This window comes from Lissotriton helveticus, chromosome 2_1, assembly GCF_964261635.1.
Source record: "Lissotriton helveticus chromosome 2_1, aLisHel1.1, whole genome shotgun sequence".
NCBI classification, from domain to species: Eukaryota; Metazoa; Chordata; class Amphibia; order Caudata; family Salamandridae; genus Lissotriton; species Lissotriton helveticus.
In genome coordinates, this window is record NC_136059.1 from 2,035,408,295 (window position 1) to 2,035,480,383 (window position 72,089).

The window sequence follows — 72,089 nt, forward strand, 5'->3', positions numbered from 1 at the left end:
TATGAGTAGTAATAACCATTGAGGTACTGCGGATAGCGAGTAGGAAATCGCTTCCCCTTCATTTTTCACATCAGGTTAGTAGTTTACCTTCACTCCTTTCCCGTTATTTGTAAATGTGGCGACCAAGTATAGATAAGGATGGATCTTTAATAGCGATTAGACCATAACATCCTCCTTTCGCCACAAGCTTCCCCATTCAACAATGGCGTCCAAATTATCCCTTTTGCGATAGTACGTCTTCTATCTTTAATTTTTCTCTACTTAATCCCTCCTCTCCCGGGGTCACGTGTCCGTACACGAGAGACGACCGCCGGGAAACTACAGAGGAGGGATTGCCTGCAGTGGGTAAGCTTCATGTCTCCCCACCGCTGCTCTAACTCTCCGCATACCCGCTTCTTGTAACCCAAGCGTCGGGCATGCAATGCTCTACACGCTTGTCTCTAGAAACGCTTTCTTATTGGATATTTTGTATTTACTTATAGCAAACCACTGCGAAGGACACGTACCCGTTTCCTTCCTTTTCTGGCGCCATAAAGAATCCCCTCCCGGCTTTACGTTGTACTACAAAGCAAATAACAGGTAATTTTTCACAATTCTGCTAACTACATTTATTATAGAAAAGACGTTTGGGTAAACGCGTTTTTGTATCCTTATGACCTAGCTAACTTGCTTCAGCTTTTTATTAGCACTTTGTAATGTTGACTCACAATTTCACTCATCCCCCTTTTTGTTGTAGACATAGTGTTATTTCTACATAAGAAAATTACCAGTGGGATAAGACAACTATTATCCTTATACTGCAACCGAACATTATGCCACACAGCATCTACTGTTGCATAATCTCCTAGTAAACCCATTGGTAAGAGATTGTTTGGCTTTTTGGTTTTTCCTTCAATGCCCAAACTCTAATAGTTCTGTAAACATTTCCTTCGTTGCAAGCCTCCTTATGAGTCCCCTTTTTTCTTTCTTCCGCAATTTTTCCTTCACTGTATTTCAGCTCGATACAGAGCTTTCAGAGGTCCAGACTTACTCCATCCACATATTGGTATCGGAGTGGAAGGTAATATCAATTATCCTTTGAATAATAGGATTTGCATGTTTTTGTGCTCTCTGGATCTTCAGCACGTATAGACCATGTCGGACACATACCTCCTCACGTACAATATATATATTTTCTTAAAGAAAATTAAATGTTTTGGACATTTCACGTTTTACTCACCATCACTATGAACACCCTCTTAATTATAGGACCACTGTGTACGAGTGACACATGACCACACTTGGGTCTTTTAACTTCATCTCACTCGCTACGTGCACATTAGCACCATAGTCCAATCACTTGCTCTACCATGCAAGTTTTCCTTACCACATTTCAACACCACAAACTGCATGTTGGGTGCACAAATGTCACCATATGCAGTATACAGCAGAACATGTATAAGTTAACAATTGCATACATTATTTTGTATTACCAGCCCTGATGAGTCGTGTGACTCAACCGCACACGACGAAACACGTGTCGGCGTTTGTATTATTTCAAGTCTGGAGAAAATAAACATCTTGCTGTGACAAGAGGACTTACATCAAAGAACCTGCTTCTGCGCTTCCTTTTGACTTTGGTCATTGTACCTTGTTGGAACATTCATAAATGTAGTTGCGAGAGCCTGGCTATGTACAAATGTTTTGTCTTTTGACTTGTTTGGACGGTTAAGGGTGTTTGCCGTCTGCTCTTCACGCACTACATGAACTACTGTTTTGCTTCTCACACACTTTGTAACGTATAAACCCAGGCAGCGCGCCCTTTTAGTCCTATTTTCCAAAAAACCCCCGTGTCACTGGAATTCTGATTTGGCTTAGGACCGGGTGCCTCCACGTTACCAATTTCACCACTGTAATTACCACACAGCGGGCTTTTGTCCAGTTTAGAATGGACAGAGACAAAGCAGCAGCGGATCTTTTTGAGAACCTTGCCAAAGGCATGCCCACACACCAGGCATCGGCCGCAGCAGGTCCTGCACGAATAGAGGGTCTTAGAGATAAATTCCTAAAACTTGAGAAGCTCAAAAAACAAGAAAATTCCAGATGGTGGGATGGGGCCACTCTTAAACACTATTTGAAACTCAAAATAGTCCCTAGAGGTTTACGGTCCCACATCTTCCCCACCTATGATGATCTCGACCAGGATCTCATGGTGAAATGGGAGGATTCACTAAATCTGAACTCTATCACACTCATGGACATTCTTATTGAGAGTGCTGATCGTAAGACTGGAAAATTACAAACGGAAATTTCAATTATTGAACAAGAGATCAAAGATCTCAATAAACCCGAGGTCACCGTAAAAAATTACACCTTACTTGATGAAATTCTGCTCAAACATCAGACAGAAATAAAGAATAGAAAGGCACGCCAAATCAAGAGGGACGAGGCTGATTATAAAAATGGGAGAGTCTACACTTTCGACCGTAAATACGATTCACTGATCCCCAAACCTAGGAGTAGCTCGCAGCCTGGAAAACCAACCACTTCCAACTCCGCCCACTCTAGCACCACCTCCATGAGTTCTACTGGACTCAGTGATATCGAAAACGAAATCCTTGCCAACGCACAACCTAATAATTCCCCCTTTTTTTTAGAAGTAGAGCGGGTGCGGAAGGGCAACAGAACCAAGCCACTAAAGGCCGCTGCAGACCAAAACCCCACAGGGGCAAACGCGGGAACAAGCGAGGAATATCGCAGAAAGCTGAGGTCAGGGACACAGAGACACTAACAACCCCACTTGATATTGTCCAAGTTATCAATCTTTCAACATTTGCATTGACACCTGACATGATTTCCCTACTCAGCAAAGGTCTTAGCTTTAACCCCTATGCTACAGGGGACTTATGCCAAACGAAAATTGACCTGTTCAAGTTTACACGTAACCTGAAACTTAAAAAACATTTTGTGGGATCACAACAGTCACAAAGACAACCTACTCTTGTTCCAACTGTATTTGATGATGTACCTGTAACGATTAAAGATATACAAGCAACACATCTGCTTCTTTCTTTGACGGACAGGGAAGATAGTCCATTAGAAATGGAGCAGTTACTAGAAGAACTAGATATAGAAACAGATTACAGTATAACAAGTGGTCTGAAATGCAAATCCAAATGGATACCAACACTATCAGGTTGCAATTCTATTGACAACTTTCACAAACGAGTTCTAGAGGATCTAGATCGAACCAACACCAAACACCTAGACAACAAATTCAAATACAAAGACAATCTAACTAGAGGAGAACGATCAGCTCTTTCTACTCTCAGTAAGAACTCCAACATCATCATTAGGGAGGCTGACAAAGGGGGTAATGTAGTGGTCATGGATTTGGTTGATTACAACAACGAGATACATGGCCAATTGAGCGACTGCTCTTGCTACGAGTCCCTCAACTACAACCCTACTGGTCCACTTACCAAGTTAGTGAATGAACAACTGTTACTTTGGAAACAATCAGGTCTATTAGATGATAACGAATTTCTATATCTCAAGATTCACAAACCAACACACCCTTGGCTCTATACTCTACCTAAAATCCACAAGGACAAACCGTTCCCACCTGGCAGACCTATAGTGTCAGGAATTGGTGGTCCCACCGAGAGGCTTGCGGAATACGTGGACCTCTTTTTGGGACCATTAGTGAGAAACCTTCCCTCATACATACAAGATTCAAAACATATCCTCAACATCATGGCTGACATAGATTGGCAGCAAGACACCATACTGGTCACGATGGACGTAGTGTCCCTTTATACCAGCATCAACCTAGACCTAGGGATTGAAGCCATCACTAAGGTTCTCTCTAACAGACCGGCTTCACTATGGGCACACACAAACATGTTAATTCAAATGATGAAGATCATCTTGGAAAACAACTTCTTCATGTTTGATCGTAAATGGTACAGACAGAAGAAAGGAGTAGCGATGGGCTCCAAGTTTTCACCCTCCTTTGCAAATCTCTTTATGGGAGCATTGGAGGCTGATCTCATCTGGGGCAATAAAGGTACACAATACACTGACTCCATAGTGTTTTGGGGTCGATACATAGATGACTGTTTTCTCCTTTGGTCCGGTACTGAAGAACACCTAAACTCCTTCTTCGAATACCTCAACACCAACAATTGGGAAATCAATTTCACTATGCAACACAGTCAGACTCACATTGAATTTTTAGACCTGGAATTTTATGTAAAAAACGAGCAGTTACATTCGAGACTTTACAGAAAACCCACCGCATGCAATTCCATTTTGCATGCTTCAAGTTTTCATCCTGAACATCAGATACGATCGATTCCCTATGGCGAATTTCTTAGGGCTAAGCGTAACTGTAGTGAAGCCTGTGAACTTGACAACTGCATTACAACCATGAAGAGAAGATTTCAGAATAGGGGTTATACTAGAACCTCCCTCAAAAAAGCAGAGTCCAGAACGAGAGCCATCACTAGACCTGATTGTCTAAAAACACGTACTGAGATGAAAACCACTGACAAACACGTCAGGTTCATTACTGAATTTAATGCCCTAAATCAGCTCACTAGAAAAAGTCTGAACAGACATTGGAAACTCTTACTAGAGGATCCCATACTGAAAGAGTTTATTCCAGAGAGACCGTCCATCACCTACAAAAAAGGTTTTACCTTGAGAAATAAACTAAGTCCTACCGTTCCCACCAATACCACAGCTCAGAACTGGCTTTCAACACGTGGAATTGGTTTCTACAGATGCGGATTCTGTTCTATGTGCATGTGGGGGAAACACGGTACAAAAAACTTTGCAGGATATGATGGTATGGTTTATCAGATTAAACATAACATCACTTGCCTTAGCAAGTTTGTGGTGTACATCATCGAATGCCATTGCGGCAAACAATATGTGGGGAGTACCATTAGAGCTCTTAAAGAGAGGGTAGCTGAGCATATGAGAGCTATACAAAAGAGGGACCCCAGATACCCAGTAGCACTTCATGTAGCAGAATGTCAACCCAATGAGGATGACATCAAAGTACGTGTTTTTGGGATCGATCAAATTCCCCTCAACATCAGGGGGGGCAATCGCGAACTGATGCTCAGGCGTAGGGAGGCTACGTGGATCATGCGCTTACGTAGCGTAGAACACGGGCTTAACTATGATTCTGAGCTCCAATATTTTCTTGGAAACTAATAATGTACTGGGGGGATCCTTGGTGCACACAGATTAACTAACTGCGCAAATACTAGGAGCCCTAAAATGAGGAAAACAAACAACAATACATTGGATTGCCTCTTTTTAGGGAAGAAATGTATTCTACTTCCATGTATGTGTTTGTAATATAAACCTTGTATATAGGACCATTCAACATGGTTTTATGTTTTTAGATGATTGTTCATGTATTTTGATTATTAAGAGTGACAACACAAACATTGTTTGCCAATTCGTAATCCTTACTGTCTATACACTTATCCTAGTTTTGGTTTCGCAATTTTGCATTGAAAGATTTTAATTATTCCAAATGTATATGGACATGAGGTCCCTCACTATTTTCGCTCACCTTTGTTTCACTTTTAATTTCTGCATGTTTCACCCTTTTGTACTATACATCCAAAAAATCTGGCCATACACAGGCAGTGCCCAGCTTATTTTAACCTCACCCGTTAATTTGAACTTTTCGCCTCAATGGCCAGGGGGTTTTTTGATCTCTTTGGTGCCCAACAGCGCTGTAACTCTTTCCCCATATGAGTAGTAATAACCATTGAGGTACTGCGGATAGCGAGTAGGAAATCGCTTCCCCTTCATTTTTCACATCAGGTTAGTAGTTTACCTTCACTCCTTTCCCGTTATTTGTAAATGTGGCGACCAAGTATAGATAAGGATGGATCTTTAATAGCGATTAGACCATAACATCCTCCTTTCGCCACAAGCTTCCCCATTCAACAATGGCGTCCAAATTATCCCTTTTGCGATAGTACGTCTTCTATCTTTAATTTTTCTCTACTTAATCCCTCCTCTCCCGGGGTCACGTGTCCGTACACGAGAGACGACCGCCGGGAAACTACAGAGGAGGGATTGCCTGCAGTGGGTAAGCTTCATGTCTCCCCACCGCTGCTCTAACTCTCCGCATACCCGCTTCTTGTAACCCAAGCGTCGGGCATGCAATGCTCTACACGCTTGTCTCTAGAAACGCTTTCTTATTGGATATTTTGTATTTACTTATAGCAAACCACTGCGAAGGACACGTACCCGTTTCCTTCCTTTTCTGGCGCCATAAAGAATCCCCTCCCGGCTTTACGTTTTACTACAAAGCAAATAACAGGTAATTTTTCACAATTCTGCTAACTACATTTATTATAGAAAAGACGTTTGGGTAAACGCGTTTTTGTATCCTTATGACCTAGCTAACTTGCTTCAGCTTTTTATTAGCACTTTGTAATGTTGACTCACAATTTCACTCATCCCCCTTTTTGTTGTAGACATAGTGTTATTTCTACATAAGAAAATTACCAGTGGGATAAGACAACTATTATCCTTATACTGCAACCGAACATTATGCCACACAGCATCTACTGTTGCATAATCTCCTAGTAAACCCATTGGTAAGAGATTGTTTGGCTTTTTGGTTTTTCCTTCAATGCCCAAACTCTAATAGTTCTGTAAACATTTCCTTCGTTGCAAGCCTCCTTATGAGTCCCCTTTTTTCTTTCTTCCGCAATTTTTCCTTCACTGTATTTCAGCTCGATACAGAGCTTTCAGAGGTCCAGACTTACTCCATCCACATATTGGTATCGGAGTGGAAGGTAATATCAATTATCCTTTGAATAATAGGATTTGCATGTTTTTGTGCTCTCTGGATCTTCAGCACGTATAGACCATGTCGGACACATACCTCCTCACGTACAATATATATATTTTCTTAAAGAAAATTAAATGTTTTGGACATTTCACGTTTTACTCACCATCACTATGAACACCCTCTTAATTATAGGACCACTGTGTACGAGTGACACATGACCACACTTGGGTCTTTTAACTTCATCTCACTCGCTACGTGCACATTAGCACCATAGTCCAATCACTTGCTCTACCATGCAAGTTTTCCTTACCACATTTCAACACCACAAACTGCATGTTGGGTGCACAAATGTCACCATATGCAGTATACAGCAGAACATGTATAAGTTAACAATTGCATACATTATTTTGTATTACCAGCCCTGATGAGTCGTGTGACTCAACCGCACACGACGAAACACGTGTCGGCGTTTGTATTATTTCAAGTCTGGAGAAAATAAACATCTTGCTGTGACAAGAGGACTTACATCAAAGAACCTGCTTCTGCGCTTCCTTTTGACTTTGGTCATTGTACCTTGTTGGAACATTCATAAATGTAGTTGCGAGAGCCTGGCTATGTGGAAATGCTATAGTCATTATAGAACAGATGAACAAGTAATCTGTGATGTGACCACACCTTCACAAATGCGAGCACATGCATGCTAGGATTTGTACATACATCTCCCAAAAGTTGACATCCGTGCTTACATTGTACCATTAAAGAATAAAGTTGGCAGTTTAAGTGATGAACAGTGAAGGAGTGAATGATAAACTAAAAAAGGACGATGAAAGAAGTTAGAGCAATTCAACGACATTTTATTTTTTAAGTATAGCCCCTGTTTTGAGGGGCATACCCTCTTCCTTGGGATTTATATGTAATTTATAGCATCCATTTGTCCTTTTTGAGAGGTTCCTGACATGTCACACATAAGAAACCCATCAAGAGGCCGTGACAGTCTGATCTTTATTGCCAATACCCATAAAGAGTTAATGACCTGGAATTTGTATCAGCGGCTTAGAGTCGCCCCTCTCCCTCACTCCACACCCCCGCACGCCGGGACTTTAAAAAATGTAAAACTAAAACGATTATAAAACAGGTTATAAACCCGTTTTATTATCGTTTTATTTAGCTTGTGCCGGGGCTTGGGGCAGTGCCAGTGTTATGATAGGCTGGAGGGAGTGGTGGGCTCTACCTATACTGCATATGTGGTTTTTGGTCGGCAAGTCTCATGGCAGCGAAAAACCACTGGGCAGTGAACCCTCTCCAACGACAGCTGCATTGCTGGGGCTCGATAGAGTAGGCACAGACTCCCAGTTTGTCCTGGAGCACACATCATCGGTGCTCAGGGCCAATCCTGAAGCTGTGCTCATGCTGTTTGTTTCAAGTTTATTGTATGATTAATTAAAATCGTTACAAATATCTAAAACAATTGAATATCATTACGTCCACAGTTAAAACCATGCTACATTAATACTATATCCTATTAATTACAATGTGAGGATTCTACCAACACATAAAATATTTAAAAAAGAAAAATAAATAAAAAAGGTACAATAGATTAAATTTAGTCCAGCATTTCTGAGTAGGTCTAATTTACAGTTAAAATTTAGTCCTGCTTTACTAAGGAGGTCTAGTTTTTAGTCCTTTTATTGCACAACTTATTCCAAATAAGACTATGTCCAGTTGCTCAGACCTCTCTGATCCCCTCCTGATCAGCTTTGAGTAGTAGTTTTTTTAACTTATGTCAGGTATTTCACTCCTCGACAGGCCAGGATAATAGAAGAGCCGTCCATCCAGCGTATAACGGCTTGCCTACATGTGCGAATTTGGAGTTCAATAAAGATAGGTCTTAGTTAGTATCTCCTCCAAGCAGTAACTGCTGGACAAACGCAAAAAAGGTGAGTTAGGGATTCATTTTGGTAGCCGCACAGGCGACATTGGGGTATTTGTTTGGGTTGTTTCCAAGACGGCCGTAGATCTTTCGAAGCGTGCAAACCCATCCTGTAGTTTATGTAAGACTTCTTTAGGTGCCAGCTAAAGTGGGATGTTAGGTAGGCTTGAGGTTTCAATACTTTGTAGGAAGAAATAATTGTCCACCCGTGCCTACGTTTAGATGTTGTAATTTTGTCCTCCAGAAAGGATTTCTTTTTTGCTGCGTCGTTTATCACCTTACTAAAAGTTGTTTTTTCTTGGCTTTTTTCCCAATCTGCTTGTATTTCAAGGACAGCCAGGCAGGTTCTCAGGTAACTTCCCCATAAGTTTGATGGGTCCTGACCCGTCTGGGGCTTAATTTCCTCCCAACATAGTCTGTCCATTGAATCTGGTTCTGCAGATCGGAATTTGTGGCAGAGCTTTAGGAACCCACTCATGCTCCGCAATTTTTGATTTAGAAGGCCGAATTCCAGCCGGACTTGAGATGGAGAGGCTGACTTTGGCAAATTAAAAACGGCTTTATAGATCCTTGTCTGGAGATCATTGAGTAGCTCCACCTCTTTACCACACCAGGTGACTAAGCCGTATGACAAAGTAGGCATACTTTGTGCTGACGTTACTTTTAGAAGGTGATTATTATTTGGGCAGTCCAATTTAGTTTTTAGTTGCTGGTAAGCAAAGATTAGAGACTGTGCTTTTGCTTTGGTAACAAGTTTATGCTCCTTATAGGTTGTACCCTGCCCTATTGTGATACCGAGGTATTTATATGAACCTTGCTCTTCAACCTTCGTCCCTTTTACTGTCCATTTGAACTTAATTTTGTGTGAATCCACCAAACGGACAACCTTTGTTTTTCCTTTATTAAGTTCCAGATTTTCTTGGTCCAGGTAGGATACTAAGTTGTTGATAGCTCTTTGAAGGCCGATGGGAGTTTTACTTAATAAAACAATATCATCCGCATACTGTAAGACGGAAATCTGCTTATTGGCCATTATCGGTGGGTGGCAGTCAGCTACTTCCATGTGTTTACCAAAGTCTGAGAGGAACAAATTAAATAGGATTGGTGCTAACACGCAGCCTTGTTTTAATCCTTGCTGCGTGTCGATGCTCGCTGTCGTACTGTGTCCTTCGCCCAATTTTACTCTCGCCCAGGTGTCGCTGTGTAGGGCAGCAATCGCATTTAATACCCGATTCGGTAAACCCCATGCCTTTAGCTTTTTCCAGAGTCTCCTGCAGATTTTATGTCAATAAAACATGCGTACAATCGCGTTCTCTTTTTGTGCCTTTTCAGTTAGGATTGCAAGGATTGCCAGGTTTGTTATAGTGCCCATCCCTTGTCCAAAACCTGTTTGAAAGTATGGAATTATATTGTTGTCGTCCGTCCAATCCTGCAGCTGGGCGAGGAGGCAGGAGGCGTAGAGCTTGGCCTCAACATCAATTAAGGATATGAGCCTGTAATTACCTGGATTTCGACGGTCACCTTGTTTAAATATAGGATGTATTATGGTCCCTTTCCATGAGTCGGGGACTTCGCTGTGTGTAAAGATGCGGTTGAAGAGTGGAGTTAGGTTCGTCGACCAATAATCTGGGTCATCCTTAAAGAATGCATTGGGGAGACCATTTGGACCTGCCGCTCCTTCGGTTTTGAGCCTTAGTATGATATCGCGTAATTGTTTTGTGGTCGTCAGGGTGTTTTGATCACTGCCATTTCCTGCCTGTAATCGGTTTTGCGGAGCCAGGTTTCCCCGCTTCGATTTTACTTTCCTTTCTTCCATTACCAAAGTTGATCATACATAACCCCCACATGCTCAATCCACGCTTCGGCTCCAATTCCGGGTTCTTGTCGGAGTCTTGCTCCCTTATTCAGGTTATTTATGATGCCCCAAAAGTCCCTGCTACTTGGCAATTTACTTGCATACAGTAAGTTTGTCCAAATCGATTCCTTGTAAGCCATTTTAGCGTGCCTCAATGTTTTCTTGTAATGGCTCCTTAGTTCTTTCAATTTACTTTTAATTGGTTTATTGCCTAGTCTTGTCACTTGGGTTTGAATTCGTACCTCTCTTGAGATCCTACTCTTTTGATCTCTCAGGTCGTTACTGAACCAGGGATCCCTCCTGGAATTGGATCTTCTTTGACTGCCAGATGGTGCTGGAAATTTTCTGGTAATTGCGTGGACCAAATGTTCCCAGTTTTTTACACGATCTTCGTCTAGTTGTGACCCCAATTTGCTCACGAGCTCCCTTACCGTCTCTTGTATAATTTTCAGGTTTCCCCCTCGCCATTTCAATTACCGCAAGTTAAACCTTTCGGAGAGTTATATAAGGGAGTTAATTTTTTTGGCCCATGTGATGGAATTAGACATTATTGTTATTTGAGGAAAATGATCGCTTTCTGTGCGCTGGGTGATACAAAAGGAGTCAATGCAAGTGAGTAACTTGTTACTGACGATGGTAAAGTCTATTTTTGATCGAACGTTACCACTCGAATACGTTATTGCCGCTGGTGTATCCCCCGTTGCTTTTCCATTCAAGATGGACAGTCCCAGATCTTTTATCTTTTTCCTTAGTGTTCGGCCTCCCTGGTTCCCTAACCTCCTTCCTTTTATTTGGTCTTTGCTTATGAGATTGCTGTTAAAGTCTCCAGAGATGAACATAGGGCAGTGTGCATAGGATCTTTGCAAAGTTTTGATCAGGGCCATTAAAATAGAGTATCTTTCTTGCTGGGTCTTTCTCTCAGGGTGTACATAAACGTTCATTAGTAGGAGTTCCCACTTTGGGTTATTTGAAGTAGATATTCCAGAGATTTTAATCACCTGTACCCAGTTGGCCCCCACGTCCAGTTCTTTGGTTAACCACTTATACTTTTGTGAGGTGTATAGTGACAGGCCTCCTCGCGGGTGCCCAAAGTTTGAAAATCTTTCAGCGAGGATATGGTGTTCCTTGAATCCAGGAATTGCAACTGGAGTCAGGTTCCAGGTTTCCTGAAGCATGATTATATCTAATTGTTGATAAAAAACTAGTGTTTCGTGGTCCTGCTCCATATCTTTGAACCCGTGAACGTTCCAGGAACAGATCGAAAGTTTGTCATGCTTTGTTCCCTCCGTGGTAACAACCAGCTTCTCTTCTCTTACGTTTAGTGTTGCCTCTTGGTTAGGTATGTTTATTATTTAGTACCATTGGCAGCCATGACCAGTCCAACCTGTCCAATTTTCTGCTTCTCTTCTCGTGCGCGTTTGCTGATGTTGTGGCCCCCTTCTCTGTCAATGTTATGACTGGTGTAGTAGATCGTGCTCCTCGTATGCGTGTGTCCTGGTGTTTCCCGAGTGAGTCCTCCTTTTTTTTGTGTTTTGAACTGTCTAGGAGGGGGTAAGGATATCTTGGACATTTATGCAGCATCAGTGTGATTCCCCAGGCTCCGAATCTTGTGTTTACTGCGAATATCTTGTCTACTATTTCCTTTGAAGACCATGTTGTCACTGAGTGTTCTATATCAGGGTTTGACCCTTGTTGTTGAAATTTGAGAGCTGTTAAATCTTGCGAGGTAATTCCGTTTAATTCTGGAACGGCTTTAAACAGCTTTAGCAGGTTACCTCGGATCAAAATGTCTTGCCTTCCCTTGGTTGCATATTCCGGCACAGATGTCAATTTTAGTTCAAATGCATCTAATTCCGTTTGAGAATACTTGGGAACTTGTGCGATTTCTTCTTTCGGAGATAACGAGTAATTAATTGTCAGTGAATTATGTGCTTTGTTGGGGACATGGTTCAAGTAATTTCCGTGAGCCCTCTTAGTAATCGTATCTGGGTTAGCTAATGTCCTTTTCCCTGTTGGGTCGAGTTCCAGTTCCGTGGTGGAGAGCATACATTTTCATTCCATTCCTCTTGTGATGACCTTTATCAGGTTATGCTCGGAGTGGGGGCTGTTTTTTATTTCCTGTGTCCACCTCTTGCTTGTTGGTTCGGCCCTGTTTCCTTGATTGTTCCTGGTGGTACTTTCATCTTCCCGAGGTGTAACTTTGTCTCCTCTATCTGTGTTTCGATGTTTTTTGCTACAGGGAGCATTGTTCTGGTCTATTCCCGTGATGTCCGGTCTTTCTACTTCTATAACCGGGCAATGCTTTAACTTTTTTTTATTTATATGCAAATTAGAGGTGGAATAAACGGTGATGCGAGAACTTTCCTCCTCACTATTAAGTTCTTAAGAGGGCTTCACTTGAGCTGAATTAATTGTAACGAGCCCGCCCGGTGATGATTCCAACGAAACATTTTTTCTCGTTCGAGATGTTTTGATTGAAAAAATTGGAAATGTTTTTCCTGAAATCGGTATTTCTTGCTTTTTATGCTTCAACCTGGCCTTCCTTGCACGTTTTCTCTGCCTTTTTGTGGGTTTCATGGAGGGAGAAATCTCAAAGGCATTCTGTGTTGTTTCCAGTGGTATTACTGTAATGTCTACTTGGTCATTGAGTTCCGCTTGCTCGTGATTTCCTTTGCCTTCACTGTCTAGGCTTATGTTTATGTTCTTACGTGTTATAGGTACCTTCGTGTCTGTCCCATCTACAATTTCCGTATTCTGTTTTTTGTTACTTGTTAATTTTGTAGATTTTACCACCCCTAAAATGTCCATCAAAATATTGGGGAGACTTGCCAGTTTCTCTATTATTTTCCCACATCCGCAGTCGGGGTGTTGTTTATCTTTATTTCTTTGTTGGTCCGAGATTCCCATTTGTTTTAATAGGGATGTAATCAAATCCATTTTGGAATTAATGCTGGAAATGTGTGTGGCAATGAGGTTTATAAGGTCTATTTGTACATCCATTTTGTCGGATTGAAAGTTCAATGCCTTTATTGCTCGATCTAATGAGCCTAGCAAAGACTGGCTCCACTGCATGCTGGGGGGTGGTTTACTACAATTCCCTGATTCCCCTGGTACATGATCTATGATGCTGACTGATGATATTGTTATTGGTGCTGACGAATTCAGTTGGATTGCTTTCGGCACTGGGGTAATGCTGTCGTCTAATGTTATCCTATGTGGATCGGTGCTGGGTTCGTGTGTTCGTGGGGTTGATGCCGCCATTCCCAGCCTGCTCTGTTGTGCTCCTGGATGGTCGTCTGGTGGCGTGCAATTCCTTTTAGTTTCTTTTTTTTGTGTGATAATTTCCATAATTTCAAGTAGATTTGCATCGTTGGATATAGAGAAAGAGTTTAGCCAAGGGTCTGCCCCTGCTACTCTCTGCTTTTGCAAATCGCTTAATTTTAAAAGACCTTCCTTGGAGTCGTCCCTAAATTCCATTTCATTTAAGTTTCCTCCAGGGTTTGAGCTTCTGGGCTGTTTTTTATGTTTTAGTTGTACCTCCATATGTTCCACATTAGTTCCCTTAGTTCCCTTGTGTTGATCACTTTTGTTCATTTCCCTTGTAGTTGCGATACATTTACTCCGATGGACCTGCGCTGTTACCGTAACAAGGTTACTCACTGGCTGATCCGACATTGAGTTCATAAAGGTTTGCTTTCCGTCTTCAAGGATTGCTGGAGCATTTTGTCTGTCTGGGAGGATGGGGCTAGGGAGTTTGGTGGCCTCTGCTGTTGAAGCATAGATTGCTGCCATTGGGTCTTTTAAGAAAAAGAATTTTTGAATCCCGTGTTTCCTGTCTGGACTCACTACTGTTATATGTGGAGTGGATACTGAAACTAGTCTCACTCTTACTTTTGAATCTACTCCCTTCAGGCTTGTGTTCGGGGCTGCTTCACCATTCCCAGCCTGCTCTGTTGTGCTCCTGGATGGTCGTCTGGTGGCGTGCAATTCCTTTTAGTTTCTTTTTTTTGTGTGATAATTTCCATAATTTCAAGTAGATTTGCATCGTTGGATATAGAGAAAGAGTTTAGCCAAGGGTCTGCCCCTGCTACTCTCTGCTTTTGCAAATCGCTTAATTTTAAAAGACCTTCCTTGGAGTCGTCCCTAAATTCCATTTCATTTACGTTTCCTCCAGGGTTTGAGCTTCTGGGCTGTTTTTTATGTTTTAGTTGTACCTCCATATGTTCCACATTAGTTCCCTTAGTTCCCTTGTGTTGATCACTTTTGTTCATTTCCCTTGTAGTTGCGATACATTTACTCCGATGGACCTGCGCTGTTACCGTAACAAGGTTACTCACTGGCTGATCCGACATTGAGTTCATAAAGGTTTGCTTTCCGTCTTCAAGGATTGCTGGAGCATTTTGTCTGTCTGGGAGGATGGGGCTAGGGAGTTTGGTGGCCTCTGCTGTTGAAGCATAGATTGCTGCCATTGGGTCTTTTAAGAAAAAGAATTTTTGAATCCCGTGTTTCCTGTCTGGACTCACTACTGTTATATGTGGAGTGGATACTGAAACTAGTCTCGCTCTTACTTTTGAATCTACTCCCTTCAGGCTTGTGTTCGGGGCTGCTTCAAAGGATTTCTTTGTTTTGACTTTTTTTGATCTTTTAGTTGTCGTCGTTTGTCTAATTTTCCCCGATCTCATAGTTCTGAGTTCCTCAGAGCTACTTCTGTTGTATGTATACCACTACCCTAGTGGGCCCTGCTTTTTCTCTTACCTGCTGTCCCAACTTGGTCACTAGGTCACAGTTTGTTAATGAATGTTCTGAGCCCGCCTCCTCGCCACCAGCACGCGAGGGCCCGAGCCTCTTACCTCTATAACTCCCAATCTACTGGTGCTCGGTGCTATTTTTTGGCTCCCTCTGCTCCTTCTGCTGTAAAGGGCCGATGATGGGCCCACACGTGGGCCGAGCAAATTGTCCCCTACTCCTGTGACAGAGCCAGGCAGCTCACCATCCTGAAAGGCACTCAACTCAACAGTGCCCTGTGGTTCCTGCCGGGTCCTGGGGGCAGCACTGCTCCTGTAGTTCACAGGTGAACCTGAAGCCTTCACCACTGTGGCTCACCTCCGGCTCCGGCTCCGCCCCGTTCTGCTCCGCTCCGATGCAGCTAGTGCAGCTCCCGCCTGCTTTCTCTGCCCTTTGTGGGTTCCGTGGGGGCCCTAGGGGATCGGTTCCCACCTGACAAGTCCTGTCGGGTGAGCAGGTTTGCCGCAATACTGCAATACTGCAATACTGCACGCCGCGTTCTCCTCCTCCGTGCTCCGCTCTGCTCCGTCCACCCAAGACTCGTGCACGAGGGCTCTCACGGCTCACTCCCCACTGCCGTCGCCCTCAGCAATACCCTATCACTTCCTTCCTAACCAAAGTATCCTGGCAAAGAAAAATGTCCAGCTCTTGCCAATCACCTTGAGGGGATATTCCCAAGTGATGGTGGTTCCGCTTTCCTCTTTCCTCTACACCTCTCCACCCGCCAGCACTTCCGTTGTTACAGGACAAATGGTGGCTCGGGGAACACAGGCTGCGATGACCCCGCCTGCCAGCACCAGCTCCAACCCCTTCGCTCACCTGTCACTTGTCCTCACCTGCACCTGCTACTACTGTGAGGGAGCAGGGGAGCCGTTCCAAACCGCTCAACTCGGCTCCAAGCACCACTTCAAACACCCCTTCCGTGCTGCAGAGCTCTCCACTCCTCTCCACTCAGGAGCGACAGGCGCAGGGCAGAAGCGGGGGAGGGGAGGGGCAGAAGCGCCACGCCACACTTTAGTGGCAACTTGCTGGCAACCGGTCCGCACTCGGGTGGCAAATCGCTGGCAGCTGGTATCTGGCCCGCGTTGCGGCTCCCGTGGCGCCCAGCTCACTGCTCACTCTGTCAGCTACCGCTGCAGTCCCACCTCAGCTCTCAGATCTCATCCGCGGGGGCTCCTCCTCTCGCCTCGACTCGGACCACCCGACCACTCTAAAACTCGGCCGTGGCCCCTCCGCAGCACCCACCGAGGGTCCGGAGCCCCGAAACTGCAAAAGGTAAGGGGGGGGGCGGGGGTGAGAAGGGGGGTGCCGCCACAACCTCCCCGTAATCTCCGCTCTGCTTTCCTCCGAGCTTGCACGAACGCTACCGGCGCTCTCACTGACGTCTGGCATTCACAGCTCTCTGCTGCGCTCTACTCATGCATGATGGCAGCTTCAAGATTGGCCGCAGGGCAGGCTGAGAGCCGGTGCCAGCCTGCACTGGCAGAGAGGAGCGGAAGAGCACGGCGCGATGCTGGAGGGCAGCAGGTAAGTTTTATTCTTTACATTTTTTTTGTCTTCATTGTCCCCCCGTTTCCCCACATTTTTGTATTTTTTTTTCTCAGTTGTCCCCGTTTCCTCCCTTTTCCCCCTTCCTCTTTTCCCCAGTACACGCTCCTCCTGATTTGTATGTCATGTAATATTGTAAGAATAAGAAATTATACAAAATGATATCATCAATTACATATAAACCCATTACATAGAAGACCGAGGATGAGGGTGAGATGTGTGGCACAGTAGCCAGAGAGGCTGACTCCTGAGTGCAGGGTTCACTGTTGGATCCCCGGTGCCGGCGTCAGCTCAGCTTAGCACAATGTGACTCTGGGCAATAGCTCACTTAAGTTCCTTAATGGCCCCCAGCACCTTGAAACCTTAAGGGGTGATATGTTTGAGCTTTACAAATATGGAGTATTTTTATTATGTTAGCTGGCTGAACGTTAGAATTTAAACTTAATAAAGATGTATTTGAAGAAATAAGAACACATACTACCGTGAATTACTATGTGATAATTTAGGCAAAAGAATAAAAAAGGGATTATAATTGAACTTCTCATTTTTTGATGGATTAGGATTATTGACATACCAGAGGGGCTCGTTTGCAGCTGAAGGTGCTGGGCTCCAGATCCTTAATTCCAAGATCTTTATGATTTTCTAGCCTTTCAGTATATGTCACAGCCTCATTTTCTTCATTTTGACCGTAGACATACAAACACACATCACATGTTTTCCTTTCTATAATGACAGATGCTATCCTGTAAAGATTCGTTTTATGACCGTGTTGTGAATATTTAGAGGATTTCATCAGCATGCAAAGAAAGAAGATGAAGGACTGTCTTTGAGAGAACCCTAATCATCCTAAAATGATATTGCAGATGTTTCAATGCCAGAAATGTGTCATTTGAACTTGTATTATCTAGCACATGGGTATTCACGAATATTTCCCTAGGGGCCGCAAAGTACTGTCTGTGGCATGCAGCGATGTCAGCAATGCAAAGGATGCGGTGATGAAAGGTGGGCATAGGGGAACGAAAAGCAGATGCATGGTGTGGACAACAAACTGTGCCTTCCCATTAGTTCTGTCTGCCATCTACGCTCCATTCTAATGCACCAAGAATTAAAGTCAAAGCATTAACTTCTAATGTAAAACATGAGAGGGAAAGAGATACTCATATGGTGGTTTAATTGTAAAATGTAAAACCAGAAAACCTAGTGTAAGTCCTGGCTTCCCCACTTGACGAAATTGTTTGATCCTAGGCAATGGGTTAATTTCACTTTGCCTCATATTTGTTCATTAACACATATGAGAGCCCCTTAAAATATCAGGAAACTTATTGTACAAAACCTACTTTTCTTTCTTATGGTTAATTTAGCTATTGTGTAAATAAAGTATGCCCATTTGTTCCTGCTCTGTCCAGTGAACAGCAGCTCAGTACTTCTTTTAAGTTCAGAAGATTTTATTGGTCAAAATGCAAGGAATCAAAAGAGCAATAAACAAAAAGTTGAGGAAAAATAATAAGGGAGGGGAAGGGAAAAATAAAATCAATGAAGAAAAATAATAATACAGCAGGTTCAATAACATGAGAAAAACACGGGCAGTAAATACGGCAGAAATGATACAATGGGTTCATATGCAATCAGGGAAGAATGTTCACATAACAAGTGATAAGGAAAATAAAAGGAAATGCAAAGGGTATTCAGGGTGGTTTAGAAACCTCTTGTTGGGATGGTTGTGGACAAAAGGAGCGTATGGCACAATAATCTAAATACAGTGTAACAGGAAGCCATAGTTCTGCACGTTTCGCGGCCATGTGAAGGGGGAAAACAAAAGCAGTATCAAGCCTGTGATTATGACAAACATTATACCACCAGGCCCTAAAGGAAATGTTAGTAGATGCCTTCCAATTAATAGTGATCTGTTGGACTGCAACAGCGAGCAATAAATCAACAATACGAACATCACAATCAAGATCGTCCCAACACGGCGAGAGGCTTCCTAAGAAAACATGAGTAGGAGAAAAAGTAACATGAGTATTAAAAATCACATTAATTTGAGCCCAAACCTGTATCCAAAAGTCATGTGTGGGTTTGCAGAGAAAGAGCATGTGGAACAGGGTAGCATTCGGAGAGGAACAGGACCAGCAAACATCTGGGGAGGTTGGAAATCGTTTGTTCAATCGTTCCCCGAAGGAGGCTGAGAGGATTCCATGGTTGTGTCCGAGCCAGAAGACGAGAGAGTACCCTCCAATTTCGAGAAGGCAGAGAACACTTTAGAATTTTTCACAAAGGCCACCTTAGTCGCAGAGGAAGGTGGGCGCGACAAAGACTTGAGCCTTCCCATATAGAAGGAAACTAAACTAGACTGTAACAGCCCTACAGGGTGTGCCGCCTTGCATTAGGATGAGAAGTGTCACAGGAAGATGCAAATGAGTTGCAAGGAGGTTCTTGACATAGAAGAGATGCCTCTATTGCCAGTCACTCATGAAAAGGACCAAACATATGGTGTAGAATGGTAACGAGCAGGATGAAAGCTGAGTCAGTAGCCTTAGACGCACATGAAAAACTGCAGAAAGCACACTGCCCCGAAACCAAGGTTGATGCTGTGCACCAGGCTATTGGAACATAGAGAGTCACAACCATTAGGAATACACAAGATAAGTGCGTAGTATCCTGGCAGATGACTAAATTGCGCTCATCACGTCAGCAGTAGGGTCTCATGTAGTGCTAGGCATGAAATATAAATAATTGAAAAAGAACCAGGTGACAATTCAATAAACTGAAGGTATGACAGCCTAGTGACAACCAGAGAGAGGCAAAAAGTACAGTCAATTATATGCTGCCACTGCCTTGTGAAAGCATGAAGAAAGAGCTAAATGTTAGTGCCAATTATCAATGTGCCGGAATACCTAGCATTCATTTGTGTTGAAGATGTAAAGAAGTGCATTTAACGTTGGCCTGCATGAGCTGTAAGGAGAGTAATCATGGAGCTCATAGAATTCAACAGCTGCATCCAGAAGAATAACTCCTCAGTAGTCAGGCGTCACGAACTTGTGAGGAGAAGCCGGGGAGTATAAGGAATGTCACACGCAGTATCCAGGCAAAGCAAAAGGGCACATACCGTAAATCTCTAAAGAGAGGCTCGAGGCAGGGTTGTTGAAGAAGGCAGTGACCCAGGAAGAGAGGGCGCCCTTCATCAAGGAAGCCCCGGGCGCTGACAGGGGATTCCAGTGACGGCCGCGCGTCAGAATGGCGGCCGCGTCATCTGAGGCAATGGAGCTCCCGAGGTCCGTGAAAAACTCCGGCTGTAGGACACGGCAGGTGGCAGAAAGTGGCTCAGAAATGTCCCGCGACGGTCCAGAGGCCAGACATAACCTCCGAACAGGAAAAGGCAAGGTATGAGCAGGTCGTCCCCCGAAGCTTCGTCAGAGCTTCACTCAGATGCCGCCATTACCGCTGGGCGCCAAGCCACGCCCCCCAGCAGCTCAGTACTTCTGTTCACTAGGGGGGACGCAATTTCGAATGATGAGGGCCGCATGCGGCCCCTGGGCCGTACTTTGAGTATCCCTGATCTAGCACAATATTGCCATCCAATGTGCAGAGCCACTGGAGGACCATATGATCATGGGCATCAAGTAGGCATATTTTGTGTCAAAATTCAGTGAGGGATGCTCTTACTTTTCCATTACTGTCCCATGAGACAGGCTACTCTGAAGCTCTGGAATCAACATGTTTCCAGGCCAGAAGAGTAGAGAGGGATACGTAGAGTGTTTACACCCCTCTTTACAGAAACCTTGAGTCTCAGAGTGACAAGCTACATTAAAAACCTGAAAGAAAGCTAGAAGTACCACATATCCTATGAAGCCTCAAGACTCTCATGAGATTTGCAAGTGGCGCCGACCATCTTGAATTGCTATTAAGATGAACATTATTGTGATATCCCTATAAATTATGAGCTTTCCTTTTCCTCCTGCAGACAAATACTCACACATGTACTAATTTCACATAGGAAAATTTACATTAGTCTTCTGTGATGGGTATTACAGGTTACTAGTGATGGCAAAATAAACCACAGGTCTGCAACCTCATGTAGGTACTGCGCACCATTTTCATTTCAACCAAACTTTTGAGCAATATTCAAACTTTAAATAAACTTAAAGTCACACAGGTGATTACTAAATATATTTTAATTAACATAATTGGTTACAAACAGGTGGATTTTAATCGGATGTAGAGGTAATAATGTTTTACTCAAACAAAATAATGTATGATGCATAAGATAACTAATGTATAATATTGGGTAATTCACACCAATAATGCTGGTAAAGAAATTGTATGACTAAAATGCACATGAGTTTGCAGAAGGACTCTCCCTCAAGGAATTTTGGGGTATTTAGAAGTAGATGGTGGATGTTTTTCATAATGAGTAAGGGACATAAGTCAAAAACATTGTATGGTTTCAAGACAACTTAGGGAAGTTTGGAAATTAGTGGCAATAATATAGCGAGCAGGATGTATATTTCCTATGCATATTATACCAATATCATCACCAATCTCATTGTTCAGACCTGGTACAAATTAACAAGTGCTTTATAGAATATTAAGATGCGTTATCCAGAAGATTTTTGTAGCATTTAGAGGCACTTTGCCACATTTACATACATTCAGCCAGTAACATTGTTCTAAACCCCATATAACATAGGCAACATTACAAGGAGGTGTGGCCAGTAGCGGGCGGTGGTGAGAGTGCTGTGGGGTGGTGTGGCGGGGCAGGGGTGGAGCAGGGTGGGGGTAGTAAACTATGGAATATGGCCCAATGGAGGTAAGTAAACAAATAAATAAATAAAAAGATTTTTGTTGCGCGCACTGCATCGCATTTGGCAATGCAGCTCGCGCAATGAAATTCATTTTATTTATTTACTTACCTCTGTTCGGCCGTATGCCGTAGTTTACTACCCCCCACCCTCTCAGCACCGCCCGTCACAATGCCAAGAAGGCATGTTATGCAGTTTCATGCACAATGTAGCAGGCACCACGCGGTGCCTGCCATGTTGTGCATGGAAGTGCAGGGGGTACCATAGGTACCACCCCTGTGCACCCCCCACCCCCTAGAATCCCTGGGGGCCTGCTACGGGCCCCCAATGACAAAAACCACCTGCCATTGCATGGCGGCCAAAAAGGCATGCCCCCACCATAATGGTAATATGGATGGCGGTGTCTCCCATGTTACCAGCTTTTCCGCCCGGTCGACTCCTTGACCGGGCGGATAACCGGCAGACGGTCTTTCTGTCTGCCTGGCTCCCCCCCCCCCCATGGTAAAGAGGCGGGGGGAGAATTCAGAGCATGAGGAGATTTTTGCGGGCAGATCGCCACTGGCATATGTGCGGTGGCGATCCGCCCGCAATCATAATGGACCCCCTGGTGTTCATTCGCGCATTGAAGACACCCACATAGCACACTATAAAACGCACCCCAATACAGACCATGAACCTTTGCCACTACACAGTTCCGGAGCATTTGTCAGGTAAATCTGGGCAGAGAAAGCAGCCTAATTTTTTTCAAACACTTGTTACTCTTCACAACATTTTCATGCTCTTTTAAATTTTCTCCAGGGTGTACTTAGTTATTGTACTGTTAGTTCCTTAATTTTTTTATAAAGCCATACCCCAAAAACCATGGTTTTCTGAACAAGAGTTGTCAGACATGGTGGATGAAGTGATTAGAGTATAGCCACATTGGATCCCAAGTCCAAAATACTGTCACTCATAAAAGAGAAATGTGGGACAGAATAGTTTGCAAAGTAAATGCTGTAGCTACCATACCATGCACACAGGAGGACATTAAGAAGAGGTTGAATGGCCAGAGGTTGAAGCTGCATAACCTTGTCTCCAAGCAACACAGTCCAAAGGACCAGTGGTGGTCCTGCCAGCGTACCTGTACATTTTGTTCCATGGGCAGTGAAGGTCTCGTCCATCCTACACATTGAAGGCTTGCATGAAATACCTGGCGGAGCAGAGTGTGATAAGTGGCCCTTTACAAACTCATACAGAACCTAAATCTTCTGTTTGTTCACAAACCAGCTATTAACAATGTGGTTTCCACATATTTCCCTACAATCCATTCAGCAAAGTATCAGATGTGAAAATGCCCATGTAAATGTTTAGTGTCACATAGAGAGTTTTCTTGCATTAATCTCCACATCATGTCACATGATGGAATGATGTCTGCAAGTGTTGTATAAAATAAAACATCCCCTCATGCATTTTATCTGCCCCAAAGTAAAGTTATGGGCCTTACTAACAGCATATTGCCAACAGTTATGTCACACTAACCAGCTAGATAGTTAAGATAAGTTAGGTTAGAAATGACTACAACTAGCATGATGCTCTGTTTCTGTTACCAAAACAAGTTAAACATGTGCTTTTGCAGATTCTCACATGTCTCACAAATAACAACTGATCTTCAAATTCTCATGGAGTGAGGAATATACATCTAATACTCTCTTCAGAGAGATGTCACTATGCTGTCCTGTATGTAGCCAAGATCTCAGCAACGAAAACACTTGATGCCATAAGTGACCCCACAACAAGTGTGTTTGCCCAAGCAATGAAGCCCAATCAAAATAATTTAAGTGGCAGGTGCCCCTTTGACTCTTCACTGCTCACATCATCACTAATAGCAACGTGTTGGGAAAAGGGTTATTAGTAGGGGTAAGTATGCCCATTCCACCAGTAATAAGGCCATCAACACAGTATAGGGTCCAGTAAAGGTCTCAATAAATAATCTCCTTCCTCAACCTTTAGTAGCCGACTGTTGGACCTAGCCTTTTTTGCAAGGTTATCCCCAAACGGTTTGCCATCATCCACCAATGATTTTCTGACCTGTTTGTTTTGGTTTTTAAGACTGTGGCCAAGTTACCTGCAGACCAGTGCTAACATGTCTAATTATTATTGGTGATTTGTTTATTCATGATTGTCTTATTTGATTTAGTTAGACCCTAGTAAAGTGCACCAGGTGTGTCCAGGGCTTGTAAATCAAATGCTACTAGTAGGGTTTCTACACTGATTGTGCCACACACATTAGTAGCCTTGCAAACATGTCTCCTGCCTGCCACTACAGTGTCTGTGAGTGTAGTTTTTAACTGCCATGTTGACCTGGCAAGTGCACATATTTGCCGCACCCAAATCCTTGTTTTTTTACTACATGTAAGTCACCCCTACAATAGGTCTCAAGACAGCCCCATGGCAGGGTGCAGTGTGTGTGAAAGGTGGGACATGTACTGATGTTTCTTTACATGTCTTGATAGTGAAATACAGCTAATTTTATTTTCCACTATTGCAAGGACAATCTCTCCCATAGGTTATCATTGGAGTGGCCTTCTAACCTCTTACGCGTATAATTCTCAATTGGGAAGAGACAAAGATTTGGAGTTTGGCTCCCTAAACTCCCACTTTAAAAATTCATTTTCAATGAAGTCGGTTTTTAAATTGTGTGTTTGAAAATGGCACTTTTAGGAAGTGTCCATTCTTTTGTTTACCAATCTGTGCCTCTGCCTGCCTGTGGAATCCACGTCTGAAGGAGGGTGACAGTTGGACTGTGCATTTATTCTAGATAGTCACACAATGGGAGCTGAGGTGTGCCCTGCATATCCTGATGGCCCATCACCAGGCTGATGGGTCTTCCTGAGCTTGAGTGGTAGAAGGAGTTGTCACTGATACCTGATTAGGGCTGTGCTGTTCCTCACACAAAGCTGTCCCCACCCCCCTGTAGTGTGTCTGGGGCCAGGTCAGGGGAAGGCAGTGTCCAGTGCACTACAGAGACTTTCCTTTGAAGTAGGCAAACTTCAAAGGCAGAAATTGGTATAAGTACTGGAGCTGTGTCACCATAATTTCAGGACACTTCTGGACTAAGAGGAGATTCTGCCAAGAAAAAAAGCCGGAAAAGCTGTTGGAGGGGACCTGCCACTCTACGTGTTGCTGTGTTGTGCTGGCCTACTGCTTGCTGCTTCTGTCTTGGACAGTAAAATAACTTGACTTTGCTTTCTTTATCCTACCTGCCAAGGTTCTCCAAGAAATGTGTGTGCTTGCCTCTTGTTAAGAAATCTCAGAGTTCTGACCTGCCAAGTTCTGCAAATACCAGTGCTGGGTCCTTGGAGGTGGTTTTGCTGCAAAAGACTGAAGAAACTCACACATCGACTTCCAGTGCCTGTGTTTCATGGTGCAGCACCACTGTTCTGTTGAAAAACATGTCTGAAGACTCTACATAGCCCCCATGTTCTGCAATGTCCTCAGCGTATTCCTTTTTTTTTTTTTTTATTGATAATTGACACAATATAAAAAACACAACAAAACAAATATACAATTATGATACATCTATAAAATTTTACAAAATTCATATATCAAAACATCCCGTTGATACAAAGCTACATCCTTTAAATTCAGATTTGTTGTTGCCTAACTTTATGAAGGTATATAAAATAATTAATCCATATAAAAGGGTAGAAGGAAAAAAAAAAAAAAGATCGAATAATACCTATTTACATATATATATATACCGCTGTTTAAAAAGATTTGGCAACATTCAAACTGAACAGTGATAAATTACATAAAAGCACCATTGATAGACCTACCCTCCCTCCATGCCTTCACAGGTGCCCACATTTCAAGGCCGAAATCCCGCAATTTTTTACCTTTATAAGAATACAGAGAAGATTCTATGTTATGTATGGTGAGAAATCTGGCCATCCACATCGAGAAAGTGGGGGGAGAGGGATCCTTCCAAGCAGCTGAGATCAGGATTCTTAAAACGGCTGCTGCTAAGAAAATTAAAGCCTCTGCCTCTCTCCTTCCACTCAGCCCTAGTTTACTATCGATCCCAAATATCATAACAGTTGGGGATAGGCTGATGTTTGAGCCTAGCAGCCCCTCCAGGAATTTCTCTATCTCCATTTTAATTGTAGCTAGTTTTTCACAAAGAGAGAACATATGAACCAAATCGGCCGAGTCCTGCTGACATCTGGGACATTTACTGTCTTCTCTTATCCCCCATTCATGTAGCTTATCGGGAGTATAGTAAAGGTTGAACATAGTCATAAAATTTTGGGCCTTCAGGTTAGAGGACCTAAGTACCTGCCTATCCAGAGCTAGGGCCTTATCAAAATCTGCATCTGGGTCCTGTAGTTTCATTGCCCAGGCTGCCTCGTGTTTCTCAAGGTCATTAGGCAACCTGCCCAATAGCTCCTGGTATACTACCCTTATTCTATCACCATTGTTCACTACATAATCAAGGATGGGGTTAGGAGCAAGGGAGCAAGCCGCAATTACATCTGCTCTAAAAGTTCGTGCGATTTGGATGTACTTAAAGCTATGACCTATAGATATGTCATACTTCTGTTGAATAGCTACAAATGGCATCAATTTACCACTGCAGACGATATCACCTATCGTCTGAATGCCGTGTTGCTCCCAGAGCTTCCATACCCCATCCATACTGAGGTTCGGAAAAAAGCTTGATTTCCATAACGGCGAATGTCTATTAATTCTGGGAATCTGCAGATATTTCTGAACTCTTTTCCAAAGATCCCAAGCTCCCAGTATAGTCTTAAGCCTGGTTTTTTTTAAAAATCTACGGCCATTTTTTCTCAGTAGGGCACCCACGGCTTCCTGCCCCATAAGGAGCTCATATATTGAGGGAGGAATATACATATTATCAGTTGGATACCAATATTGTGGTATTTCATAAGAAAGGTAAGCCTAAAGAGAACACTGGTTCTTATAGACCAATATCTCTTATCAACTCTGATAATAAATTGTACGCAAAAATCATAGCTACAAGGTTGGGGAGGGTCATTGCTGGCCTCGTCTCCCCATGGCAGCATGGGTTCATTCCTGGTCGTGGCACAACGGACCATGTGAGAAGAGCTATATCTATATTCGAGGCTCATGCCGGGGGGGAGGGGGTCGCTATGATCCTCCTCGATGCCGAGAAGGCATTCGACCGCGTAAGATGGCAATATCTTTGGGATGTATTACAGGGGAGAGGCTTTGGTCCAAAAATCTTGAAAGCCATTAGGGCCATGTATCGAGATCCAATGGCTCACATACAATTGATGGGTCTAAGCTCTGCTGAGATCAAGATAGAAAGGGGCACCCGTCAAGGCTGCCCCTGTTCACCGATCTTATTTGCCCTGTATATCGATCCATTGATCAGACAGATATTAGTAAACAATAGTATAAAACCAGTTATTACTAATGGGTTCGAGAGCAAAATTCTGGCATACGCGGACGACCTTGCGGTTATGACACCTGATCCGGCAGCGTCCATGCGAATACTAATAGAGATCACCGAACAATTTGGATATCATTCTGGATATAGGTTAAATGAGGAGAAAACACAGGTGATCTGTTCAAAGAATATAATAAAAATGGATCAACGGTATGTTAATTCTGCCACATATCTGGGGGTTATTATCACAGCAGAGACAGATTCAATTATACAGGATAATTTTAATCCATTGCTTAAGAAAATAGAAATAGATTTAAAACGTATGGATGCATTACATCTTTCTATTATTGGAAGAACAAATGTTCTGAAAATGACAATGCTGCCCAAACTACTGTATTTATATAGATCTATACCCTTTCTGATTGAGGAACAAATGTTAAAAAAGACTGAATCCATATTTAATAGCTTCCTTTGGCAATACGGCAAGATAAGAAGAGCAGCTAAGTATATGTCTCTCCCCCAGGAGCTCGGAGGTTTGGGTGCCCCAAATATAAGATTCTACCACTGGGCATGTTTATTAACCCAGATGTCTATTTTATTTCAAGCTGGTGGTGGGCAGACTTATATTAGGGATCAAACTGATAATATGTATATTCCGTCCTCAGCGTATTCCAATGTTGATGGCAGCATTCCTTGAGCCACCGCAGGTTGTAACTGCACCTGTTGGTATGGACACCGGCTCCTCCACTGACACCCAGGCTTTAGACAGTGGACAGGCTGTGGACAGCGTGGAACCTCATTTGTGCTCAATTGACGTACTCTGTGAGATGTTATAGGGGCCATGTACTGCAGAAGCAAGAAACGAAAATGTTGCGTCTACCAGCCAGGACACATAAACAATTGACTCATTTTGGCTCATCGTGTGCTGGAAGAAATTTGTCCTTTTTAATAATAAGCTCAATTTGGAACTCAGATACAAAAGTGCCATTCCTTTTCATGCATTTGTGCATGAATGGCTTTCTAATGCTTATAGTTGTTCGGACTATAACAACGGACACTTTTTAGACTAGGGCCTGCAAAATTGTTTCTCTTTTTTACATTTTTAAGTCTTTCAAATTGTTAGATGTTTTTAAACATTTTTAGCTAAAGAAATGCTTTTAACACTTTGTGCGTACCAATGTCTAGTTAGAATGGTGGTACACTTACATGTTACATATGTTGTACAGTCGGAAGAGGAATGGGTTTTATATTCCATATAGGTACCCTATATAGCAGAGGTCTTCAAACTTTTTGATGCCGAGACCCCCTTGTAAAACCTTTTTAGGCGTAAGGACCCCCTTCTGACAAAGGTTTCTAGAAACTGGTACTCCTCATCATCAACTTTTGACAACCATAAATGCGCCTGTTAGACCTCATCACATCCATCCATCCATCCATCATTCATCCACCCACACTTTCTCACATCCAGCCATCCTTCAACCATCCACCATTTCATCCTTTCATCCATACATCCATCCTTCATCCATCCACCCTTTCAACCTTCCATCCATACATCCATCCTTTAACCATCCACCCTTCCAAACATCCACCCATCATTCATCCACCCACCTTTTCACACATCCATCCATCATTCATCCATGCAACCTTTTATGCATCCATACATCCATCCTTCATCCATCCACCCTTTCACCCATCCATCCATCCTTCATCCATCCACCCTTTCATCCATACATCCATCCTTCATCCATCCATCCACCATTTCATCCTTCCATACATCCATCCTTCATCCATCCACCCTTTCATCCTTCCATCCATACATCCATCCTTCATCCATCCACCCTGTCATCCATCCATTCATCCATCATTCATCCACCCATCTTTTCACACATCCATCCATCCATCATTCATCCATGCAACCTTTTATACGTCCACCATTTAACCATCTACCCTTTCATCCTTCCATCCATCCATCCTTCATCCATCCACCCTTTCATCCATCCATCCACCCTTTCATCCATCCACTCATCATTCATCCACCCACCCACCTTTTCACACATCCATCCATTCTTCATCCTTACATCCTTCCATGCATCCTTCATCAGTCCACCCTTTCATCCATCTATCCACCCATCCTTAATCCACCCACCTTTTCTATGCCACTCTCATGGGGGGGGCAGTATCTCTCTGCGTCTTCTTCCTTCTTGTTTCCAGCTCATAGAGGGAATCTCTGTGCCTCCCTGCTGGGGGCAGGGGGGGTGGAGGGAGCAGATAGGCTGTAACAACATCTCACCATGAAGAACAGACTCTCAGGCACATTTCTCCCACACAGGCGCCAGGTATGAGGGCTCCTGGGACTTGAACCAATGATTTATGGGACGTGTCACGGGATCCACAGCTCCAGGCACTAAACATCCATTGAACTCAAAGGGCTACACTACAGCCTCCTCCCCCAGCCCCCCAGCTCGTGTATGTGAGCCCAGCTGAAACAGCTTCAGGGACACTGTTAGAACTGGGATTTCTGGTAGGCTAAGGCTGACGCCAAAGCCAGGCAGAAACCACCATTCTAGTCAGGGCAAGGGAGTCACACGCCAAGATAACCCCTGCTCACCCCCTTGGTAGCTTGGCACGAGCAGACAGGCTTATCCCAGAGGCAATGTGTAAAGCATTTGCGCACGCACACAACAGCAACAACATCCTAGGCACACCACAAAAGGAACTCCACACAAGGTTATATAAAAATAACTTCTGTATTGTCAAGACACATCAGATAGTGATCACACAATATACATTGTGCCAACTGGCACGAGCAATATTCACAAGGGATTATTTACAGGACAGGGCCACATGGGCCACTGTCAGAATCGACACTTTTAGAACTAGAAATACTGTTAGAAATAGCACTTTGTAGATCATAGAATAATAAGAAGTTTCACACATGATGCATAGAACATTCAGAGCTGTAAGGGAAGGAAACACATGATGCATAAACATACATTCAGCGGTGTAATAACAAGGCACATGATGCATAACCAACATTTGGGCCTAACAGGAAAAAATACAGTAGGCAATCTCCTCACTAGTCTAAACACATTAGACTCTGACTCCTAGGAATAAATCATAATTAGGGGTGTAACTCACATAGCGAAAACATCTCACTAGTATAAACCTACAGAGGTAAAATAAACTCATAACCACATTGCGCAAACATCACCTTAGGCAATTACTATCATAAACATAGCAAAATCATATTGCGTAAAAATCACATCAGGGCCTTGCACCCTACCCACATACCAGCCCCCTGGCCAACTGGCCATCCAACAAGGGGACTCAAAAAGCCCTGTGTCCAGAATGTCAGGGCGCGCTGCCACGCAGCACCAGTCAGGGGTGTGCCACCGGCGCAAACCTAAACGTTGCAGCTGCCCACTAAGTGCTGGGCTGCTGGGAACACCCACAGGGCCTAAACGTTGCAGCTGGCACTAATTACTGCGCAGCTGTAGAAGGCCTGGCAGCACTGTGCCATCTCTGTCCCACACAGGGACTCACTCACATTGCGCCTAAATGGTGCAGCTGTCCACTAATTGCTGGGCAGCTGAGACATCAGTAAAATGGTGGCAGAGCCCCTGGCCCTAGGTACGGCACTGCGCCAACATGTAGGAGCCACACAGGCTCTGAAATACAATTACCACCCTAGGAGCCCACTGGCTCCTGAAACAAGTATGCCTCCTAGAACTGGGGACCTCCGGGGCGAGAATACGGGCCCCTCTGGCCCTCGGGACACCCCTGGGCCTTTTAAACACATAGGGGCCAGTCAGAGCCTCACAGGCTCTCAAATAACGATGCCCTCTGAGCCTCGAAGGCTCTAAATCACGTATGCCCCCTCACGACGTTGGAGCCCCTCACTGGGGACTCAACAACTAATGGCCATCGTGGGAGCCACGGGGCTCTGAAAAGAAACATGCCCCCAGCTCTGGAGCCCTCTGGCCCCTTTTATCGATACTGGTTACGTTGGAACGGCCCACTGCTGGACGGGCCGCCCAGAAGCACACGTCGCCCTGTGCCCTGATCAGGCGCCATCTACATTCCCCACGGAGCCCCCCCAGCCCTTCCTCACTCACCGGGCTGATCGCTGGGGGTTCCTCTTCACTGGGATAGCGGCATCTCTTGCGACGGTCTCCTCGTCACCCGGGCCCCCTCCTGGGACCCGGGGCTTTACGGGCAACCGCAGGCGGGGCTCCCTCCAGCACATGGGTGTCCTGCCCTGACAAACACGTCGCCCTTCACTCCACTTCCGGGGCTCCCTCCATCACATGGGAGCCCCGCACCACTCACGCTGCGTCCTCTCCCCTTGGTGGCGGCCCCGGGGCTCTCCATAACTCACCGGAGCCCCGGGCCGCAAGAGACCAGCTGCTCTTCCTCCGGCTGGAGGCTGGCGGGACTTCCGGTCAGGCCGGGCCGTGATTTGCCAGCTGGCCAGCCACTTCCGGGTCATCGCAGGCAGCGCGGCGGGCCAGCGGGGAGAACAAAGCAGCAAATGCCGGGTGGGCACCGGCTTTCATTAAGTAATAAGAAATCGAGGTGGGCACTCAATCTGGGCCAACAAATCCGCAAAAACGGGCCAGACGCCGGGTGGGCACCGGCGAAGCACCAGTGAAGCGCTCTCAAGCACTAAGGACCAAACAAAGCACTCCCAGCACTACCGACAATCACAGCGCTCCCAGGCGCTTTAAAGGCAAAATAAAGCACTACCAAGCGCTGTGGCATCAGGCAGACCCCAAGAAGCGCTCCCAGCGCTATGGCAACAAAGGTCCAGCAAAAAGTCCTTTCAGGGGTCCAGGACAAGTCCATCAGGTATCCAGGGGCTGGGCAGGGCCCAGGGAGGCAAGCCTTCCCCTGGGCCCAAGCAGCAGCACGCCCCTGGCAGGATTCAAGTTGGAAACAAGAACATTTTGTAAGGGGTCACAGCCCCTTTTTATACAGTAAAATCCTTTGTGTAGCAGGGTGCAGGCAATGTGAGAACCAGCTACGACTGATTACAGGGAACTCCTTTCACTGGCCAGGCAGGGACATCAGACGCACCACAGAGGGTGGAGCCAGCATTGTGGCAGGTAGGCACAGCCCTACTCACTTCTAGGTGGTATCTCCTCCCACCACTCTAGTTGCAGATGCAGTCATTCAACCAAGGGCTGACTCAGACAACCTCCTGGGGGCTCCCCAGCCCCTGTCACCCTCAAACCAGACAGTCATCCACAAGCAGGCCCAGGCACACTCCTGGAGCCAGGCTCCAGCCAATTGCGTGCCAGCAGACTCACTACACACGCACACCCATGTCTAGAAGTGGCACTTCCACACTAGACACATTCATGCCGCATACATCATTACGCAGCATTCAATCTCACGAGTTCGCACATACCAAACTCGACCCTGCACTCCCCACACATCAGGAACTACCATGGCCACACATATTCCCCATGCATTCCTATGGGAGGGCAGGTCACTCACCACACATACACAGAGAGCTCACGCACTTTACACTGTACCACAGTGAAAAAGTGCGCAGAGGCCTAAAATCACCAACACTTGGTTACAGAAATAGGCTAGGTAAAAGCAAAAAGTTTCAGGGTGAACCTGCCAGAAAAGGGCCAGGTCCAACAGACACACACAGCCACACCCGATACTTCACAGGTCATTAAAAGACTTTTTACTTGTTAATGAGGCTTTGATTTTTTTCACCCCTCGGTGTGAATTAGGCCTCCGCCTTGAGCACCCTCAATCAGCCCAACGCCAGGAACGGCATGCTCTGACAGAATCTGCAACCCCCTTCCAAGGATTCCACGACCTCCCTGGGGGTAGCGCCCCACAGATTGAAGACCTCTGCTGTATAGGCACAGGGAACACTGACACCTTTCAACTATATCCTTCTCTACATTACATACATAACGGTTCACAGGGACTGACCTTATACCTAGATACGACACTGCATTTAGAAAGCTGGTTTTTCCCTAGTTCGAAACTCATACATTACGCATGAGGCTTCTTGGAAGCACAGCAGGACTGACAGCAGGACGAACAGCTCCTGTATAATATCTATCTATAAAGTTCAAGCCCGACGGCGTCCTTTAGGCCGACACAGTAATACAGCAAGGTAGGACCCCTGGGGAGACCTGTTTGGTATATATACATCATGTCTTGCTTAGACCGTGACTTCACGGCAGAGACACTGACTGGAGACGCTGAGGTTCCTACATGCAGGCACTCCAGCTAGCAATGGTCTTACATCCCTATCGGGGTGTTAAACTCGAGACCAGGACGGGGTCCCATATTCTCTCCTTTCTCAGGTAATGGGGTTGACTAGACCTTAGAGGGATTCTTGGCATACCACCTACACAGATGCTAGGTACATTTAGGTACATCTAGTTAGGAAGGCATCGTAGGAGTACGCACTTTATTATCATGTGTTTTATGTACTTGTATATATTAATGATTACTGCAAAATGGTAGAACTGTACCATCCCTTTACTTTCGTAGTACTGCTAATCATATATCTCTGCTACTTTCTAATGGCTGTTACAGCACATCTATTCTAAAGTAGAATAACAACTGTTCAATAAATCCTTATTGCAACAATCAGACTGTTAATTCTGTGTATCTCTGAGATAAACTAAGTGAGCATGAGTGACTGAGCGAAAAGTAGTATATTGTTATCATGATTTTGAGGGATCAGGGTTGTCATGTTCTGAGGTTGCCAGAAACGATTCTCTCCCTGATAAGAGGAGATTCTAGTGGCACTGTGAGCTAGCTTATGCAAACAGGCTAACATATCCGGTGGGGGTGCTTGGAATCAGTCTGCCACCAAACCCACAGTTTATGATATCTGAACGCGCAGATCTGTATAGGATATATAGGAACTACACAACAGTGTCTAACAACACCTGTCACTCAGCCTAAATTTGGGCTCTCAAAAATGTTTTCTGTGAGGTCGCAATATATCACAGACCCCTTCAGGGTGTCACCCAGCATTGAGTTGGTTTATTGGATGTAAACAAACTAACCTTTGTGATTGGGATCTGTTGGAAATGTGCTGGACATGGGTGATGTATATGTTCAGCCTGTAGAGAGCAAGGCCTGACAATGAGCTGTGACAGATCTGAAGCATGTCCCAATCTGGGGCAGGGTGTCTGTGGCACTACAGCTAATGCCAAGAGCAATGTTCCTGTAGTCCTCTATTTTATTGCAGGCAAAACGTGGTTTGACCACTTTTCAAAACTATACTCGTACCCACAGGGTGATCCAATTGAGCCCATCTCCCAAAACTTCCCAGCGTCCCTGGGGGAACCTAACAGCTATCCCTTTACAGAGAAAGAGGTGGAAAATACGATTAAGTGCATTGTGCCGCACAAAGCAGCAGGTCCTGATGGTATTCCTGGTGATCTTATTCGTTTTGACCTGCCGAAATGGGGAAAGTTTATTACCATCCTAATCAATGCCATTGACAACGGCGCTATAATCCCTGAGTCGTGGAAGGGGGCAGAGGTTGCCCCTATTTACAAAAAGGGCCATAGGGGCGACCCTGCCAACTACCGACCGATAAGCCTGAATTATTCCACCCAGAAGGTCACCGGGAAGGTGGTACTCGAGAGAATTCTGCAATGGGCTGATGAAAATAAAATTCTTTCGGACTACCAAGCAGGATTTAGGGCTGGCACAGGGACCATAGAGCAGGCTTTCCGATTGCTACTCATCTATTGGAAAGTGGTTCTTTGGGAAAAGGCAGTCTTTATTTTGCGTTCAATGATCTAAAGACTGCCTTTGACCTTGTGCCTAGGGAACGCCTTTGGGGAGTGCTGTCCGAAATGGGGATCTCCTCGTATCTCTTGTTAATGTTAGTGAGGCTTCATGATGGTAACTTTGCCCAAGTGAGGTGGGGCCAACAGGGGCAGCAGGCTAATAGAATTCCAGTGAATAGGGGTGTCCGCCAGGGATGTGTTCTAGCCCCCACTCTGTTTTTACTTTATGTGAACGGCGTGGTGGAACATCTTGTGAAAAGTCCATCCGAAGCACCATCCCTGGCGGGCGCGCGAAGTCCAACTCTCCTATTCGCTGATGACACTCTTCTTATTTCCAAGTCCCCTGTTGGCCTCCAGAGCCTCCTAGACAACTTCCAGTCCTTCTGCATCCTGAGAGGGCTTGTAATAAACACAGATAAAACAAAATATCTACTATTAAATCCACCTAAAAAGCTTAGCAGGCCCCCAGTCTTGAACTCTATATCACTAGAAAGGGTTACTGTATTTGATTATCTTGGAATCAGCATTTCGGATACCATGCAGTGGACCTCCCACTTGCAGAAAATGCTTCTCTGTCACAAAAGGGTAGCGGGGACCATTCTTAGGGAACATCGCTCCTCATCTACCAGGCCCATCGCCCCGGCCATTGCGATATATTGTTATTGTTAACTGGGTTTTATATCACGCCAAATCACCGTCAGGTCTCAAGGCGCTTCTAACAGATACAACAACAGAAAGGAAATCAACAGGGAAACATTGTCGGCCTCACTCATAGGGACCCAAAGGCATCTCTGAAAAGGAGTGTCTTCAAAGATTATATAAGGCTAGAGGTGTAAGCTCGGCCCTTTATGGCGCCGAACTGTGGGGCACAAGTAATATGGAGCAGTTAACTAGATCTGAAAATAAATTCCTTAAAGAGTTAATGGCACTTCCCCAGAGTACCCCTACAGTCCCTTTATTATTAGATTTGGGGATGCCACTCGATCTGCGACTTGGCCAAAGTCCGACCGCTCTTACTATGGGCACGGCTGTGGCGAGTGTCCGAGCTAGCAAAGTATGCGGAGGGCCCATCAGAAGTTATGTCCATGTCGGGCTGGCATGAAATCAAGTGGCTTAAAGATGTTAAAACCCTGTTATGTGATTTGGGCGTAAAAGATGCATGGGAAACAAAATCTGCCCCACCAAAAGCAATACTGAAGAGAATTTACTGGAGTTGGGTATCTAGCAAATGCTATTCAGATCTAAACTTGGGTAGAATAACCAATAATTTCTTGGAAATTAAGGACGTTGCTTTTTGCGAACCCTACCTCGATATTATCCAGAACCCAATTGATCGGGCTTTGTACTTCAAATTTAGGGTTGGCACACTTCCAATCTGCGAATTGACTGCTCGATGGAAAATTCCTTTCCAGACTTCCCCTTTTTGCCCAACTTGTGCGACCAAAGTAGAATCAATGACACACATTTTGTTTGCATGCCCAGCACACCAATCACCAAGGAATTTTTGGCTTAAGCTGCTATGTAGAGAACTAGGTACTAGATAACATCTTGTAGCGCTGAGTATTTTTAGAACGGACACTCGAATATTATATGTGTGTGCACTATCAAAGTTTCTGAGATGGGCTTGGACCATCAGATCAAAAAGGCTAAGAGAAAATGCTTAATTTGTGATTTTATCCTTTTTGTGTTGCTCTTGGGATGCAATATTTGTACTCTTTTAATGATAATTTAAGAAGTTTTGTATTCAAGCTTTAACATGGTTGTAAAATTTGTCTTTTTATATTGCTAATGTATTTTTCCTTTATGCTCATGCTCTTAAGATGTGATTTTATCGAAATAAAGCCTTTTTCATACTCATACTATTTTAATGTGTGATGACAAATTGAGTTGCACCCACCCCACCCCACCACTAAACTCAATGAACATTCTCTTCCACATGTACACAGACAACACCAACTTTACCTGAATATCTCCTCCCTTGACAATCTCACGTCACTCAACACTACCCTCATGAACACTCAACGGAGAACCACCTCCTACTCAACACTTCCAAAACCGAGTTTTTGCTCATTTCTCCTCTGAATCATACCCCTGAACCATCTCACTGCATTCAACTTCCCCTCCATCATTATTGATTCAGCCAAATTACTCGGAATCTTCCTGGACAAACACTTAAAGTTGAAGAACCACATTGGTAAGGTCTGTAAGGGAGTGAATCACCAGATGAGACTACTCAGGAATGTCAAACCTTTTCTCCCACAAGCAGGTGTTTCAAGCGCTGGTTTTGCCGAGGCTAGACTATGGCAGTGCTACACTATATGACCTCCCGAAAAAATATACCTTGGCCCCACTCAAGGCTGTATTGAATGCGGCGGCCAGACTGACCACAGGGACAAAAAGATCTGTGCACATTTCCCCAGTCCTAAAATCCCTAAATTGGCTGCCTTTTGAAGAAAGAATACAGCTAAAGATTGCCTGCCTGACTCACAAAGCTCTCCACCTCAGAACCCCCAAGTACCTAGGCAAAAGCTTGAACTATTTGGAGGTGGTAGACCCTCAAGAAGTGCTAACACCTTCCTTCCGAAACCACAGATATTTCGCAAAAAAAACTTGTCAAAGAGCTTTCTCTGGCTCCGCTCCACGGATCTGGAACTCTCATCCTCCTGAAATTTGCAGACTGTTGCTTATCGGGGCCGGTTGCATTGGACATGTAGATTTGATATGCTGTGCATGCAAATGCATGACATGTATATATTGCATTGTGGCGGGTGCTGCTTACAGCACCGCCCGCCACGATGCAATGTATGTGGGATGCCAATGCCACCGTGGCGGTGGCATCCTAATCTCCATGGGGGGACTGCCGCACCTATGGTGGTCGGTCCCGTTTCCCGGTACGGTGCACCATCGTAATAGGCCCCATAATGAGGAACCTTTCCTTCTATATGACAACCAAAACAATGATTAAAAAATCCTACTATTCTCTACAGCAGATGTACTAAAAGTAAGCCAATGTAAAACCTGGATGATGGATGGGGACTTCAAAATGTGTCCCAAAACACTCACTCAGATATAAACCATACATGGTGAATATCAAAACACAAGTATCTATTTTATATATGCCTTACTACCAAAGAAACATAAAACAAATAACTAATACCCACAAATGATATTCATTGAATTGAACAAGCCATGATTCAAACCATTTTAAAAATGTACCTCGAGACAGCCATACAAGGCTGTTACTATAATTTCTTCAAAGCATATGCGACTTTTAAAAATGTGCACTAAGTGTAGAATATGCTACAAATAGCTAATTTGCCTCTGAAATGAAAAATAACGATACCACTAGCCTATGTCCCTGGCATAGAAGTAGGTAACCATTACAATTTACAAATAGAAAGCCTTTTCTGCAAACAAATTAAGCCCCTTAATTGATTATTTCAAAGACTCTCTGGTTGCCACATTGCATCGCTCTGGACACAGACGCCAACCCAACTTCTCAATACCATTGTGGAATGCCTATGATAGCACCTTGGCAAAGGAAGCCAAAGTAAACCATGCAGGGGAAGAATGACGCAATGCCTTCCAATCCACACTTGGCAGAACCCAACCTACACTGTACAAGTTTAAAGAAACAGTACAAAAAGAGCAAAGCTATCAACAACTTCAAATGTTGCAATCTGTAATACACTAAGCAAACAAACCAAAAGAATGTATGACTTACTGCAATGTAAGGTCAAAATCTTCATAAACAACAAAGGCGTAGATTACTTAGAAATATTAGCCGAAACCATTTAATAAAATAAATAACAACCAACAAAACTTCCTAAAAAATGGTTACAAAATAGAAGCCAACATGACAAATCATGTCTTATATAATAATAAACATTATATTTTGTTACAATAGTCTTAACATTAACGAAAATTCCAATATTAAATAAGGCTGATATAATAAAATAATATAGCAATTATTTACATGAAAAATGTAAAGCTCACCAACCAAAAACTCAAAGAACAAATTCAAACCATCACTTAAAATAAACAATACATAAACTACACATTTCCACACTTTGTAAAATAACAATCACATAATATTTACAGAAACAATACACTCATAAGAAATAAAATAAAGATGAATTACTATTCAGTACCTGTAGATTTTCCTCTGTATCCCTGTATTCAAAAATATTAATCCACCCAAAACTGGAAATGATATTCCAAATAGCCTAAAAACTGCAAATATAAAACAAATCCAACTGCGAACCATTGAAACAATCCAAAGTATCTAGGAACCATACAAAACCTATAAAAGTATTTTTTCTTTAAACAGGAAACCTCCAAAAAATGGAAATCAAAGTACAAAATATTGGTTTATTAAAAACTAGAAGTGATTTCCCTGAATAAATACCAAAAAAACGTTATCCACAAATGCCCATATGACCCACACATTAAAAAAAAATTGTAAAGTAAACAACAAAACCCTCCCGCAAAACACATTACAATCCCAAAAACACATATACATTGCACTTTATCATTATAAAATAGGTAACATAACAATGCATTGGTGTAAAAAACACTACTATTTATGCAAGTAAGGCCCTGATAACGATGTAGGTTGGAAAGTCCCCGACCACAGGTTGTAGGCTTTCCGACTTACATCGCTGGTTCAAATCCAACAGCCTTATTATGATGAAGGCTGTATATTTGAAACCAGCCAGTTGGACCGACTGGCGTTTGAGAGGCTCCATTTGGAGGCGGCTCACAATCCTCTATGTATGGCATTTACACCGTGGGGATTATGTTGTCGGTTTCCAACAGGCTTTTCATGCTGGGCATGAAATGCCTGTCGGAAAAAAACTTGGGGGGGGGGGCCCTAGCAGGACACCGTTGCCACAGGGGTCTGTGGTTGGCGGCATGAAGGGCAACTATGGTGTCTCCCTGTCAATCTCTGCAGTTTGTGGCAGTCACCTGACAGTTATTATAAATCAATGTGGAAAGGTTTACTGGTCCTGCATAACCAAGGTCTGCAGGTGGATCGGTAGGTGTCTCCCAAATAAAAGACCCTCATACACGTGTTTTTTCAGAGTCGTGTAGCGGTATATGATGTGTCCCCGCTTCTTGTAACACGTGTCCGTGCGTAATCCTTGGGTCAGTTTTTGTTTGCACCCTCCGCCAGGAGGTTGTACCATTGGTTAAAACAGTAGTGATGGTGAATAAGTGAAATAGTGCTATAAAGGTGTTCTAAAATACCCGGACAGCCAGAGTTTCAACTTTAATATTTCTGGATTCGGGTAAAAGGTTAAGGCGTGTCGCTATGGAATTATTTAGAAATTCTAGCGCACTAAACTTGTGAGGTTAAAAGTGGTCGACATGTTTCAGCCTTATCTGCCTGTTGGTCAGTCGGCTTTCCTCAGGACCATAAAGTGATTAAGTGAAAAAAAGGAAAAGGTAAATTTGTAACCTGATTCGTTTTGTGGTAGTAGGTCACATTGTACCTGTAATAAGAGAAAAGGGAGATAGTGCAACCACATTTGTAGCGAATAAGTAGGAAAAGACACTTCAGCAATGTACAATGACATAGAGACACAGTTGAGAATTATGAAGCATATTATTAAAAAAACATATAATTAAAAGCGAGTTGTGCAATACTAGACTCAGAGTCACATTCATATTAAGCGTCAACTTACTCATTCTCAAAATTCTATGCAGAATATTGTGATGTATAAATACCAAAATCGTATTTAGGCGTCATGAAATCATTTCTTTACAGTGCCCTGATGTTAAAAGCGCTATTTACTTTAAGGCGCAATTTCATTGTTACATTACCATGATAGTATCTTTAAATGCGCACTCTTTAAGTAGGCACTTCTAACAAAAGTCTAGAACTAAGCAAAACTCAGTACACAGCAGGGTCTTCACATGCGCTTATGCGTAACTGGACCTTATGGAATGTACCTCTACATTATGTAAGACTTGTCTCCTCGGGAACCACGGCAGTAAGGGGGAGGCTTCACTGTTGTGGAGTGAGGAAAAAAGGAGTTTAGTAAAGGGGTTTTAATACTTGCAGTTTACTCCATAACGAAAAGGGCAATGCTCCTCGATACCTCTAGCCTTCAAACACCCGTCTAGCAGCTTGTGCTGTCTCTGCCCTTGGTGACCCGGAATCAATCGCCAGTGTGTAACCTGTCTTCTTTTATTGCATAGTGATGGAAACTGAAGAGTTACTCGAGTGTTTGTACTTATTAGTTGTACTAAATTGTTATACCAAATTTTCAGATGAGAATTGTAATCATTTCTAGCTTGGAAATAGATGACAGATGGAGTTTATGAGAATGTACTCTTTAGGCGCTCATTCTGAATTTTCTCATAGTTAATGAACGTTAGAAAATTCGTAATTCAGACAAAATATCAATTATTTGTTAAGACATAACCACGGAACGGCATCATTCAGGTCCTCACTGTCTGTATCCAGGCTGATGAAGGCTGATAGCCAGAAACCGGTCCTTGGATGCTTGATTCCGGTCTGGGAAAGGCATGGCTTGGTAGTTCGGACTGGACTGTTCCCATGAGGCACAGGGTCAGTGCTGATTTGCATATAGCCAGTGTCTAACCCATGGTGGTGTGGAGTGCAAAAAAACGATGGATTTAGGCCCAGATCTCTGTACTGGGGTGAATGTATGACATTGTTCTACATTCTGTCCATCAACTGTGTTTTTTGCAATTTTCACCCCGAGTGGGCTGGGTATGCTCAGACGTGAGTCCCAGGCTCTCCACACCACTGGAGTCAAGCTATCCAGGCTGATGAAGGCTGATAGCCAGAAACCGGTCCTTGGATGCTTGATTCCGGTCTGGGAAAGGCATGGCTTGGTAGTTCGGACTGGACTGTTCCCATGAGGCACAGGGTCAGAGCTGATTTGCATATAGCCAGTGTCTAACCCAGGGTGGTGTGGAGTGCAAAAAAACGATGGATTTAGGCCCAGATCTCTGTACTGGGGTGAATGTATGACATTGTTCTACATTCTGTCCATCAACTGTGTTTTTTGCAATTTTCACCCCGAGTGGGCTGGGTATGCTCAGACGTGAGTCCCAGGCTCTCCACACCACTGGAGTCAAGCTATCCAGGCTGATGAAGACTGATAGCCAGAAACCGGTCCTTGGATGCTTGATTCCGGTCTGGGAAAGACATGGCTTGGTAGTTCGGACTGGACTGTTCCCATGAGGCACAGGGTCAGAGCTGATTTGCATATAGCCAGTGTCTAACCCAGGGTGGTGTGGAGTGCAAAAAAACGATGGATTTAGGCCCAGATCTCTGTACTGGGGTGAATGTATGACATTGTTCTACATTCTGTCCATCAACTGTGTTTTTTGGACAATGAAAGAATGACATTTACAATTCCTGCTCCGATGTATACCAATCCGTACTTTTTAGAGAAAGGTGTTGGACAGTAAAGGGGTAACAATGACTATTTCCACTATAATCTACAATATTTTATGTAATGTGCTACGAAATACAGATTTTACATACACCATTATTACTCCATACTCACACATAATTTTTCATCTATAAAATATACCAACATTTTACACAAAAATTACCCTAACCAAAAATACAAACCTATATATTCATATTTAAACAATACCATATGAAAGAATATTTTTATCACTGTTAATAATACATATATTTAAAAAGAAATGTTTACTTCCATTCCTAAACTTTGAACCATAAAAAAAGAAAAATCTTAATGCAAAGTTCACAACATACACAAATTAGAAAAAAATGTTTTGCAATGATTATACTTTTTTACATAACAAAAATCAAAAAAATGCTTTATATATACATTTGTTTATTTTGCAACATTTATAAAATGTGACATATTTATTTAAAAAATGTCAAATGTATTTACTTTATTACCCTGAGTTCTTGAAGAAATCTCTCTATACCTACAGGCCAAGCAGACCCTTACGCTCATCTGCAGCAAAGTTGCTGACTGTTCCCAGAACCAAAAAAGCTTCTTGGGGCAACAGAAGATTTACTTTCACCACTGCTAGACTATGGAACAGACTCCCCATCACATTAAGACCATTACCACTCTGTTTTCCTTCTGGAAATAATAAAAAACCTGGCTTTTTAATCAGTAAATCCCCTGCTCCCAGTCCTTCCTCTGCCCAACCGTCCGTAGCACCGAGACACCCAAGGGTATTTGCACGTTCAACAGATTGCTTAAATACAATAAATAAATTAAATAAATAAATGTAATTTTTATATATTTTAAATGTTTAATATCGTATTTTAATTTGAATATTTATTTAAATAGTTACAATAAAATATTTTTTAAGTATTATAAATATATATTTTATTTAGTTAAACATACAATTATACACTTATAATGTATCAAAATACATTTTAACATTTTGCAATATTAATAACCCATATTTAAATACTTAACATTAAATATACATTAAATATACAATAAAATATACACTTCTAAAAAATATCCCTATACTTATCCCCTAAAAACCCAATATTTTGCTGCTAAATAATTATACATCCATTAATCTTTTTACATTCATGCAAATGAAACACAAATGGCAGCAATTTCGTAATTAATAAATTATATTACTAAAAACAAATCCTAAACTTACTACAATTTGGTATTCACAGAATGCACTTACTACAATTTGGTATTTACAGAATGCACTTAGTACTTTCGGGATTCACAGAATAAACTTACTACTTTCGGGATTCACAGAATAAACTTACTACTTTCGGGATTCACAGATTTGATTTAAGACTACTAACTTTACGTCCGCCGCCGGGGAGTAATTTACGGCCCGTAATCGTAATTTACGCCATTGCGGCGTATATTACGATTACGGGGCGTATATTACGATTACGGGGCGTATGTTACGATTACGGGGCGTATTTTACGATTGCGGGGCGTATTTTACAATTTTTGGCCGTTGGGCATGTTAGCCAAGGGGAAACACCTGACCAAGGTCCACCCATCCCCCAACAAGGATCAGCTGACACACAGCAGCCAATCCCAGCCAACAGCTCCATTTTGCCATGGTGTATGCTGCCACTGCCTACCATCCCCCACCACACTCCAGCTAAAGCCAATTAACCCTAATTGACCAGTACCACAACACACATAAAAGCAGCACACAGTGAAGGAACAGGTTTGGCCACAGAGATACTTACGACAAAGCTTCCAGTGCCAGAGACCATGGAGATGCGCAGGAAAAGAAATTTCACAGCTGAGGAGACCACCATGCTCGTGGAATACATCGTAAGGCACCACAAGCGCCTATATGGGCTACCACCATATTGCACCAGTGGTGCACAGAAGCAACAACTATGGCAGCAGATAGCCACTGCTGTCTCAGCCATGGGGGTGGAGAGGCGAACTGTACAAGACATCAAAAAAAAGTGGCAGGACGAAAAGCAGAGAGTAAAGGAAAAGTACTCCCGGATAGAACTGAGGAGAGTCCTCCCTGCTGCATGCCCTGGACCCCTCATCCAGCTCACCCCACTGGAGGAGGATATTCTAACCACTATACACCCCCACTTGGTCCATGGGCTGCCTGTTAGTGACGCCCGCTACGTGGTACCAGGTAAGTGGAATGAAAAGCAAAAGTGCATGAAGAGATTGTCTGTGTTACACTGTCATAGTGATCATGGTAATTGTCCAAAATGCATAAATATATATGGTTAGTCAGAGACTCATGTGTCACCCACTACGTAGCACCACAAGTCCCAGAAAACTTTGTATCAGAAAAGGCTAATACCCACCACCCTATTAAAAACCTGTGCACAGTACTGATGCCATACATACACAACCCAGCTATTTCAATAACTGTACATATTGACTGAAATGTGCAATGAGAAATGGAAATTTAAAATTACGTTAAATAAATAAATTAGCTAAAGACAAACATTAGCAGGGAAGCGCCAGTACCAATGTGACATGCAATTCAAGCCTTGCGCAAACACGGATGTGTCATGTACATAGGGTGGTGCACTGTGGTGCAGGGATAAAGAGATGTGTGTTGAATCTGATGGTGTCTAGGGGTGGCTTTGCTGAAGTTGTGTCACAAGAGTGTTGCAACTCCAACAATGTCCATGCACTGCCCATACCTAACGTGCTGCGCCACTCCTTATGTCTGCTTCAAGCAGGCGTAAGGTTGCGTCGCAGCGGCCTCTGATAAGTGATACTGTGAAATCACGTAGATTACACTGACTCACTTGGACGCGGCATATCCCAAAGGAGTGTACACCCTGCCTACCTCCAAGCTGACGTTGCGCAAGGCCTCACAACATGACGATTCACCCTAGTAGCGTCACGTTGCAAATAATCCTAAATGTGTTTTCTGTTGTAAACCACTGTCGTGTCACAGAAGTGATGCAACAACAGTGTACATCATTTTTCTAGGGGGTCGTAAACCTGCCACAAAATATCCAAAAAGTAATTCACCCTGTGCCAGCCTAAATCACAAAGCAGACGGTGAGAGTATCCACTGATGTAAATATGTCCAACACATATCCTGTAGTCCAATTTCCACTCTGCCACGCCATTACATCCCCAACACACCACTGCTCCTACCTGCCCAGTCTGCAGCAGTTCCGCACAGTACTGTTATCACACAGAAGATATGGGCTAATCCCCGAAACGTTACACAAGCACATTTCCCATCTGTCAACTTTTCTCTCTTCTCACCCATTGACACATCCAGCCGGAGCACAGACAACTGCAGTAGCAGAGGTCACCGCATCGCATAGGAGGAATCGGCACCGTACCGAGGAAGGCATGTCAACCACACAAACTGGTAAGTCAAAGTGGACAGGAGATGGTCAAAATGCATATATCGTCAGAAGACGACAGAGGGACAAATAGTGCCCAGCTATGTGAGTCAACCATTTATGCTACATTTGCTGCATTACAATTGGAGTTGTCAAAGGACATTTACCTCTAACATTTGACATTTGTGAACAGCGAAAGACAAATCATAAAATGTCTAGGCTCATCATACCTTTGTAAATGTGGTACCCAACATGTATTACACCAACAAACCCAGAACGGGGAAAGCAATCCTGTAATCGAGGGCCACAACAAGTCAAAAGGGTGTACACACCATATCGTAATAGTGTATGTAGACCTTATCAAGAAATAGCATTTGCTCTGATACGGAAATGAAGACCAAACAGTGAGATACCAGTCTCTGTAGTATTGACAATGCATACACAGTCCAACTTCTAATCTGTCATACATACTTCATTCAGCACAGTCCACACAGCTGATCATGTACTGCGTACATTGGATGGATAATTTCCGGACATCAACAAAACACGATAGTGGACTTTACCTATGGATTCGTAGGCATGTCATTGTGACATAGGTAGCATCAAGGTAGTGGGCCCAATCTAAGTTATATGTGTGATCACTCATTACATAATGTATGACACACTTCTGCAACGGTGGTGAACATGACTGCTTGTGCCCGTCCTGTGCCAGAAATTGAATGCATCACATGTGGCAGCAGGAATGTAAAGTTGCTAAACAAACTTATCATTGTAGGTACAATGTTGTCCTCCCAGAACCCCAGACGCCCACGGACTTCTGCTACTAGGTTGGACTTGACATCTGTCCAGGGACCACCTACAGCTCCGGTGCAGGGCCACGGTAAGTCATGCTTGCTGAATGCTTATCAATTGTGCCTTTCACCTCCACCGTATGTGTTGTACAACTTTGTTATCCTGCATCACAATATGCTCACATAGGGCATTTGAACACATGGCCAATCAGACCATGGTGGCAAATGAGATGCTGACACAAAATGTATGCCAAGTGTGTGCACGATGGACATACAATAGCACAATGTGTCATAAGAAACGTCCACAACACAACAGGCTTGCTATTCAATGATATGCTAAATCCCTAGCAAAATTAACATGGTCAAATCAACATGAAATTGGTATGGCTGAGGCACACACTGGTGCCAGTTGTGTACCTGTGAGATGGGTGTAGGGGCTGCTAAGGTGAATCCTCATGCAGTTACACCTGCTAAATGATTGGGCTGAAGGGCAACAGGATAATCCTCTGCAGGTGGGAAGATTCAAAGCTACTCACCTCATCTGCAATGTGTGATCTAAACCAAATGTTGTCTTCTGCTTGCCTCCCTTCTACCATATTCAAATGTATAGGTGAGTGTATGAAATATGAGGTTTGGATGTCTGCTGCACAAGACACCATCTGTTGTCATGTAAGTTGTACCATGATGTTGGAAATGGAGCATGGGAACAGAGAACACTCAAAGGATGGACATTAGTAATCTGTCTTTGCTCATTCAAAAATAAGCTGTGTGACCTCATGGGTAGGGAAGCACAAATGGGCAACATCAGGACCCTGACAACTGCAAATCTCACACATGAACTCCTTTCTGACTTGTCAACAGACACCATTACACCCATGGAAAAAGTCTGTCACAATGGTAAGGGTGAAATCAGTAACCTTCTCATACAAGTTCGTCAGTTGATGTGTCATCTTATTGATGTCAGTGCTGCATGGCTGTAAGCTAGCAAATGCTGCTTGTGAGCGGGTGCCCACATGTTAAGTCAATGAGCTACACATGCTGCACATCGTCCTTGATTTTCCACAAATGGCTAATGAGAATTTAATTTGATCTCATAGCCACAATCTGTTGTACTAAAATATGGACTTGTATTTCTCATCACAGGTGCTGACAGGATGAGACGACTGCAACGGACACCATCCCGGGGGTTGCATGACATCCTGGCTGCAGCTGTGAAACCGTCGCGCACCTGTCCCTCAGGTAAATCGGGCATGAGGAGTGTCAACAGCTTAGATTTCAAAGCCATTACAGAGATCGAGATCCCCTTCTACATGGAATCAACAGTTGTTGATTACAAAGTGAAATACAGACCAGGAGTGACACATATGCAGGTCTGTCATTTTTGAGGCAGTTCGTTGAGAATGTTGTTTCAACCCTCTACAGGTATTTCAACTACAACTATGATGAGACAGGTGCAGCAGGATACACCAGGAGGGAACGCAAAGGGACAGAGAGTTGGGGCTGGAGCTGGTGAGTTTGCTAGTATCATGTAGATCTCCGTGCAACACCTCAGTGCTATGGTGTGAGCGGCCATTTGTGGTGGTACCCTAACATGATCACATGATCCTCATCTGCTGATGCAAAGTGCAGTAAATACAACCCTAGTGTTGCAGCACATGTAATACCTGGACAATCACTAATACAGTTGCAACCTCTGTGTTTCAGGTGATGCTGAGGGAGAGGCAGACAGCCCGACAACCAGTGGTGGCCGACGGGCAATCCGAGGGGAGAATCCTCTGATCCTCCAGGCAGCAATGTCGGCTGCAACTCATGCCCAAGAGGAGGATGACCAAGATCAAGAGGACGTAGACTTAGAGGATGATGAGTACATTTCTATTGACTCAGAGGATGACAATACTGACGTCCTGGACTCACATCCTCTGACAAGCCACGCCCGTCTGCCTCCTCTCAAAACATCAACAACACGACATACATCAAACCATCCACGGCTCCCACACATCCACTCACAGATATCACTCACTCACAGCCCTCACGTCCGTGACCGACATGGTGGTTCCCCTACCCACTCTTCCCTACGCAGTTTATCCCAGCCATGGTCTCCAACAACTGTGGGAAGTACCAGCCCTGTTGTGGACCTGGTATCCCCTGGGCACACTACTCCTGCCCACAGACTTCTACCTGCCCCCCCCCCCTGTTGTTGGACCTGCTCATCTCATCCCTGGCAGACACCAGCAGAGGGGGTCTGCACGTGGCGATGGTGGCCAGTGGGAGCAGGACTTCTTCCGACAGCAGGCAGATGTGAGGCAGGACATTCGGGCCATAGGGGCTACCCTGTCCGACATTTCTGGGTCCCTGCAGGACATGGCCCAATTCCCTCAGGTGATGGACAGGATGACCCAAGCTTTGGATAGGATGGATAGCACTTGGCAGGAACTCTCAAGAAATATGAGAGACCAGATATCCATCCAAAGGGAAGACAGTGCAAGACACCATGCCTTGGCCATGAAGATGATGGAGGGCATGGTGAGAGTGATCCAAAGTCTACCTTCACGGCCAACGCAGGGAGGGGAACAATCATGTCGGCCTGTAGGACAGCACATCCCCACACCTGTAACACCAACTGCACAGCACCACAGCCAAGGTACCCAAGCACACCCGCACCCTGCACTGTCACTCCCAACACCCCCACCACCTGCCAAAACACCACAAACCTCGGCACAGTCACTCCCACCACCCCCACTACCTGCCCAAACACCACCAACCCCTGCACAGTCACTCCCACCACCCCCACTACCTGCCCAAACACCACAAACCTCTGCACAGTCACTCCCACCACCCCCACTACCTGCCCAAACACCACAAACCTCTGCACAGTCACTCCCACCACCCCCACTACCTGCCCAAACACCACAAACCTCTGCACAGTCACTCCCACCACCCCCACTACCTGCCCAAACACCACCAACCTCTGCACAGTCACTTCAACCACCTGAACAACCAGCCCTTTTCCAGCCACAGACACCTAATGTGCAGACACCATTGGCACCTGCACCTCTTGATCAGCCTGGACAACACCCACAGACACGAAGGCGACAACCTCAACCTCCCCCCTCACCGCGTTCCTTCCCCCCACTATTGCGGAAACGCAAACATGACCGCCATTGACATGGCCAATTTGTTTTGGGCTCCTTAGGAGTATTTTTACAATAAATATCTACCAAAGTAATATCCTGTTGTGTACCATGTCCCTTCTGACAATGTAGGCATGTGTGTGTGTGTGTGACAGGTACAAGTGTAACACATCATGGCAACACGTTGTCATGTGCATAGAATGTGACTTACTAAATATGTGTCTATATTTGGGGATAGACATTCAAAATGAAGTCAAACTAGTCAGACAAAGTCTAATTCTGCAAGTTATTTATGTAGGAACACAAACAAACAGTCCGTTTAGAAGGGAGAAAGGAAAACAAATGATGATCTTAATGCAGAAGGAGAATGGAACTTGGATTTGGGTGGGGCAAAACAAATATAATACGTCAGGTAGCGTCATGGGAACCAGTCTATTCACAAGGGGAAAAATAAATGTCCGTCCGAAACAATGTCTCCGTCCAACAGTCAAGTGTCTTTCTGGTCATCCTCCAGGACCACAATGTCTAGATCCTCTGGGTCGGACACATCCACACGGCTGGCTGATGCAGGACCAGGCACCACACGGGAACGTGACAAACGAGGAGTATGGGGGGAAACAGTGTGGGGCAACGGACAGGGGGACACATTGACGGTGGTATGGGAAGGCACTTGGGAGATGAAAGACATAATGGCTGTGTTCAGGGACTGGACTTGGGTGGTGAGGTTGTCCAATGATCGGACTATGTGTGCTTGCATCGAGCGTATCTCCAGACACACCTGTAGCAAGATGCGAGCGGACATGTCCGATTCACCCTCGACCATCCAACTCAAGTCCCCTGGCACAGCCATGGGAGGAACTGCACCGGCACGGGGGGGGGGGACACAGAAGGGCTGTGGTGCCTCAGGTCCGGAGCGGATGGGTATGGCTCGGCGGCTATGAGGAGGGGGACAGGTATCAGGGGATTGAGCTGGAGCCCCCGATAGCATGGGGGACGCTAGAGGTAGGGAGGGGCTGATGGCAGGCCCAGGTTGAACATTAGCCTGCCCCGGGTACACCTCTTCTTGACCCACTGGTGAGGTATGTGTGGCTGAGTGGCCATCTCCCACATCATGGTCGGAGTTGTCCGGTTCTTCACCCCCCCCTTCAATGCCTACAGCCTCCACCCGGGACATAGTACCAGTGTCATGTTCTTCTTCATCCCGGGTGGGTGAAACCCCCTGGCCTGCAGATGTTGAGGGCCCCTCCTCCTCCTCCTCTTCCTCCTCCTCATCGCTGGTGGAAAGAGGGTTTAGCCGCCGCCGAACTGATGGTCTCTTTCTCCGGACTTGTTCCTGCGGATCTCCTGTCTCACCAGCCATGCCTGCAGAAGTGTAAGCAAAATCCTGATGTGGTGGTTGTTCCATGCATGACGCTACACATACATTGAATAGCCTAGGTCCGAATTTGTTTGCCTCTGATCACACTGTATAGTTATCAGGGGCCGATTTACAACTACTGGCACATCTCGCTAATCAGCAGAGGTGTGTCTGATGAGTTGCTACCCATCAGCCCACCCGTGCGTCACCCCCGATGGCCCGCATGTACAAAGCGGCACGGCGTAGCGCTTGGGTGGCAGATGTGTGATGCATCCCCGGTGGAATAGCCGGGCTTTGCTGGAGTGCTGACATGCTGCGGCAATCCTTACACCTGCTTCAAGCGGGTGCGTAGATTTCAATCTGCTTGGCCATAATAGTAACTGAGTGTAATATTGTAGTTACAATCAGCCACTTTTAGGATGCGATCCTGCACCGTATGCGTCACGTTGTAATAATCCTGCAGCATGGCGCTTTGTGTGCTCCGCCGCTGCGTCACTAAAGTGACCCTATGGCGGTGCACAGAGGCGCAGGTGCCTTGTTGATCTGCCCATCAGTCCTTATGGACTCAATGGTGGTTGGGAGCACACTGCCTCACAGTCCCAGCACAGTTTGCCCCTTTGCATCCGGGTAAATGCTGTTTACAGTACTAACTTACTCCTGAATCATCTGTGTTTGCAGGGAATGCTGCCAAGTTCCTCTCAGATCACAGTAACACTCACAGGCACACAGCAAACCCAGATGATTTACTTTGCTCTCTGAAACTGCAGCTCTCTACTGATGCAGCGCTCATTCCAGGAACACGTGTCTAGAGATATACAGCAAAGTCAGCTGCAAAAATGGTGTATGGCTCCAGATTATTCCTAAGTAAGTTTGAACTATGTACTGCATTTACCAGGATGCAAAGGGACAAACCGTGCTGGGACTGTGAGGCAGTGTACTCCCGACCCCCATTCTGTCCATGCACTTACATTACATGTATGCACACTGTCATATACTGAATTGAGTCTTACATGGATATCTCATGTGTATTATTGTGGCTTGCGCAACTGCATTATCCAAACCTCAACCTCGGCATTGTTGTGATCTGTGTGTCGTGTCATTGCTGCATGTGCCAGTTCAACTATAAGTCCACCATAGGAGAACATGAAGAGTCCAGATATAATAGATATTGGCCATTGATATGGATTAGCAGCTATTTAACGTCTGGACAAGTGTCATCTGCTTTGTAGCATTGTATGGGACAAGACAAATGTGGGTCACACATCCACGTGGGGTCTGGAGTACTCCTCTAGCTACATTGTGTGTCTGGCCGTTTGATGTCCCCACACATCTTCGGACAATCCAGTGCCACATAGTGCCTTACTTGACTTACAAGGTAGTGCAGTACACCGCTGAACAGTGGTGGGCGGTTGTGACAGCTACCTGTACATGTGAAAGTCATATAGGCCACTGAGGGTGAGACGTCTGTCAGTGGACACACCTTGCCAAACTATGTAAACTTGTGAGTGATGCAAGGATCTCAAAATCTGTCATGACTCCAAAGCACATGATGAACTGTCTCAATTGGAACACAACGCTACAGGTGCAATGCTAATCACAACATCCAATCCCCTATGGCCTGCCATGTGCAGACTGGACAGTCTCTGTACCATCGCTCATCCAATGCACACATCTGTTATGATTGACTTGGTTCAATTGTAGTGGTGCTGGCAGAGCAGAATTCAATATGGATGCATGAGTGTGGCTCATTTACCCAGTTGTCATGAGAAAACTACAACTCCCAAAATGCACCCTGGCCTGTATAGTACAGTGTGCCTCTTGAAACCTGGTGCCTGCTGCTTGGACATGCAATTGGCTAATGGAGGCATGGAACACACAATGGTACAGCACTGTTTCACTCACATCATACTCCCAGACTCATATTGCATATGATGCACTTACTAGGTCCATGCTGCTCGTGCTCCTCCAGCTGAGCATGGAGGGTCGGCCAAGCTGCTCGCAGACCCTCCTGTACAGTGGTGACAGGCGAGGACGATGTACATGGTGCTGGGAGGACAGGCCAGCCAGCTCGGTAGCCTTGGTACGGGCCCACCGCTTCAGGTCCTCCCAGCGCTTGCGGCACGCCCTAGGCCTCCTCCTGGCCACTCCCACTGCACTGCAGCGCTCGGCGATGTTGGCCCATAGCCTGCCCCGGGCTGCAGTGCTCAGCTGGTGCTCAGGGTCCCCATATAGCTGAGGGAATTTCTCCAGCACTCCCTCCACCAAGATGTCCAATTCCCTGTCTGTGAAAGGGGGGGCTCTCTCCTCATATTCCTCAGCCATTATAGGGAATTAGGTCAGATGACAGCAGCAGGATGCCTGAGGATCTGATCAGTGATAGAGGATGACTCAGAATGACCACAAAATGGCTGCCAACTACTTCCTGTGATGTATTTCCTGTCTCCCACTTCATGTATTGCCTTGCCTGTATGAAATTATGTGTTCTAGTTTATTTTCGTAATTTACGGCCCGAAATCGTAGTTTCCGGTTCCGGGTCATAGTTTACGCGCACGCGCATTACGATGCGGCGCCGGAAACTACGATTTTGTGCCGTAAATTACGAAAATGACCCGGAACACATTATATCATACAGGAAATGTTATACAGGTAGTGGGAGACAGGAAATACATCACAGGAAGTATATTGCAGCCATTTTGTATTCATCCTGGACCATCCATATTCAGTAAACAAATCCACTGCCATCCTGTTGATCTGATGTAGGGGAAAGTGAAATGACAATGCAGGTGTGTTTAATGAATATGTATGAAAAGGGGGAACAGGTCATTTCAAGTCATTTATGCAGTGACAGGGGGTAGGGGGCTGAGAACATCCATCCCACTTTCCTAATCTCATACTTTGCATCATGGGACATGTAGTTCATATTGAGTACTCAGTATCAGAGTTGAATGATGTGTTATGTAACATTGGTGTGGATATGTCAGATACATATGGGGGCAGCTATACGAGCCCTGTGTGCACCAATTGCGCCACAGTAGTGTAAATTTGGTGGCGCAGCAGCGCTACGCCACCTCCATGCTGTGGGGTATCTTCAACATGACGCATCTGTGAAATGTGTCATATTGTAAGGCCCTGGACCGCAGTTGTGCATTCCTGCTCAGGGGGGGCCTTCCAGCACACAAACACCTCCGAACAGTGGCAGGGTGAAATTTACAACTTTACACTCAGTCATTTTCATGGCCATGCTGCGTCACAACCCTGCGCCTGCTTGTAGGAGGCCTAAGAATTGATGCTGCATGTTAGGCATCGGCTCGCCGCTTGCCTTGCTGGAGCTGCATTGCGCTTGCGACCCAACTCCAGTGGTGCTTCACCACAGCATATGCTTCACGCTTCTGTCTATACTTGGCCCACAGCGCACAGCTTTGTAAATGCGGCACATCCACTATGGCGCAAGGGATGTCTGCTGTGAGGCACAATTACTGGGGCATCCCTGCTGATAGGCAGAGATGCAACTGTTATTGTGAATCTGACCCATGGTGCATGAATCTCCCATGACATCATCACTCACATTCTGTGCCCATCGTTTGTGGGGGAGTCAAATCTGTAGTGGGCATAGGCCTGAGTATGAAACCTTTTGTGAATTGGTGACCCATCCTTATGAGGTCCAGGTATGTCTGTCAGGACATGTATTGTTTGCCATCAGCGTGAATAGTTTGTTTTAGGGCTGTCCACTACGCTGCTTGCTGACATGGGCACATGACCTGAGGCACAATCCACCTTTTGACTTCTGTCAGCAGCTGTGATTTGCATGCAGTTAGTGTGGTTTGCAAAGTCGTCTCAGGGTGACATTTATGGACACTGTTGTGTCTGTCCACATTTCATCATTGACAACAGACAGCAAACCACATGTTGGCCGTGACACTACAGGTTGCTCATGCAAAATACGTGGCAACAAGCTGATCACGGACTTGCATGCCCTGACGTCGGTCATGTGCAATAGCCCGGGCTCCCACATTCAGAGCTAGTCGAGGTTCGAGAGGCATGTGTAAGCCATGCTTTACAGCAATGTTGTGCAAAACACAACAGGCTAGTATGATCTTGCACACGACTACTGGGGAGTACAGAAGCACACCCCCTGTACGGTCGAGACATCGGAATCGCGACTTCAACAGTCCAAAAGTGCGCTCGATGATGGCTCGAGTACGTATGTGTGCCCTATTGTACCTACGCTGAGGTACAGTGTTAGCACGCCTGTAAGGGGTGAAGAGATGTGGAGAGAGTGCATACCCAGCGTCGCCTGAGGAGGGAATAAAGGGCAGTTGTTAACATTTCACTCTTTGACTTTCACAGGACATGATCTATACGTTCATACATGCAGTGTCTGTTGGGCCATGTATCTTATTGTACAATCATTACTATTGGGGGGCATTCAGACATTTCAATGACGCATATCACTCATTTTCATTGGTTGGTACTTACCCAGTAGCCACATGTTACCAAATTCTCCAGCAGCCATACGCCGAGCAAGAGGTGACATGCGGAATATGAAGCTGTCATGTGTACTGCCTGGGAACACTGCATGCACATTGATGAACCTTCCACTGGCATCACAGACTGCTTGAACATTGATGGAATACCATCTGTGTCTGTTGCAGAAGATGTGTGCAATGTGGCGGGGTGGCTGAAGGGCCACATGGGTGCAATCAATTGCACCCAGCACACGTGGGAATTGTGCAGGGAGATAAAAATCTCTTGCTGCCCTTTGTCTCATGGCCAAAGTATATGGCATTTTGATGTAGTTGGGGGCTCTATCAGTGATGCATCTCAGTACCTGATGCAGGCACCGCGACTGGCTCGCCTGGGAAATGCCCACATGGTCACTGGTGACCCTTTGGAAGGACCCAGTAGCAAAGAAGTGGAGGGCAGAAAGGATCTTGAGGTATGCTGGTATTGCATGTGAGCAGCAGGTCACAGAGTCAAGTTCCTGCTCCCACTCACATATCATATCCAAGATGACTTCAGGTGGGAAACGGTACCTGGCCCTTACATCCTGGCTAGACATTCCAAATATGTTGACCCTCTGCCTGTAGATCCTCTCTGCTCTTCTCCTCCTCCGCAAGTAGTTTTGCCGCATGGCAAGGGGTAGTGCTACAAACACGTTCAGTGACATCCTGAAAAGGGATTGTTAGTGTCTGCTCTGCTTTCATACATGCAGCAGGCCAGGGATTGGCTGCTGTGTGTCAGCTGATCCTTGTTGGGGGATGGGTGGACCTTGGCCAGGTGTTTCCCCTTGGCTAACATGCCCAACGGCCAAAAATCGTAAAATACACCCCGCAATCGTAAAATACGCCCCGTAATCGTAACATACGCCCCGTAATCGTAATATACGCCCCGTAATCGTAATATACGCCGCGGTGGCGTAAATTACGATTACGGGCCGTAAATTACTCCCCGGCGGCGGACGTAAAGTTAGTAGTCTTAAATCAAATCTGTGAATCCCGAAAGTAGTAAGTTTATTCTGTGAATCCCGAAAGTAGTAAGTTTATTCTGTGAATCCCGAAAGTAGTAAGTGCATTCTGTGAATACCAAATTGTAGTAAGTGCATTCTGTGAATACCAAATTGTAGTAAGTGCATTCTGTGAATACCAAATTGTAGTAAGTTTAGGATTTTGTCTTAAGTTCATTCTGTGAATCGGGCCCCCCAATAAGAAATTGCTGAACATATAAATCAAGCACAGTACACTAAGTTACATACAAAATAACACTTGCAAACTATATTACATTCAACGATATTTTCTTAATCAATGCAAATTATGACATTAAAAAAACACTAAAAATATTATTTTTACCTTTGATATACCTGTCAATGATATAATAGACATCCAATATTCTTGACAAAATATTTTTCTATCACAATATTTTATTCAAAATTTTTTCAAATATTCAGAATCTTCCAATCACAGAGATATATAGGGTCCGTTAGTTTTCAAAAAACATGTGATACCCATTGGATCTCTTGAGTTGCAGTTATCATAATTTTTCATTACATTTTGTCCATAGATTAATTCATAAGGAACAATAGAGTAAAAAAATGGATATGTAGGAAAGCTATTCATTTTTTATAACTGAGCTTTGGACTGGAGCTATTTGTACCAGTCTAAATGTTTGTGGCTGCTTTTCATAATGTGTTTTTCTGCAAATGGACCTACAATTGGAACCTCAAAATATAGAGATTCCACATGTTGCACCAATCTTCATTTTCAAACTTCTCCCTATAAAAATTCATTCCACGAGTGTGAGTGGACATATTGCACAGTGGTACATAAAACATATTGCTATTGAATACATTGATTCATGAAATCTGTGTAGCTGTTGTATTTGTTTGTCATTGTTGAGAAACAGTTACGTTGGAATCCAAGGTGGTGTGACATGGGTGCATCATATTTTTTCTTTATACAAGATGCCCTGTAAATGGCATACCTTGAGTAAAATTACAGAATTGTCTTACATTTCTGTGAGAAAAAGTTCAAGAATCTCCGAGGATCATCAAAGTCCTACGACCTAGCCTTTCTAGGCTTGTTGCAATAAAAACGGTTCCAAACTTGCTTGGGTAGGCCTATTGATTGATTGATTTGAAGATAGGCATTGTAGTGCTGGCTCGAACTTGTTTTTATTATAAGAGACCTAGCGTTAGCATCTTTGTTAGTGCGCTTTTCCAGGAACTGTAATCCTTTTTATTTTACGCCGAACTTTTGGGGTTTTAACTTTAAAGAAACTGCATTTGCAACATCGTACCTGACATTGTGCCATCATTTAACTGTGTTAAACTTTCATTTAAATAGAACTTGGTATAACTTTGACACTGCATAATATAACACTTACCAGACAGTGGGGTTAAGCATTCTCCTGACAGGAGTGTAACAGCACCTCGGCACCCTGGAGTCTCCCCGGTCCACCGCCAGTCATTAGCGGACTGTTTGTTGTGAAGGGAGACCCCCGGGAATAGCATATACCTCGAGGTGACTCACTTCCTGCCAGGGCCACTCAGAACCGCCATCTTGGCTACGTTAGCGGTCTAGCTTTTCCACTGTCAACCAGGCCGGGCACTATAAGGGGAGGAAATGGCACGAGCGCGCAATTGATTTGAAGATAGGCATTGTAGTGCTGGCTCGAGCTTGTTTTTAGGTCTCGCCTGTCGATGCGCATGCGCATCGAGCAAGCGAGACTATAGGGGCTCATCTACTCTTTATCTAACTTGCAAGGAATCGTGGCGATTCCTTGCAGTGCCCGTGACTTTTAAGCTCAATGCGCATGTGCATTGAGCTTAAAAGCGCGTGCACAGCCGCCCGCATTCCTCCGACACCTTTGAAGTGAAGCTTAGCTTCACTTCAAAGGCCCGGCTTCTTCACACCCACATGCCGCTCTGCCCCGCTCCGCCCCCTCCCCTGAGTCATCCTGCCTGCCCCTTCCCGCCGTGTCGCATTTCTCCTCCCCCCTCCCCTCTCCCCTCTCTTCCCTCCGTCTTGTTTTCTTTGATGCTGGTATTTCCATATCTGGCAGCTTCCTGCCCTCACCCCACGCACGCTGTTTATTTATTTATATTTAATATGCAGGAGATCTCAGTTTATTTAATTTATAATTAATGATGCCGCCCACGCTGAGGCTCGAACCCTGTTCTCCTCCTCCAAAGTCGGCATCGTTATATGTTGAGCCACCTCTTCGCACCGTTTGTTTGTGCTGACTTTCTTGCTCTGCCGCTGCTGGCAGCGGCATTGCGCTTGGAGGGAACATGTAATTGACCCGTCTCGCTTCTTTTCATTTGAATTTTTTTTACATTGTCTCCTTCCTTCCGCCCCTCGCAGTTTGTTTTCCTTGCACCGTCCCTTCTTACAGTCCCTTTAACCATTTTGGTGTTGCTCAGCCCCAACTAGCATGTTATTGTCAAGCCTCCAAATATGCAGCACAAACACGACGTACAAAGAGATTAACGTGTTGCCTGGAGCACATTTCGGGAATAACATTAAATGAAAGCCCAAACCCGCTTTACCGCAACTTGCTTTCACTTGTTGTCTTTGTTTCCAGTGCTATTTTAGAGCTTTGTGCAAACTACACTCTCGTTATTTTGCTGGTAATAACTTTGAGGGAATAGCGTATTTTTGTTTTTTAAATAGCTGGCAGCTTCCTGCCCTCACCCCACGCACGCTGTTTATTTATTTATATTTAATATGCAGGAGATCTCAGTTTATTTAATTTATAATTAATGATGCCGCCCACGCTGAGGCTCGAACCCTGTTCTCCTTCTCCAAAGTCGGCATCGTTATATGTTGAGCCACCTCTTCGCACCGTTTGTTTGTGCTGACTTTCTTGCTCTGCCGCTGCTGGCAGCGGCATTGCGCTTGGAGGGAACATGTAATTGACCCGTCTCGCTTCTTTTCATTTGAATTTTTTTTACATTGTCTCCTTCCTTCCGCCCCTCGCAGTTTGTTTTCCTTGCACCGTCCCTTCTTACAGTCCCTTTAACCATTTTGGTGTTGCTCAGCCCCAACTAGCATGTTATTGTCAAGCCTCCAAATATGCAGCACAAACACGACGTACAAAGAGATTAACGTGTTGCCTGGAGCACATTTCGGGAATAACATTAAATGAAAGCCCAAACCCGCTTTACCGCAACTTGCTTTCACTTGTTGTCTTTGTTTCCAGTGCTATTTTAGAGCTTTGTGCAAACTACACTCTCGTTATTTTGCTGGTAATAACTTTGAGGGAATAGCGTATTTTTGTTTTTTAAATAGCATGCACGAAAACAGTATAATTTCAATTTGCACCACTTATTTCCCATGTTTGTGTCAATGTAAAAATCGACCCTGCACACCCAGCACCAGGGCCGTGTGCCTCAATGATGCAGTACACGCACCAGTAACTGAAATATGACGAAAGACTGAAAGGAGTAGCTACAAGCTGTGCTCTAGTTCTGCTCTCCAAAAAATCAGCAAAGAAACAAGCAATTAAGAACATTTCATTGAAGAAACCATTGAGCAGGAAACAGAAGGAAATCCTACAGAAAGAATCCTAGAGAAAGAAGCTTGAGGTATGTAAACACTTTTATTATGCAAAGGACGTCAATTTCAGGATGCTCAGATGCTCTCATTGGAGTGAAGCGATGGCTTACGTTGAATGAAGAAGCAGCTCTGAGCACTTCAAGAACAGCTGTAGTTTACCACAAGGCACAGAGGCTCTGGCAAGCTTGCATAATGTGGCGGTAGTCCACATCTCGTCATCTAGTGCCCCTCCCTCTGACCACATTATAACACGTTTGTGCCGAGTTGGCTCTATGGTTTATGCAGGAATGAAAAGAAACAAGTAAAATGCATCAGAGATGAGAAAATAAAAAACAGCGAATCTTTCGTACTAAAAAGATGTATGTGAAATAGTTACGAATCTGTTAAAATATGAGCGACAATCCTCAAGTCATCCACAACTTACACTGGTGCTGTTCACTGAAGGGTTCACACTCTGCTTATTCAATTGTTGGCCTCTTGCTGAGATGGTGAATAAAAAGCTATTTAGTGTTCATTTGTATTAGAGCATGAATTACAAGATCAGCGAGTAGTAGTGAGACCACCCAACAATTCTCCATCAGTTGGCAAGTAAGGGGCCATTCTAAAATGGCAACACCCAGATCCTGGACTGCCTAACTCTCGGCCCGCCCATAGTATAGTCTGGTAAAGATGATGCTCACGAGTGCCTGTGCAGCAACAAAAAATATCAAAAATGCATAATCTCGCCGGCGCTGAACTATGGATCGATAATTATTTGTCAAATACATTTTTAAAACATAAATGTTCCTCTAAGGCACATGGCAGAGGCTATCTGTAGCCTTGAAAGTCCATAGGCCCTGAGAAGTGAAAGGTGATTGGTGAGGGCAAGTTGTGCTAAGACATACTCCTAAGCTTGTGTGCTCACCCTCACCCTCAAACCTTCACCCTCAACCCCTCACTCACCCTCACTCTCACTCACCCTCACTCAGCCTCAACTACTCTCACTCACCCTCAACCCCTCACCCTAACTCACCCTCACCCTCACTCACCCTCAACACCTCACTCACCCTCACCCTCACTCACCCTCACCCTCACTCACCCTCAACACCTCACCCTCAACCTCAACCCCTCACCCTCACTCACCCTCACTCTCACTCACCCTCAACCCCTCACCCTCACTCACCCTCACTCACCCTCACTCACCCTCACTCTCACTCACCCTCAACCCCTCACCCTCACTCACCCTCAACCCCTCACCCTCACTCACCCTCACCCACTCTCACCCTCACCCTCACTCATCCTCAACCCCTCACCCTCACACAGTGCAATAGGTCTCAGACCATTTCAGTTAGAGCTTTAAGAAATGTTTATGGCTTTTTTTATTTGTAATTCTTTAGCATTGGCTACAGGAAACAAAAATGCTAAACATTTACAAAAAAAACCCATAAACAATTCTAAAAGCACTAACTCTAATGGTGCGAGACCTATTGCATTTCCAATGCTTGTTATTGTAAGAGACCTAGCGTTAGCATCTTTGTTAGTGTGCTTTTCCAGGAACTGTAATCCTTTTGATTTTACGGTGAACCTTTGGTCTTTTAACTTTAAAGAAACTGCATTTGCAACATCGTGCCTGACATTGTGCCATCATTTAACTGTGGTAAACGTTCGTTTAAAAAAGACTTGGTGTAACTTTGACACTGCATAATTTAACACTTACCAGAGTGTGAGGTTAAGCATTCTCCCGACAGGAGTGTAACAGCACCTCGGCACCCTGGAGTCTCCCCGGTCCACCGCCAGACATTAGCGGACAGTTTGTTGTGGAGGGAGACCCCCGGGAATAGCACATACCTCAAGGTGACTCCCTTCCTGCCAGGGCCACTCAGAACCGCCATCTTGGCTAGGTTAGCGGTCTAGCTTTTATGCTATCAACCATGCCGGGCACTATAAGGGGGGAAATGGCGAGAACGTGCAGCGGGCGCGCGGCTGGCGAGGCTGGCGGGCCAAAGGCAAGCCTGTCTGCGCCCGTCCGCGCCCTGGCCGGGCCCAGGGCCAGTGCCCCTGGCCCCCGAATATCAACAATAGGTAAAAACTTAGTATTCTACACAAGCTCCCAGCTTATGGAATTTAATAATATGACTACCACTCATCACTGTCCTAAATTCTGCATGGAGGCTTTAATTAATAAACCATCATCCAGTTGTCTCAATTGTGCATTCAAGCTAGTCTCACCTAGCTTGTCCCTACTCCCCAGCTCTCACCCCTCACATGCCAAACCTGAATTTATCTACTCCGCCCTTATAAATGCACGTTCCCTTTCCAAACATAAATTTAAAATTCACTAACTATTAACCAATCATAATATAGACCTGTTATTCATAACTGAAACGTGGGGCGATTCTTCTTCTGGACCCGATTTTTGCGCCACCAGCCCCGATGGATACTGCATTCTCAGACGGGACAGACCTTTAAAGAAGGGTGGGGGTTTGGCAATTATTTGCCGAGATAAATATTTAATTAAAACAGATACAATTGACTCAACTCTCTGTGAAGCAATGACCTTTTACATCACACTTTCACATACCCATTCGTTTAGAGGAACCCTTCTCTACGGTCCACCAGGCTCTCAAGCTGACTTTCTCACAGCTTTAAATAGCTTGATAGAGCCAGTGGCAGGAGTTCCCGACTATACCATCCTGGGAGATTTTAATTTTCACTTAGAATCCCCAGATGATAAGGATTTCTCCGCCCTTATAACTGATCTCCTATCAGCGGGTCTACAACAGCTTGTTACAAAACCCACTCATAGGGCGGGTCACACGCTTGATTGTCTCTTTACTAATAATTAAGCCTGGGCGTGGCACTTCGCTACGCCCACGGAGTGAGCGTAGTGTTGCCTACTTCGCCATTTGCGAAGTAGGCGTAGCAGGCAACACTACACCCACTCCGTGGGCGTAGCGAAGTTGCCCGCCACCCACCTCCCTCCCGCCCTCCCTAAATACTGAAATAATTATTTTAAAAACAATAAAACACCACTTACCTTGTCGGCTGCGTCTCCGGGGCTCCCTCTGGTAACCGCGTCGCCATCATGGATAGTAATGCGCATGCGCGGCCGCCGGCGCATGCGCATTTCTCGTGAGAAATGCGCATGCGCCGGCGGCCGCCCATGCGCATTACTATCCATGATGGCGGCGCGGTTACCAGAGGGAGCCCCGGAGACGCAACCGACAAGGTAAGTGGTGTTTTATTGTTTTTAAAATAATTATTTCAGTATTTAGGGAGGGCGGAGGGAGGCGGGTGGTATTTAGCGATGGCGGGAGGGAGGCGGGTGGCGCGTAGTGGGGCTACGCAAAGTGCGTAGGTGGACGTAGTTTCTGGTCCACTTCGCGTAGCTTCGCGTAGCCCCACTACACCCAGGGTTACTAATAATAGTGGAGAAGTGTGGCTCACTGGTTAGAGGAGGCGGACGTGGAAGCAGAGGTCAGCCCGGGACCAGGGTTCAATTCCCGGCTCGGCGGGGTCTTGAATACTAAAATGTCCATTGACTCGACAATTCTCGCTCCGGTGCCTACTCGATTCACGGGTTCACACTCTGCGACTCTGGGCAATAGCTTGCTTAATCTCCACAACGGCCCCTCGCGGCGGGATGCCTGGCTTTCACCTTGCAGATACCCTGCTGGGGTTATCTCACAGGGGAATACCAGGACGGGTTCCCTAAGCAAGCGCTTAGAAACCGCTTGGTGATTTGCGCTATATAAATTCCTGTACATTTACATTTACATTTACATTTAATAATTGCAACATTTCCATATCTTCTGTTATACCCCTGACCTGGACTGACCACTCTGCAGTAATCTTTACCACTCAGATGAGAAAAACTGGCAGTATTGTCACGGGCCCCCGTGCTCCTAAACAACTCCGAGCATGGAGGAACATTGATACCATCTTCTACAAACAACTTTGTCCTCTACCCAGCATGACTATACATCAGACCCTGATCTAGCGTCTAACAATTACTCACATTGGCTACACAACACCTTTAGTACCTTAGTACCCACTAAGAATGTTTTCACCAATCGAACTGCCCCTTCCACCCCTTGGTTTTAAGAGGTGCTTAGACTTGAGAAACAACGCTGTAGAAACCTAGAAAGACGTTGGTGCATACACTATGATAACAATGATAAAACATTATATAAGGACGCGTTGACTAAATATAAACATCTCATTGTCTCAGAGAAGAGCAAATATTACCTTAAACAAATAGAGTCGGCTCAAAATTCCACCAAACAGTTATTCCAGGTGGTAACCAAACTATCTAGCCCACCTACTAGCTTAGCCATAGATCCCTCTCCAGTCCTGTGTAATTCTCTCGCCAATTTCTCTGAAGATAAGGTCAATCAGATTTATTCTAACTTCTCAGTTCAAGTCAACCCAGGCCTTTCCAATTTATTAACTTGAAGCAATGTCCCAGCCACGGTGTTCTCAGAATTCAGTCAGGTCTTACCTGAGCAGATAAAAGAGCTAAGAGAGCTTATTCTCTCCATCAAATCAGGATCCCCTCTCGACCCTTGCCCCCTTCCATTGTAATACTCATCCCTGACCTCATTGCTCCCATCCTCACCAATATTTGCAACTCAATGTTCCACACAGGCTCCTATCCTTCAGTTTGGAAAAAGGCCATTATCAAACCCCTACTCAAAAAATGGAATCTTGATCCTTCTGAACCAAAAAATTATAAACCTATTGCATGCCTCCCCTTTTCATCAACATTTTTGAAAAAATAATGAACACCAAATTGGCTCAATTCATCAACCATAACAATCTCTAGATTACACCCAATTTGGATTTAGGAAGGGCCACGGGACCGAGACAGCCCTCATTAAGGCATCTGATGAGATCAGGATGATCCTGGACAAAGGAGGTGTGGCAGTTCTGATCCTATTGGATCAATCTGCGGCGTTTGACACGGTCGATTATTCCATCTTGATCAACCGTGTCCCCTCCATTGGCATCCAGCACAAGGCTAGAGTCCTTTTAACCTCATTTCTTGCCAACCGTACCCAGTCAGTCAAACTCAGTGATTTCTACACCCCGTATTTACCCTTCCATGTGGTGTGCCCCAAGGATCCTCCCTAAGTCTGACCTTATTTAACATCTATGTGTCAGACTTGGCCAGGGTCATCAAAGCTCATGGGATGAGGTTAACATCTTACGCCGACGACACCCGACTGGTACTGGCAGTACACAATGATGGAGTGGAAGTGGCTGCTAGCTTCCAGGAGGGAATGTTAGCTATTAGCCCCTGGATAACGCTCAACTGCCTAAAGTTAAACCCCACTTGGTGGCCAACCGATCTGGGACCTTCTCCACGACCTGTGACTAAGGTTAGGAACTTGGGCGTGATGTTTGATGACAAGCTCACGCTCATCCACCACGCGAATTCGGTAGTTTCCTCGTCCTTCCATACCCTTAAAATGATAAGAAAACTCCTTCCATTTCTGCCCCCCAGTGCTGGTAAAACTCTGATGTGCACACTGGTTTTGTCAAAGATTGACTATTGCAACGGACTCCTCCTAAATGCTCAGGAGAAAGTGATGAATAAATTGCAATTAGTTCAGAATTCACCAGCCATAGTACTGTCTGGTACCCCTAAGTTTAAATCTATTTCCCCAGTCATACATCAACTTCACTGGCTGCCTATCAGAAGCCGTACTAAATTTAAGTCTCTTTGCATCGCATATAAAGCGATTAATAACTCTGGACCTGAGTTCCTAAAAAAAGTACTTTGCCTGTACACCCCCATCCGATCCTTGCGTTCCTCTTCTGCTCACTTTCTCACCATTCCATGCACAAAGAAATCATCATGGGGAGATCGACGTTTTACAGTTGCTACTGCAAGACTATGGAACACCCTCCCTCTCCGCATCAAGGCTAGTCCCACCCTCTTGATGTTTAGGAGGCTAGTAAAGACATGGCTCTTCAACCAGTAACTACGCATCTCTATTGCTTTTCTATCATTCACAGCGCTGAGACACCCCAGGGTATTTGCGCGCTATATAAAATTAATAAATAAATAAATATTGCGCTGGACAGAAAAGGACAAAAAATACACTGATCTGGACACAGCGCATTCCAGAGTTGGATGCTTCTCACCAAGATCAATCTCCTCAGTGTTTCTTGCAAGGATGTATATTTTGTGCTATATTGTTTATTTTACTTGATCTCAGATTATGGTTGGATGTGTACAGAAGAAAAACAGGGATTTTTGTACTTGGAAGCAAAACATTCTAGTGCTTTGAAATTGGTGCAGAGGGGGTTGAAATGTATTCTCTGTGCACCTGAAAGCCATTGGCATTGTTTATGGGACAGTGATTTCTTGCTTGAGTCGTATTCTGGTTGATTGATTGGTAGACTCTTTAGTTCTCTGACCTCTTTCTTATAGACTGTGCTCTGGTGAAATCTTGATTAGCCCGTAAAGGAGAAGGAAAAGACTGGAGACCCTATAGAAGGAAAGAGACTAGGTTCGGCCTAGGGCCCTCTCAGTGTGAACATCAGGGAGGGAAATGGAGGACACTTTTTATCTTTTGTTGCCTTCACACACCCCGAAGGATGTCATGCTTCATCTTCGGGCGGTGCTCCTCGTCTGGCCGGCGCTGCAATGCCCTACGGATCCCCTGAAGGGTCACTTTGGCCGAGATATTTTAAGAGAGCAGCCATTGGATGATTGCGGGTATGTGGAGAGGGTCCTATTTAGTGATGGTGCAAGTGAAAAAGTGGATAAAAATGGCTAGGGGATACAAGAAAGCAGTACTTTTAATAGTGACATTTGGATTCCCCTGTCATAATAAAAAAACGGAAAAGTTGTTTGTTACAATATGGGTATTAATGTACCCTGGATAACATAAGGTGTGGTCAGGTCGACATGTTTCGCGCTAGCGTGGTCAGATTGATCCAGTGCGTTTCATCAGGACCAGTGTAAGAATAAAACAACAAGCGTTGTGTGGTGAAAGAATGTGCAAGTGTAGGGGGAAGAATTCCTAGCCCCCTTTGCTGGATGTACACCCAGTGCTGAGCTCCTATGAGAGCGCCACAGTGAACAGATAATTTATCTTCTCTCCAGGAGAACCTAGATAAGGCAGGGGAGAGATAGAAAAACAGGGATGTAGGAAACACTTAATCAACACAGAGTTGAAGTCATAGTCTGTGCTGTTTGTTGTGCAATTGACATTGTTTGAGTATGTAAAAAGGAGGAGGTGAACCGGCAGTCGCCCCCTGTGGGCCATGGTAAGCAGTGCCCTGGTGTAATAAAAAAAGCATGAAGCCATGTCGGTCAAGTCCAGGACATCCAACCTGCCATTGTGTTTTTGCCGACTTGCCCAAGTCACTCTTTAACCCCCATCTAAACACATTAGCCATGTCCGTTTGAGCTTACATCGTGAGTGATCCAGTGTCGCACTCCTCCATTTGAAAATAGAGGAAATGCGTGCCACATGAGTCGCTCCCGTGGTCACCCATAGATCCTGGAATAGGTATAATTCAACCTCCTGTTGAAAATTAGTATGGTTTGGTGAACATTATCTGCGCCATCTTGCCTCTTCCCCTGATGCCACACTTTTGTCGTGCGCACCCGCCATTTTAAGATGCCTTGATCAGAGCGAACCCTTTTGCATGCCGCTGGCCCCTGATATAGCCCTTCGCCCTCACTAAGCCTGCACGCTGACCAACCCCCTGCTTGCACCTGCCTTGAATCATAAACCCCTCTTCGGCGCTGCTCTGCCCCAGGCCCTCATCCTGTTCCCAGCGCGACACCTCCCTTCTTCCCTTTCACGATCCCCGGCCCTTAGATGCAAACCCCCTTTTTTCCCGTGTGCCCGTTTGTCTTCCCCGTTCCCAGGCCGACACCCAGCACTGCCGATACCATTCCTTGCCCCTCCCCGTACAATAGAAAGCTTCCCCCACCAAAGGATCCCCGGGTTGATCAAAGCCCCCACTCCATGAGATCCGATCAAACCCCCCACATTCCGTGAATCGGCGGAATATCCAGCTGCGCGATACTCATCACCTGTTGTGACTAGGGTGGGGACTTCAACTGTAAATGTGTGTGGGAACGGGCCCAAAGGGGAGTTCCGGGAATGTCTTTTCCATACATCAAAGCTTTAACATGAATATGTAATCTGCAATAAAGTCATAAAACAGTGTATAAGAGGCCAGACCTCAGAAATGTAGCTAGAGCACCTCAGAACGATACCTTCTGCCCGTTTTGTTGTGTTCTCCTCCGGAGAGAATAAAAAAACCTTGTTTCCTGCCTTCCAGTCTCCAGCGCCTGCCTCTTCATTGATTAAATAACTAGAGGGTCACAGAGGCAATACCGCCGGGCAAATACCGATTGTCCCCGACCCGCCCCAGGTTTAACACTCCAAAGCCGGACACCTCTCCTCTATGAAACAGGAGAAATACTCCATGGATGGAGGCATAGGTTTCACCGTCGACTCACGTCTAGAAGGGAGATAGTGCAGTTCAGCTTAAAGTTACACGTTGTCAGAAGACCCCCGTGCACAAATGCCTGAGGGATTAAAGCAGGTAGGACCCCCCACAGAAGTCAGTGCTTGGTGGCTCTCTAAACTCCTGTCAGCCAACAGTACCAATTGTTAGTCTACTCACGGTTTTGTTGATCATACGGTGCTTGCTTGCACCTACCCTTCATACGCCAGCCCAGATCTTGAGTGTCAGGACCGGCGTTCATGCAGATATACCCTATTCTGTCTGTTTGCAAGGCGGCGGCCATTTCCGGTTGCTGAGTCATGGCCCATAGCACGGTGCATGTGTAAGGTAAACAGTGTGTAGCTCCTGCGCAAGTGCAGTGGTCAGCGTGCGCATGCGCACTAGAATCACTGTTTCTGAAGGCAGTAGTTTGTGTCCCGCCCCGTGGTCAAGATGCCTAATGGTAATCTCATTATGAACAGTGACAGGCAGTTATGCCACTGTGCTAACAATGATGTGTTAAATCGAAGAGAAGGGCATTGCAAGGATCGTAGGTATAATGGCCAATTTCGCTCCGGCTGAAAGGGCACTCCTCCTGCTAAGAGGTGTCAATTAAAACATAAAATCCAGAATGCACTGTAATAGAGTAGTGCTAATGCTGGGTTGTGAGGTAAAGGTAGTGGTGAATATCACTGTTAGTATGTGTGATATGCTCTATATAGATACGCAAAGGACATGGTACCCAGCAGGTGTTGGTAATCCAGATAATGAAGCCATTACTTGCGTCACTACTTTCACTCCTCTAGTACATCAGATCAAGGGGATCATTAAACGTAACTGGAAAATCTTGAACACAGGCACTCTGGAGATTCAACAACCTTGCTTCGCTTTTAGACGTACCAACAATCTACGTAATCAGTTGATCCACACTCATCCCCAAACAAAGAAAAGACCAAACAACAGCACTTTTTGGAACCTTCAACCGGTATCTGGGCACTATCCTTGTGTGTCATGCACTGTATGCCCTACAACAAGGCACACTAAGACTATTCAGATAGGGGATTTCTCATAGACTCAAAATGCCCGCACCAAAAACTGCGTATACCTGATCATGTGCCCATGCCAGATGAGATATGTGGGCATGCCCACTAGACCTGTCATGAACAGGATGAGTGAAAACAGGAGTACAATACGCAGAGGACGCCTGTCTCCAAAAATGACCAACCATTTTATCGAGAAAGGACATACAAGTGAAGAAATGGAATGGACCATCCTGGAAGCAAACCCAGCTTGGAACAACACCTCACTCTTGAGATGTGAGCAACGATGAGTCCATCGTCTGCGGACCCATGCACATGGCCTCAACGACGACATACAATGGGCGGAACTATGAGACTTAATCTAATGACTCTCTCCCCGTCTCATTCAGTAGTAGCCCGTTACCCTTAGGCACAACTTTAGGAGCACAGACTCCAGCCACCCTACCAGTCACCACCGGACTGAGGGTGCCCTTACCAACACCTGCTGGGTACCATGTCCTCTGTGTATCTATATAGAGCATATCACACATACTAACAGTGATATTCACCGCTACCTTTACCTCGCAACCCAGCATTAGCACTACTCTATTCAAGTGCATTTTGGATTTTATGTTTTAATTGACACCTCTCAGCAGGAGGGGTGCCCTTTCAGCCGATGCGAAATTGGCCATTATACCTACGATCCTTGCAATGCACTCGTTTTTAGCAATCTGATACGCCTTCTCTTCGAATTAGCACATCATTGTTAGCACAGTGGCATAACTGCCTGTTAACGTTCATAATGAGATTACCATTAGGCATCTCAACCACGGGGCGGGACACAAACTACTGTCTTCAGAAACAGTGATTCTAGTGCGCATGCGCACGCTGACCACTGCACTTGCGCAGGAGCTACACACTGTTTACCTTACACATGCGCGGTGCAATGTGCCCTGACTCAGAAACCGGAAAGGCCGCCGCCTTGCAAACAAACAGAACAGGGTTAAATCTACATGAACGTTGGTCCTGACACTCAAGATCCGGGCGGGCGTATGAAGGGTAGGTGCGAGCAAGCACCGTATGATCAACAGAACCGTGAGTAGACTAACAATTAGTACTGTTGGCTGTCAGGAGTTTAGCGAGCCTCCGAGCACTAACTATTGTGGGGGTCCTACCTGCTTTAATCCCTCAGGCATTTGTGCATAGGGTCTTCTGACAATGTGTAACTTTAAACTGAACTGCACTATCTCCCTTCTAGACCATGAGTCGACGGTGAAACCTACGCCACCACCCATGGAGTAATTCTCCCGTTTCATAGAGGTGAGGTGTCCGACTTTGGAGGTTGCATTATACCTATGCTAGGATGTATGGGTGACCACGGGAGCGACTCATGTGGCACGCATTTCCTCTATTTTCAAATGGAGGAGTGCGACACTGGATCACTCACGATGTAAGCTCAAATGAACATTGGATAATGTGTTTAGATGGAAGTTAAAGAATGACTCGGGCAAGTCGGCAAAAAAACAATGGCAGGTTGGATGTCCTCTACTTGATCGGCATAGCTTCATGCTTGTTTTTTGACACCAGGGCACCGCTTACCATGGCCCACAGGCGGCGACTGCCGGTTGACCTCCTCCTTTTTACATACTCAAACAATGTCAATTGCACAACAAACGGCACAGACTATGACTTCAACTCTTTGTTGATTAAGTGTTTCCTACATCCCTGTTTTTCTCTCTCTCCCCTGCCTTTTCTAGGTTCTCCTGGAGAGAAGATAAATTATCTGTTCACTGCAGCACTCTAATAGGAGCTCAGCACTGCGTGTACCTCCAGCAGAGGGGGCTAGGAATTCTTCCCCCTACGCTTGCACATTCTTTAACCACACAACCCTCATTAATACCCATATTGTAAAACATAACCTTTCTGTTTTTTTATTATGACAGGGGAGTCCAAATTTCACTATTAAAATTACTGCTTTCTGGTATCCCCTAGCAGTTTGTACCCACGTTATCACTTGCACCATCACTAAATAGGACCCTCACATACCCGCACTCATCCAATGGCTGCTCTCCTAAAAGTTCTCTGCCAAAGCGATCCCTTCTTGGGACCCGTAGGGCATTGCAGCACCGGCCCGACGAGGAGCACCGCCCGATGATGAAGCATGTCATCCTTCGGGGTGTGTGAGGGCAACAAGAGACAAAAAGTGTTGTTCCCTTCCCACACTGTTGTTCACACTGAGAGGGCCCTAGACTGAACCTAGTCTCTTTCCTTCTATAGGATCTTCAGTGTTTTTTTTTCTCCTTTTTGGGGTGTGCATGTGACTTCACTGCACTTTCTCCGATGGAACAGTGACCCCCCTACTTGGTTATAACGTTGATTAGGAGCACGGGCACTGGACCATAACAGCTCCTGGTCCCCCCTCTTTCTTGTTTGATTTAGAAATCTTGATTAGTACAATGTGATGGCCATTTCAATGTAAAGAGCCATCTGGAGCAGTGAGAGGCTCCTTCTCATTAGCATGATGTAGAAATGAATGTGTAAAGCTACTGTAGTAAATT